At 36.0% G+C, this 72,089-nt stretch overlaps 4 protein-coding genes across 5 annotated transcripts in view; 2 read left to right on the forward strand and 2 right to left on the reverse strand.

The window, feature by feature from the left end:
• The window catches only part of LOC133816878 (uncharacterized), a 12,634-nt gene extending 9,748 nt beyond the window's left edge, over window positions 1–2,886 (reverse strand). The window contains exons 1-2 of the mRNA XM_062249199.1: window positions 2,481–2,886; window positions 523–690 (exon numbers count right to left, since the gene is read on the reverse strand). Of these exons, the coding sequence (XP_062105183.1) occupies window positions 523–690; window positions 2,481–2,705 (393 nt within the window). The 5' untranslated portion in view covers window positions 2,706–2,886. The remainder of the gene's footprint in view (window positions 1–522; window positions 691–2,480) is intronic.
• A 4,951-nt stretch (window positions 2,887–7,837) lies between these two features.
• On the forward strand, window positions 7,838–16,641 carry LOC133816879 (vacuolar protein sorting-associated protein 41 homolog). Its single transcript, XM_062249201.1, has 19 exons — window positions 7,838–8,261; window positions 9,720–9,989; window positions 10,074–10,253; window positions 10,329–10,580; window positions 11,296–11,428; window positions 11,517–11,607; window positions 12,406–12,508; window positions 12,655–12,758; window positions 12,853–12,946; window positions 13,033–13,188; window positions 13,271–13,333; window positions 13,469–13,534; window positions 14,232–14,432; window positions 14,712–14,789; window positions 14,869–14,988; window positions 15,105–15,185; window positions 15,304–15,389; window positions 15,654–15,735; window positions 15,830–16,641. The coding sequence occupies exons 1-19, from the start codon at window positions 7,983–7,985 to the stop codon at window positions 16,289–16,291; spliced, it is 2,901 nt and encodes a 966-aa protein (XP_062105185.1). The 5' UTR covers window positions 7,838–7,982; the 3' UTR covers window positions 16,292–16,641.
• A 975-nt stretch (window positions 16,642–17,616) lies between these two features.
• Window positions 17,617–22,204, forward strand: LOC133818962 (uncharacterized). Its single transcript, XM_062252097.1, has 8 exons — window positions 17,617–17,973; window positions 18,409–18,595; window positions 18,685–18,818; window positions 19,136–19,248; window positions 20,006–20,246; window positions 21,410–21,565; window positions 21,942–21,947; window positions 22,106–22,204. The coding sequence occupies exons 1-8, from the start codon at window positions 17,617–17,619 to the stop codon at window positions 22,202–22,204; spliced, it is 1,293 nt and encodes a 430-aa protein (XP_062108081.1).
• Window positions 22,205–28,331: 6,127 nt separating this feature from the next.
• On the reverse strand, window positions 28,332–30,769 carry LOC133816880 (jasmonate-induced oxygenase 2-like). 2 transcript variants are annotated; one of them, XM_062249203.1, is made up of 4 exons: window positions 30,244–30,769; window positions 29,828–30,155; window positions 28,707–28,974; window positions 28,332–28,601 (listed from the first exon to the last, which is right to left on the reverse strand). In XM_062249203.1, the coding sequence occupies exons 1-3, from the start codon at window positions 30,696–30,698 to the stop codon at window positions 28,714–28,716; spliced, it is 1,044 nt and encodes a 347-aa protein (XP_062105187.1). In that variant the 5' UTR covers window positions 30,699–30,769; the 3' UTR covers window positions 28,332–28,601; window positions 28,707–28,713. The 2 variants fall into 2 exon arrangements, with proteins under 2 accessions (XP_062105187.1, XP_062105186.1); XM_062249202.1 differs by having other exon boundaries at window positions 28,702–28,974.
• Window positions 30,770–72,089: the final 41,320 nt, after the last annotated feature.

Raw genomic sequence — 72,089 nt, forward strand, 5'->3', positions numbered from 1 at the left:
TACTATCACAACACAATTTTTTTTAAACTGGACTTCACCCCTAACACTACAACATTTGAGAAAATGAAAACTATAACAATTGCTATTTTGGTTCTTGGGAGGGACTCAAATCTCAGACCTTGTGGGAGAAAGCCACATGTCTGACCGTTTGAGCTACCTTTCTAGGGTCTCAATAGTGTAGATTTGCAAAACACAGCACAGCATTAGCATATATCTGCTAAGGTTGAATTAGCATCAACAGAAAGGCTGCATGTGTTAGACAGAGGGGGGAAATCTGACACTACACAACAAGTAATCACTAATTATCACTTTACAAAAGACAGTAAAGGTTGTACTTAGGGTATCTGAAATTCTTATATACATAGGAAATATAAGCTCGTATCGTGAATAAACTTTTGTAGCCTATGACCAGTTCTTGATATTAAAATATGGCTATCCAATGATAAGTATATCAGATAACCAAATCAGTATCAAAACACAATCAATCCAACATGATATACAGTGATTTTATGAAAGTAGCACCTCTTCATAGAAGTCTTCTTCTAGTTCTGCCACTACTTGACTCTGACGTCTGCTGCCATATATAGAGCTTAGTTCTTCAGAGCTTGATGACAGGCTATATCTTTGATGTGGGGGCAGACCTGCAAGGGCACGAGCAACAGCTGCAGCAGCCGCAGCTCGTTGTGGAACCTGCACAGAGAGAGGAATAGAGAACATGCACAGACAAGTTTAAACTCTTAGAATAAATGAGTAAGTAATTGTCAAATGTATCAGCCTAGGTGATTGTATACATGACATGATTTGCAATACATGTGTATCTTGACATAAATACAAATTATATAATTTATCATAGAGACGATTTCCATACTATCTCAATATTTAATAAAATGCTTTTGAGAAAAAAATGTGGTAACACTACCACTTATGACCACAGGTCCAAACATAAGCTCCGTAATTGTCCATGCAATGCAGGTTTAAGTTTTTCTTTTATGTTATGTGATGTTTCCTTTTAATTTGCAGAATAAAAAAACTTCATTATTTATGTAATAAAACATATTCTACAATTTTGCTCTCCATATATTTCTACTTTCATTATCTTCCTTTAATAATAATATCTGTTTCTAAAAAAATGGTGAGAACCCGGGCAAGGAGCACCTCAACAATAATTTTAAAATGTATAAGAAACGATAAGTTGTATAATAATATAAAAGATGAAAAGATAGCAGCTTAAATTACAATAAATGGTGTCAATCATTAATCAGCATAAAAAAAGAAAAAGACCCAAACATCCACACAATATTTCACTCTCTCCCAAATGGAAAATAAAAAAAATACTATCTTCCACATCTTGGAAAATCCTATTGTTTCTTTCCAACCATAAGGCCCGAAAAATGGGGAAATTACTGTGGGTTAACTCACAATTATTTTGTCAATCGTGGACAAAAAGTTGTGAGTAATGTTACTATAAGAAATTAAAATAAAAGAACATGTAGGGAAAGGCATATATTTCCCTAATTCCAAAAGACTCCAGTGTTTGTTCCAACCAATTCCCAGGAGAGTGCACAAATCCTCTTAATTTTGAGCCAAAACCATTATATTAAGATGATATTTTAAAAAAATTCTTAATTATCAGAATGAAATTGCAATACCTAAATATATTAACTATAGGATACCTTGTTCTCAGCTAATTTAATTTATAAACTACTCATAAGTAATTACATTAATTGTGCCTTAGTTGATTAAAAATATAAAAAGGATTACGCTTCAGTAGTGAGTTCTAACCTATTGCAGTTAGCAGATAATACACCAGCAAACTAATCCTAATAAATGAAGGTTTCCTGAGAAAAAAAAGTTAATTAAAAAAAAAAAACCGTGGGGGAATGCAACATTGCAAAAAAATGAGAAACTAAAACAGAACCATTCTAGCCTCTTTCTCAATATATTGTTTTATTACTTTTACTCATTCCATCCACAAAGCATCTCTCATAGAATTTCAGTAACTCAGCAGTATGTTGATTCAGTTTTTTACTCTTTTGAACATAGCCCTACTGTATTATGACCAAACCAAGAGTTCTCTCAGTAAACCATGACTCAAAACGAAATTGGAGCCACGATACTAGGCAACTGCAACATTAAATATGGGTTCAGTAAATAATAAATATACCTTGTTGGGCTCATTTTCTATAAGAATTTCAAGACCTGGTTTAACAGCACTATGGTAGTGACAGTATCAACTTGATATACAACATTAAGTGCATTTCCAGCAGCTTAATTAAAAAAGGTCCCATGAAAAAGCATAGTTAAATTCAAAAGGTTCATTTCAAGATTTCGTTCAACGTTATTCTCAATTCCTTAACAAGCCATGCCTAAAACAGTTTGATCATCAAACTACAGAAACTCAATTAACAAGATTCAAGAGAAAGAATGATAAACATAAATATTTATGACACATTGCGTAAATTTGATGAGAATCAGTATACCTCAGGGCGATCAGAAGTAGAAGGAAGAAGACCAAGCGATCTAGCAGACCTAACGGAGCTCAAAAGCTTCTCCCCAACCTTAGATAAATCCATTCCACCGCCTTGCGACAACAGAAACGGAACCAAAAAGAAAACCCTAGAGCTCTCAAAGCCCTCACTCAAATCGCCATTGAACAAAAAGGGATTACCCAAAACACTACCGAACGGGAACAAATTGGGCTGCATTTCAACTCCAACCGCCGAGATCAAACCCTGCAAAGTCCATTTCAGGGAGGTACAGAATCTAGTTGGCGGAGATCTAACAATGGAGTTTTTCTTCCTCTTCTTCTTTGGCTTCGATGGAGTTTTGGGATTTGTAGACTTTTGTAGCTCAGCCTTGACCTCACTATCTCTCTCTCTCAACTGTTAGAAACTACTATTTACGAATTATCTGTATTTATGTGTATAATGTAAAAATAATAAATCATAAATTTCTCTCTAAGCTAAAATTAGGTGTAGTTTAATTCTCACCTAACTTTATAAATATGGGATGTTAATATAAGATTTTTCTTATCCCTTTCTTATTTTTGGTTCTTGAAGTATTTTCGGTGTAAATTTGTTTAATGATTGTGTATATTGTGTAGTTATTTAGGGTATTTTGTAAATTTTTAGAAAATTTTGAATAATTTGTTAGGCTGAAAACTATGTTCAAATAGGCTAATTTCTACGTGCATAAAAAAAAACTATCATATGTGTAACAAATTTTTTATTATTGTTTTCGACACGGTAAATTATTCGAAATTTCTTGAAAATATACAGGATATTCTAAATAATTATAATATATATGGCTATAAAAAAAATTATACTAAAAATACTTTTATGAGTTGAAAATAGAAGGAGATGCACCGATGAATATGAGATTAAAAAGTATAGCTATAACTCATATATTTATAGGATACATCTCATGTGCATACCCTAAAGTGTATGTATCAGTGCATCCCCTTCTCTTTTGGGCTCGTGAAGTATTTTTGGTACAATTTTTTTTATGACTGTGTATATTGTAATTATTTAGAGCATCTTGCAAATTTTCAAGAAATTTCGAATAATTTACCGAATTGAAAATAATGGTCAAAATTTTGTTGCATGCGTAACTGTTATTTATTATGCGTGTGAAAAGTAGCATATATTAAACTTGAATTTCGACACTATAAATTAGGGCTGAGCATAAAATCTGAAAAACCGAAAAAACCGTGTACACCGACCTACCGAACACCGAAAAAACCAAAACCATTTAAACCAAAAACCGAAAAAACCGTCGACGGTGCAAACCGCCACTGTTCGGTCGGTTTGGAAATTTTGGGTGAACCGACCAATAAAACCGAAACCGACCGAACACAATAAAATAATAATATAATATTATATAATTATTAATTATTAAAAATTTTAATAAAAAAAAAAAAACTTAGGGCACTTATAAATATAATTATGTTCTATATATTTATGTTTTAAAAACACACAAAAATGGATTCTAACAATCTAAAATTTTTAATTTTTTAACTAAACTTTCAAAAAAAAAAATAATAATAATAAAAAAATAATCAATTCGGTTTGGTCGGTTTAACCGACCAAACCGCGGTCCAAAACGGTCGGTTTTTTTTTTAAACTGGTTTGGTTCGGTCGGTTTTTGGATTGCACCAATTCGAACCGAAAATCGAATTCTGAATTTTTTTTTGTGAAAAAACCGCCCAAACCGACCGATACTCACCCCTACTATAATTTATTCAAAATTTACTAAAAATTTACAGTATATTCTAAATAATTACAATATACACTATCATAAAAAAATTATATTGAAAATATTTCACAAGCAAAAAACATGAAAGAGATACACCAGTACATACATCAAAAAGTTTAAGGTATGCATCTAAGAAAAATCATAACTTTTTATATGTATTTTTTAAAAGAAAACAAAAAGTATGTTGTAGTTTATCATGTAAAAAATCATGCACAATGGTTTTAGTATTATAATATCTCCAATGCCAAATTAATGTAATAATGTTGTGTTTTATTATGTAAAAAATATGGCTTGTGTCAACTCACCAATCCATTTAACATGTTTACGATCAATTTAACACATTTATATTCTTTCCATAACTTATTTAACTTGTTTAATATACAAGTGTCTTGAATGTCATTATTGGACTTGAATAAAAATATTAAAAATAAGTGTGTAGTTTGTAAACAAATTGTTATCATGCTTTTATTTTTTTATTAGGAGAATAAACCAGAAAATGATTTGTTTAATAAATTGGGTAAGAGCCCTTTAATGGATGAGGTAAAGTCCATTATTTAAAATATAAAAAAAAATTGTGAAAATAAGCTTACAATGAGCTAAATTTGAACTATTTTATATATTTTTCTGCCTTAATGAATAGTACTACTCAACTTGTAGAGACAATTATTTATCGAGCTAAAAATATTTTGTTATTTTTTTTTTCTATTTCAATTATATTTTATCTTTTTTTCTTTCTTTCTCTTTCATTTTTTTAGTATTTTAATGATTAAAAAATTAATATTTAATGATGTAGATAAGTTATAGATAAGTTAATGTATGTTGTAATGTAAATGTTTGATGTAAAATAGAAAAAATCGAATTTTAGTGATATATTTTGAAAAATAGAGTACAACATTTATTGGAAGTGCTCTCTAAGTAAGTCAACTAAAAATTTACCCACAAACATTTCAAAACAACTCAAACTAATTTATTTCATACAAAATTTAGAATAAAGTCATGTATGATATATATTGCTATCCATATTCACCCCATGGGATTAACCTCCCAAAACAATAGAGAAACTCACCTTAGTGACTTGATTATGTACATCATACAACTATCCCACATAGGGAGAAGGAGCAAGCCTCCAAAAAAAAAAATCATCCTTTTCATGAATCTTAAGATTACAAAATCTCTTCAAAAAATTATCAACATGAGAAGAATATCATTTAGAGACACTTAGGTGGTGTTTGGTTAATAGTAATGGACATGGGAATGGAATTGACATTCCTAAACCAAATCCATTCAATTGTTTGGTTTCCATTTTAATTTTTGAAAACTTATTCCTTAGCAATTGTTATTCATGTATATAATTGACTCACTTTTCCTAAACTAAACCATAGGAAAAGCTACTCCTTTCCACACTTTCCAAACCACCAAACCAAACTTTCGTACCATATACCCCCTTAATGGTAGCGAGTCTAGTACTTGTTTCTCTAAGAATGTCAAGGGGCCAGACAACTTATTCGTGTATGAAACAAGTGTTTAGCTAAACCACTAGGGGGTGTTTGGTACGGAAGTTTGGTTTGGTGAGAATGAGAATGTCAAATCTAATTCATGTGTTGGTAAATTTATTTTTAATGGTTTGGGGGTTTGTGTATTCAAGTGGATCCCGTTTTTAGCTTAATTTGAGAGTAATCTTAATCCCCTTTAAACACTTGAGTTTCACAATCCCTTAATCTAAACTTCTTTTAACTCTACTCCCACAAACTCAAACCTCATATCAAATACTAACAATAATCATGAGACTCCATCTAAAAACCAATTGGTGATTAGTGAAGTTACACATGTTCTTATTAATGGTTTAATATTATTACACTTATTTCATGTGGGACACAATAATCTAATATCTCCCTCAAGATGGTGGCGATTTTTCGCTCACCAATCTTGAATCATATGATCATAAGTGGCGCATTTTTTTCAGCTCACTTATTTTTTTGGATCTTAAGTATCTTTTTGCACTATGCGGATCTCGTGCGGCTTGACTCATTCTTTTGGATCTGTGTGGATCGAATGCCCGCTAGGGAATTGGCTCTTGATACCATGACAATAATCATGAGGCTCCATCTAAAAACCAATTGGTGATTAGTGAAGTTACACATGTTCTTATTAATGATTTAATATTCTTACACTTATTCCATGTGGGACACAATAGTCTAATAAACACCCTCTAAATACTTTTGAATATATCTTTCAACAAGTTCAATCTCATATGTGATTGCTGAAAGATAATCTTAAATTAGTATAGGTATAATCCTATATTTTGCATAATTTTTCTTTATCCTATGTAACATATATTTTTTTATCTCATTATATAATTTGTAAAGTGATTATATCAACATTAAAATTGAATATGAACAACAATACAGATATGTGGGGAAATGGATTTCATCTAATTAAGCTCGTTGTCTAGTCTAAGAGTATGCTTAGCCAATTCATGTACTCTTCTATTAATATTTCGGCCACATAAGATAAAAATGCCTCCAGAAATTTAGACAATAAAAATTGAATGTCTACACCTAGTTCATTATACCTAATTATTGTTGATTGTCAACATTAAAGAGGAAAATAACAATATATATTTATTTAAAAAAATCTAATGCAATAAGATATAGGGAGGGTTCGTGGTTAGGTACACTTTTCTTTACTATATTGGTACACACACTATTAGTTTCATACACATGAATAAGTTATAATTTTATTTTTTATTTTTTTTTAATTTTTTTTATTGTCTGAGCTTGCTGCAAATTTTTAGAAAAATTTAGAAAGTTTTTGTATTGAAACAATGTTCAAATAAAAAATCTAAATAGTGTTGTATCGGTATGAATAAAAAAAATTATACCATATTTTCGGTACAATAAATTATCACTAAAATAAATATCATCATATAAAAAAATTAGCTCACAATTTATCCCTTATCAAAAATAGAATAGGATAGTGTCTTATCAATATGATAGAAAAGTCTACTCCACAATTGAAACTTCCTAAATTATATTGGTTTAAAAATACGTTTAAAAATATTTAGTGGATCTATTTTAATTTTTGAATTGTTACATGACAAAAGAATGAAGAAAACATTTTCATAACTAGTTTGATTTTTGTTTTTTTTTGAAAAATCTTGTTAAAATGTCACCAAATTGTTCAACGGGGTTTCAAATCTCATAGTTGACTAACCTCATGTTTTTGAAAAGGAGTTTGAATAAGTTGGTTAAACCAATACAAAAATTAAAGATCGAATGTGGATTTTTATTTTTAATGATGTAAACTAACCTGAAATTTATTTTATTATAAAATATATCAAAAAATATGTACAAACTATTTTCAAACACTTATAAACAAAACAATAAAATTAGTAAAAATAAATCACCCAAAAATATATTATAATTTAAAAAAAAAATAGACATAGGATAGGAAAGTCACATTAAGGAAGATGGCAATTGTCGTTTGTCAATGTCAATGTCACTCTTTTTTGTCGTTTTGTAAATTAACACTTTTATTTACATTTCATTTCCTCACAACGGTTTCGACTAAAGATTTTATTTATTTTCCTAAAAAAAATTAAAAAAAATAATCTCTTACTTTGCAGAGAGAAGAGAGAGAGAGCTCTGGTCTGGACCCAATTCATCTTCCATTATCGATCGTCTTCCATAATTGGATCCCCAAATCTCAAGACGAGGTTCAGAGACTTCATGCAAATGGCTCCGATTCCCTCCGAGAATGGCGTAGAGGGAGACGATGAGAGAGAGGAAGAAGAGGACGACGAAGAAGAAGAAGAAGAAGAAGAGGAGCTGGAAGTGGAGGAGGAGGAGGAAGAAGAAGAGCCCAGGCTTAAGTATCAGAGACTTGGAGGTAGCATTCCTTCTTTGCTAGCTACCGATGCTGCTTCATGCGTCGCCGTCGCTGAGAGGATGATCGGCCTCGGAACTCAAGGCGGCACCGTTCATATTCTCGACTTTCTCGGCAACCAGGTCACTCTTTTGATTATCTATTTCAGTATTCGGTTTTCTTTTCTGTTTATTGATTGTTAATGTGAAATGTGAATTGTGGTTTGATTTTGGTGAACTTTCGAGCTTTTTGGGATTGGAGTTTTTTTTTTTTTTTTGATCGTATAGGTAAAGTTCCATTGCTTATTGATTTCGATTTTTAGTTGTTGTGTGTTGATTGTTAATGAGATATATGAATTTTTGGTTTGGATTGGTTGTGGTAAAATTCCAAGCTTGTTGGATCGAAATGGGTTCCTGTGGTTTTTGAGCTATGGAAATTGCATACTAGGTTATCGGCGATTTTGTCATCTTTAGAATGGGGCTATCTAATTCAAGTTTCGAGTAGTGCATAGAGTTACACTTGATGCTTCTGCTACAATTCTTTACTATCAGCTTGCATGCCAATCAGAAAGAATTTTAGTTCTAACTATTGGAGTAGCGTTGGTTTGATAGTGTTCTCATCCGAACAATGTAATTCTTGTTGAATTTAATATTATTTATTTATTATCCTTTTTATCTGTTCTTTTCATGTTGAACAATCAATATAATAATTGGATTAGGATTAAAAATATCTTGCTAAACTAATCGCATCGCACATGAAACTGCTGGAATTATGAAACTATTTGGAGCAATTTGATTGTGTAGTCTAGTCTCCGAGATCATTTTGGTGATCTTCTTCTTATTTAATACTTATGAGCAAAAAAGAAAGAAGACTTTTTCTTTTGATAAGAAAAAAAAAGGAAGGGAACTGTGAAGAACTTTTCTCATCTTGCATGTGGGTTCCATGTATAGATTTGTGGGAATAAATTGAGTATTTTGACATGGTGGATGGAGTCAATCCATCCACTAATTTTGTTAACTTGTGTTAATTGATATATTCAACGTCACTTGGTTTTGTTCCAAACTTGCTCCCTAGTGCTTCCTGTATGTTTTGCTTTAGCTCTGTTGCATTTCCTATGCGTGACAAGTCATTCTTGTTGTTAACATTTAGTGGTTACTTTTTACACCTCATCCTTATCCTTCGTTCTCTTGTCTAGGGTTTAAGCATAGAATTTAAGGTGTAGATGTTTTTCCTTATAAATCAATCATGATTTTAGACTTGGAAAGTCTAGACTGTCTCCTTATTCAATAGCTTAATCTATTTATAAGGCTTGAAGGTTAACAGGTGGCCTTATTTTAAAAAACACAACATCTGACCCGAGTCTTTTGTGGATTTCTAAGCTCTTCAAGCATCTTAACATTTTTATTTCGCTTAGTACTAAGTCAAACAATAGTAAATGGTCTGTCAACATAACAAAATGCATTGAACGTATAAAATGCATGTGAATGTAGGTCCTATAGTCTCCCTTTTTCTTATTCTGTTCTCAAGGCTGATACACATTTGCATTTAGTTGCTGCCTTTATGGGAAGAAATATATCAATCTTTGACTGCCCGTTTTACAGGTTAAGGAATTTACTGCTCATACTGCTGCAGTAAACGATCTCAGCTTTGACATAGAAGGTGAATATATAGGAAGCTGTTCAGATGATGGATCTGTTGTAATAAATAGCCTTTTCTGTGATGAAAAGATGAAGTTTGAGTACCATCGCCCAATGAAGGCTATTGCCTTAGACCCAGATTATGCCAAAAAGGCATCTAAAAGATTTGTAGCTGGTGGTTTAGCTGGTCATTTATATTTTAATGCTAAGAAATGGCTGGGCTTTCGAGACCAGGTTTGTGCTAGACTATTGACTTAAGCTCGAACATTGCTTCTTATACGTCTTAACTCTCTCAAAACTAAGAGGTTTGTCTATTAGGTCTTGCACTCTGGTGAGGGTCCAATTCATGCAGTGAAATGGAGAGCAAGTCTCATTGCTTGGGCAAATGATGCTGGGGTGAAAGTATATGATGCTGCTAATGATCAGCGAATTACATTTATTGAAAGACCAAGAGGAAGCCCACGGCCTGAGGTTTTACTGCCCCACTTAGTTTGGCAGGTAAGTAAAATTGAATATCAAAAATGTTTTGGGTCACATATGCGAGTGTTTATATCATCCATTCATTGTATTTAGGATGATACACATTTGGTCATTGGCTGGGGAACATCTGTGAAAGTTGCATCCATAAAGACAAGTCAGCAGAGAGCAGCCAATGGGGCGTTTCCAATATCTAGCCTTAATCAAGTTGATATTGTGGCATCTTTCAATACCAACTATTACATCTCTGGAATTGCACCCTTTGGTGACTCTCTTGTTGTTCTAGCCTATATTCCTGGTGAAGAAGATAGGGAGAAGGAATTTAGTAGCTCTATCCCATCGCGGCAGGTAACAAGAGATCCATTAGTGAATATTTTTGTTTGTTTTGTTTTGTCTTTTTGGGTGTCAACTTTACAGCCTATGTGTGTTTAGATGGTAGATCAATTCTAAGAACTTCTACTGAAGTGTGAACATTCATTGAAGGAGTTCATGCTGTTAATGAAGAACATATGGTGCCAAGCATTTTCAAATAGCTAATATAATTCAATTTTATAGAAGTTGTGTAGCATTCTAGAGGCATATTTCTCTTCTTGCGTACTGTAAAACTAGAAGTTGCATGTTTTCATTCTTAGAATGTTCTTGGGAAATTGTTTATTGTTTATGATGAATTAGTTCAGTCACATATCAATGCATCCTTTTTTTGTTAGTTTTAATTTTTTAGATTTTCTATATTATGACAGATACTTTGTCAATTGCTTGATAGTTTTTGGTTTATTGTATTAAAGTACACTGCTGGCAAAATAGTCTTGGTGCCATGTGATGAAAATTGTTTTGTAAATGGGAAAAATAGTCTTGGTGCAGTTTTAACTTTTATCTAAAGTCTAGACAATCTGTTGACTTTGTTATGTTATAATACTGCTATTATACTTTGATATGTGTGTCTTCATCTGTAGCAAACTGTCCAATCATAAATTTGTTAGTCAGAACGTGATTTTGATCTTTGTGCTTAGAAAGCAATTTTTATTATTATTTCCCCCCTTAACATGTGATATATTTCAAGTAGGGAAATGCACAGAGACCAGAAGTACGTATTGTATCATGGATTAATGATGAGCTTTCAACAGATGCACTACCTGTTCTTGGCTTTGAGCATTACAAGGCAAAGGACTATTCCCTTGCTCATGCTCCTTTCTCAGGTTAAAATGTTTGTCATGGAAGTTACGGTGTATGGATTTAAAGTAATATACATCTGAATAGCTCTAAAATATTTTCATGTGACTCTAGGTAGCAGCTATGCTGGTGGGCAGTGGGCTGCAGGTGATGAACCACTGTACTATATTGTATCCCCAAAGGATGTAGTCATCGCAAAACCCAGGTCAGTTTCCCTCTCCTTTATTTGTATTGCATTTTTATATGGTGAGTGATGTATGAGCATTGTTGTATCTGCAGTTAATGTATATGGTAGTCGTTATAATACTCTCATACACTTGTAGGCACATAGATTCTTTTAGTCCTACTCTCATACACTTGTAGGCACATAAATTCTTTAATTTTTATGTAATTGATTTAATTTATAGCCAAAAGAGAGATGAGAGAGTTGGAAAAGAAAATAATAATTTTAGGAGGATGCACTATGACTTAGAAGTCATAGAATTTCCCATTTAAACGTACTATATCTTTTTTGTGTATTTATTCTTAGATAAATCCTTGCCTTTCAAGTTGAGGGCTAAACATTTTTTCTAATCTTGTTGATTGGGGTAGATTAAAACAAGCTGTTAAAAAAGTGGCATCAAAGTCTCAAATTTGCTTTGTTTAGATTTGTGTTAATTAGATTGTAATATAATTTGAAGCACAATTAAAGTCAGATATTATCGATTAGGTTTTTCTTTGTTCTACTATTTTCCAAACTCGAGAAAGCTCTTTGACTGTAATTCCTTGTTCCTTCTACTTTTTGAGTATTAATGGTAATCCCAAGTGCTATTTCTAAATAATAATTATTGTGCAATTGGGAAATCTGATTGGTGATAAGACAGACTGAAATCAAATATGCAACAAATTATAAATTTTATTGCCCTTTTACCTTCTATACAAAACTTTTTTTTATTTTTATTTTCCCTTTCCCTCTTTTCGTATGTATTTGATATCTTTCTATACTTTAATTTCTAATGAAAAGGGATGCTGAAGATCATATAGCTTGGCTGCTTGAACATGGGTGGCATGAAAAAGCTTTGGCTGCAGTAGAAGCAGGAGAGGGACGTAGTGAACTCCTCGACGAGGTATTTTACACTCATTCGACGTGACATTCATATTAGAATTTAGAACTTACCTTCTATTTTTTATTCATTTAGTTTTAATTTTAGATGTTAAATTGGATAGTATTGAGTAACAGCAGTTTTTTCCTAATATATCTACTATTCTATAGGTTGGATCTAGATACCTTGATCATTTAATTGTGGAAAGAAAATATGCTGAAGCTGCATCTTTGTGTCCCAAATTGTTACGAGGATCTGCTTCAGCATGGGAGAGGTACTAATTATTATTGTTATATATATATATTTTGCAATTCTTGGAAATAATTTGGTATCTGAAGTTTTCTAATTATTTGAGACCAATTTTGCAGATGGGTTTTCCATTTTGCTCAACTCCGTCAGCTTCCTGTATTAGTACCATATATACCGACTGAAGACCCAAGACTACGGGATACAGCTTATGAGGTGTGCTAAGAAAACATTTATTTTAACTGCATTACTTTCTCGTGTGTCAAATGGAGAATCATGCTATTTTGTTTTTCGTGGCACAGGTTGCTCTTGTGGCTTTGGCTACAAATCCATCATTTCATAAGGATCTGTTGTCGTCTGTTAAATCTTGGCCATCGGTGATATATTCTTCATTGCCTGTAATCTCAGCCATAGAACCTCAGCTAAATACTTCATCCATGACAGATGCGCTCAAAGAGGTCCAAGAATGTGCTTTGTCAATGAGATGCTGAATCTTCTAATGGCTGCAACCTGATTTTCATTACATGTCTTTCATTTCAGGCACTAGCTGAGCTGTATGTAATAAATGGGCAATATGAGAAAGCATTTTCACTGTATGCTGATGTAAGTCTTAAACTGGATTTGCTGGATGAATTCATTTTTGTTTTGTTTGAAGCAATGAAAATGAGTGATCAAGATGTTGAACACACCCCCCTGATTTCTTGTTGTTTTCTTCTTAATTGTTTTTAAAATTTGCAGCTTTTGAAGCCAGGCATATTTGACTTCATTGAAAGACATAACTTGCACGATTCTATCAGGGAAAAGGTAAATACTAAAGTTGTGTTAGAATAGCTAATGCTTGTAGACTGCTTCTTCAGTTTTATGGTTTTTAAGTTCTTTTCCAACTGCCGTTTTTTATCTGTGTGTATATATTATTTATATATATATAGGGAATTCTATAGTAGGGACGCCACTTTTGACCATATCGGTAGGGGCGTTTCTGTTTCTGCATATGAATAAATTATAATCCAATTTTTTTTTATATGATTATGTACATTGTAGTTATAGACGGTATCCCACCAATTTTTGTGAAATTTCGAATAATTTATAGTGTCAAAAAACAAAATTTAAAATAGTTATTTGTACTTGTATAATAAAAAACAAGCACGCGTGGAATTGATTAATTGAACCATGTTTTCGGTGTCGTAAATTATTCGGAATTCCCCAAAATCTGATGAAATGTCTGGTATAACTAACATGTACACCGTTATATAAAAAAAATTGGGTGTTAAAATCTCCACATGCCGAAAAATGAAATGCCCTTACCAAATGCAACAAAAGTGGCGCTCCCACCATAGAATTGCCCTATATTTATATTTATATATATAGGAAGAATACAAAAGGATGAAAAGATTCCTCTATGCATATATTACATATATATTCATATTTACTGTTTCATTTATTAAATATATATTTTTTGCCTGACCTCATAAAAATTCTTGTTTCGCCTATGATTTTTTAGGTTGTCCAACTGATGATGCTAGACTGCAAGCGTGCAGTTCCTTTATTTATTCACAATAGGGAATTAATTCCTCCATCAGAAGTTGTTACACAACTTTTAAAAGCAAGCAAAAAGTGCGACTCCCGTTACTTCTTGCATCTATATTTGCATTCATTATTCGAAGTAAACCCTCATGTCGGAAAGGATTATCATGATATGCAGGTATTGAGTCTATAGATCATGGATGAAGTAGTTGATTGTTCGTGATACTTATGCCCTATGCTAACCTGTGTAAAGCATAAATCTATCTTGAAGATGTTTACCCTCTATTTTTTTTTTATTATTATTATTTTCCCTCTATATGGAGAAGATCCGACTCATTGAATAAGCATAATTAGTTTCTGTTAGAAGTACTTGTACTTATTTTGCTTTAGTTCATCAGTAGGTGTGCGTGCTATTTACGTTATCTCATGCATGCCTTGTTTCTTCTTTTTTTGTTAGGTTGAGCTTTATGCAGAGTATGATCCAAAGATGCTGCTTCCTTTTCTTCGTAGTAGTCAACATTATAAGCTTGAGAAGGTTTGAATGGTTAATTAGTGAACTGTTCAGATGGTTTTGTAATGTCGTCTATGCACTAACTCCTGTCATCATATACCAGGCTTATGAAATTTGTCTCAAACGAGATCTTTTGAGAGAGCAAGTATTCGTTCTTGGGAGAATGGGAAATACGAAACAAGCTCTTGCCGTACTTATTAATCAACTAGGGGATATGGAAGAGGTAATTTTTGTCTTTCTTATCTCGAGGAAGGTTGATATCCTATGATTCTTTAAGGTGTATTTGTGTTCTTAAGTACTTTTGAGTGTTTTTGGTGATGATTTACTAATTGTATACAGGCTGTGGAGTTTGTAACGTTGCAACACGATGATGAGCTATGGGAAGAATTGATTAAACAATGTCTTCACAAACCTGAAATGGTATATTTACCAAATTAAAATTGTGCAAGCATGAAATCTGTAATGACAGAATAGATTTAGTTATAATTGTTTATACATGTCTTTGAGTTTCTTAAATCTGTTTATACTGAATTTGCAGGTCGGCATGTTGTTGGAACACACAGTTGGCAATCTTGATCCTCTCTATATTGTGAATATGGTTCCCACTGGCTTGGAGATACCTAGGTTAGTGTAATTAGAGGGATGATGGCTTTCTTTTTCATATAATATACATTTTTACCCGAGAAAGTAAGCTCAAATGTTCATCCATGGGGTTTGCTCCCACAAGGTCTGAGTTCAGAGTCCTTTTTAGGCACTAGATAACAATTATTATAATTTACCGATTCAGATATGATCCCAAATATTGTAGGGTTAGCCTTTTTTTTAATAGAGGACATTAGTTAGACATGTTTGTAAAATTTTTACTGATAGAATGTTCTTTTCTTTCAGGCTTAGGGATCGACTGGTCAAAATTATTACCGATTACAGAACAGAGACTTCTCTTAGACATGGGTGCAATGATATTCTCAAGGTAATCCTTTGCTTCACAACACACGGTTGTTTTAATTTGAATACAACACTCGGAATTTTTTTTTTTTTGACATTTGATGTGTATCGAGAAACAGGCTGATTGTGTCAACCTCTTAGTTAAGTACTACAAAGAAGCAAGACATGGACTATACTTGAGCAATGAAGAGGACGAATCACGAGCAAAACGAAACGACAACAACATGTCTTCTCAAGCAACCGAGAGATCTCCGAGCGTGAGAAGCATGGAAGTCAAATCAAAAACTAGAGGCGGCGGAAGGTGTTGCATCTGTTTTGATCATTTCTCTATACAAAGTGTCTCAGTCATTGTGTTCTTCTGTTGTCACGCGTATCACACGAATTGTCTCATGGATTCCACCTATACGAACGCTACTAAAACAAGCGGAACCACTTCTCGAGAACACGCATCAGAATACAGCGAGTATGGCAACGGTTATGTTGACGAGGACGACGATGAGGATGACGAGGATGCTGGATCGGGTAATTCTTCCCATATGCGTTGCATCTTATGTACTACTGCTGCAAGTCGAGTTCGGTGAAGTGTGGTTCAATATTTCTTTATTTTTACCCAAAATATATTCTTATTGTGAATAGATTTGCCTCATCATTGTATCAGCCTGCATCTTAGTATTTGTCATTTTTGTTGTATATCACTACATCGGCCAGCTTGAGTAGTCGATTTCTTTGTATTATATGAACATAGTAAGCGGCTTTTTCATTTTTTTTTTTTGGGGTTTTGAGCTTTGCTTGTTTAGCTGAGCAGTGTTTCTTATCATTGGTTTGATTTGGGTTTTTTGATCTCTCTATTTTTGGGTACATTGAGTTGCTAATAATTTTTTTGAAAGGTAGAAGTGAACTGTATGTGCTATATTTGCTACATTACAGAGGAGAGGTTGGGTTTATGATATTGGCAATAATATTTACTATATTTTTTTGTTTGAAAATATAGTAAATAATCCTCAATTTTCAAATTGATAAAATGTATAATTATGTAAATTTAGTATTTTATTGATATATTTTACCTATTTTCTCCCATAAGTTTGATTTTATAATTACTCTTTTTGTGACAAGACAAACATTCTTTGTCAGAGCATAAATATTATAAGAACATTAATTGATTTGTTAGAGGATAAATAGTAAAATTATATTAATTAAAAGTTTTGCTTGTTGTCAAACAAACGATCACATTAGTTAGTTTAAGAAAAATGTGTGTTGTAATATTATATTGAGAAGTTTACAGACTATTATATTTTAGAAGAAAAATATTCTCTAAATATTGTGCTAAAAATGAACACATTAAATATATATATATTTAATTATTATGCTACTATTAAGAGTGTTGCTATTTGGCACCTTAAGGTGCCCAACACCACATGAGGTGAGCATTCTATGATTGGTTAGTGATACTCCATAATACTTATTAAATTCAAACAAGTGGGACCCGATATTGTATTACACCAGTAGCGATAAGCCACCTACTTGTGGTGTTGGGCACCAGTGGTGCCCCTTAGCAATTCTCTACTATTAATATATTTAATTATCAATGTAAATTTTTTAGTTAATAATTTATAATTTAAATAAATATTCAATTAACTATTCTAATGACATTTTACTTTTTCATATCAAATAATATTTTAAACATGTATTATATTATAATTTATAGTACAATGCTAGTTACAATTGGCAAAAAAAATCCCTTTCAAACTTCGTAAATCTCGTTGGCAAAGACAACAACAAAAACACTTACTATATCCCTTAACTAATAAATATACCAAGTATAAATTTTCATCCTCAGAAACTAAAGAAGCTAAATCTTCATATAAAAATCCATCATATGATCCAAAAATCCTCACCTCATTTGACAATGGAATTGCTTCTTTTACTCATCACAATGATCATAATCACTCCAAGAACATCAGGACTAATTGGAGTGGTTAATATGAGGGAGAAATTGATGAACAAGAACATGACAGAACTCCAACCAGAATTTTTGACCAAGTTTTACACACAAACACTTGATCACTTCAACTACAAGCCTGAGAGTTATGCCACATTTCAACAAAGATACATAGTGAATTTCAAGTACTGGGGTGGTACCAATACCAGTTCCCCCATTTTTGTCTACACTGGAGACGAAGAACCTATAATAAACCCGGTACTTGGCATTGGATTCATGGTTGATCTTGCTTCTCGTTTCAATGGCCTATTGCTGTACATTGAGGTCAGTTACACACAAAACCAAGTGACATCTCTTGATACCAAAACCAGTTAAAGTCTACGTCTTAAGGGGGTGTTTGGTATGGGGCATAGGTGTGAATGTGTTTGGTTTAAATTTTAAAGGGTTAAAACTAATAATTTGTGTGGACCCCACATGTATTTTAAGGATAAAGTGAATCCTTTTGTACACAAGAGTTTAAGTCCTCATACACTTTCCAATGCAACTCAACTACTCAAAACAAATACACCTAAATACTTTAAGCTTTTGAAGATGTTCCATCATAAAAAGTCCATATCAAATGAATGTGAACACTTAGAACTATTCAATATAAAGGACAATGAGTTTTAATGCTGACCATACCAAGAAGAATTTGGCTAATGAATCTCAACATTGAACTTACTAAGAAAACATAAGATTTTTGGATTCTAACAATTGCAGCATCGTTACTATGGCGAATCGATTCCATTTGGATCCCTAGAGGAAGCTTACAGCAACTCTAGTACACTGGGATATTTCAGCTCAGCACAGGCTTTGGCAGATTATGCAGAGTTGATTATTGATCTCAAGAAGAATCTCTCTGCTCAAAATTGCCCTGTAATTGCTCTTGGTGGATCTTACGGTGGAAGTAAGTGTCTTCATTCACTCAATACAACTTTTCTCACATAAAAGACCATGTTCATCAGTTCATCTTCTATTTCTTCTCTTGGTATGCAGTGCTTGCATCATGGTTTCGTCTGAAATATCCACACATTACCATTGGAGCTCTGGCATCATCTGCTCCAATTCTCTACTTTGATGACATCACTCCACAAAACACCTACCAAAAAATTGTCACCAGGGATTTCAGAGTAAGAAATCGAAAAGATCATTGGCCTCCAATGTCTGAACTCAGTCACTAAAGTTGTGTTTGATTTAACAGTCTTAAGAAACTGTTTTTTATTCTTTTGAGAATTTACTCATCTGATACCCTTTGTTTTTGTAAAGTATCATTCTGGTACATTCTGTTTTCAATAATGCTCGTATATTATCCCGTATTTTGAAAACATAGATATTTTGTATCCTACTTGATAAAATTTTGTCAATATGACCAAACTGTCAACAGTTATATATAATTTGTAACTCGTATGGTTGAGAGTAATTTGATTGGTGTTGGCTGCTTGTGTAGGAAACAAGTGAGAGTTGTTATTTCACCATAAGACAATCTTGGTCTGAAATTGACAGAGTTGCAGCTCAAGTAGAAGGACTTCAGAAGCTTAATGATATCTTCTACAGTTGCAGGTCATAATTTTCTTTTGTCTTCTTCTCTAATCGAGTTTTTGATTCAAGGAAAATGCTTTTTGGTTAAAAGAATCACATGAATGAGTAATTGGCGAAAATCGACATCTATTTTTGTGCCTCTGCACAATGACATTCTTTTGATAATTACAAAAGTTATCAAGAGAAGGTCATTATGCAAAATGATATAAAAAAATTTAATGTAAGTATTTAATGTTAGATTAAATGAAATATAGGCATATGAACAATTCTATACATGTAGGCGGAATTGATATATAGATTAAACATATACGAAGAGAGGATCGAATATTGTATACCTCCAGCTATTGCAATTGATAATCTCGATCTAGTTTTAGATCTACAAAAGAAAAAGAAAAGAATTAGAACGAGTACTCGGGCTTCCAAGCTCTCACTAACTCTTTTAGGTGTAGTTACTGAAAGTCAGAATGAGCAGTGAGCTTGGGGAGCGGTACTCTATATTTATAGAGTGAGACCTACCATCATAGTCTCTGCTACAGATTGATATATTCTCTCAATCAGTTGGGATATGCAAAATCGGGTAACAAATAATGTTGACCATTAATTAAAATATTTTGTCAATAAATAAAATATTGACGTTGATATATTAAATCAATTAGTTGTAACAAATTGATTTTATATACCATATAAATAAATATTCTACATTTAATACACTTATGCTAATTGGTTTGAAAAACTGATTATTAAATCTAAATGTCCTTATTCTTTCTTCTACTTCAAGGCCTTTCAATTCATCACAGCAACTGAAGGACTACTTAGGACTGTTGTATGAAAGTGCAGCTCAGTATGACAATCCGCCGAGCGATCCCATCGGCGATGTATGCCGCCTCATCGATGAAGCACCTATGGGAACTGGTGTTCTTGGTAGGATTGCAGCAGTTGCCAATGCTGGTGTTATACTACCATGCCATGTTGCATTTCAATTCTTATACAATCAACAATATAATGGTTGGGCATGGCAGGTACTTACTTGACTAACTTCTCTTCTTGTTCTTTTCACAATGAAAACTTAATGGAGTCTATAAATAGTTAAAAGGGTTGAACTTAGTAAAAATTTTATTAGTAAGTAGAGCAAATGAATAAAACCACACACAATCCAATTCAGTTGAACTGTTTGCCAACACTAATGATCTTATTCATTGCTGTAAATTTCCCACTCCAAACTATATGTGTCTTTATATTTGCAAACCTCTTCTTTTTATGATTTATTATAGAATAAACTTCTAATTTTTCCCATATATGTTTTGACTGATAGAATAAAATCAAATGATCATCATAAATAAAAGTTTCACAATCAATGATAAAATACTAATAAGGTGTTGTTTGGTAACACTTAAAATAATAGTTTTTTATTTAATTAATTAAAAATTTGATAATTAAATATAAAACAGTGTTTGGTAGCTCTATTTTTATTTATTATTTTTTTAAATTTGAATTAAAATTCATTAAATTTTGAAAATATTATATTTTCACTTTCAAATTTTTTTTAAACTATTTTTTGATTTTTTCTTCTTTTTTTCAAATCAACATTTCATTTTATATTATTAAATAAAAATAAAATTTATCAAACGCATTTTTTATTTTTAAAAACAAAAAACAAAAAATAGTTACCAAACATATTTTTATTTTTTAAAAATAAAAATAATATTTTCATTTTTGTATTTAAAAAATTCAAAAATAAAAATTTTACCAATCACAACCAAAAAAAGAACAATAGTGCTTTTGGTAATTATATGGACACTCATTGAGTTTATTGGGCCCTATTAGGCTTTTTTATTATCACAAATTGAATGTTCAAAGATGTCTTAGCCCGATGGAATGTGTACATGAAACTTGAGTATGTTAGTAAGCTATGTACATCCCATATTATAGTCCTTATTAATTACATGTGCAATTAATTGTTTATAGTTACTAAACTATGACAAAATTATTTTAACAATGACATGATTATATAGATCAATTAGAATATGTTTTTCTATATATACTCCTCTCAAAACCACACATATATTATATCTCTACAGACAATCTGAGTTCTTATATAAAAATATATTTTGAATATATATATATATATAATTATGGTTATAATATACATAGGTGATTAATGATTTGTGTGTTGAAATGAAAGACATGTAGTGAGATGGTAATGCCAGTCGGTAGTGGAGCCAATGAGACAATGTTCGAGTATTCACCTTTCGATTTGAACAACTTCACCAAGAATTGCCAAGAACTTTTTGGTGTCACCCCAAGACCTCATTGGATCACTACTCAATTTGGAGGCCATGTATGTTATTTGTTCTTATATTCTTATATATATAATATACACACATAATACATGTATGATAGACTTGTATACATAAGAACTAATGTGTATATATATATATATTTAAATAAAAATTTCAGGATATAAAATCAGTACTTGGAAACTTTGCAAGCAATATCATCTTCTCAAATGGACTAAGAGATCCATATAGTGGCGGAGGGTACAATACTACTATAGATTATTAATTCAGAGCGGCTAATTAATCATATATTTAACTTTACATAATTAATTAATGCTATAATTATAATTCATTGTATCTGATACAAATGTTGTGTATATATATATATATATAGTGTGTTGCAGGATATTTCTAGTACTATTGTAGCTGTATATTCAGATGAAGGTACGTACCCTATATACATAGCTATATTTTATATGTAGCATATATATTATATATAATATATACATAAATGTATATATGTGTGTGAACTAATTATATGAAACTAATTAATAGGTGCACATTGCTTGGATATACTTAATTCTACACCAACTGATCCTCAGTGGTTGATTGCACAGAGAGATAAAGAGATCAGAATCATTGGCTTTTGGATTGCCGAATACAAGGCTAGACTAACATCAACAACAACATCAGAACCATAGCTACAATATCATATATATATATATATATAAATACATATATAGGTGATGATGATGATCAATTTAACATAACCTATCAAAGGGAAGTTTGTTTGACTAGCTCACTTCGGCGATATATAGGGAGCTTCTTAGGTAAAATCATGACTTTTGCCTCTACCGTATGGACGTTTTCTAATTTCGGTACTTGGTGAAATTATAAGTCAAGCATACATGATATTTATAATAGTTATCTCATTAATTTTCAGAAAATTTCAAATAATTTACAGTTATAATAGTTATAATAATTTCGAAATCACAGTTCAAATAGTATGTTTTCTACGAGTATAAAATAAAAATAGGCACGTGTACAACTGATTGTTTGAACTTTAAATTCGACAATGTAAATTATTAAAAAAAATTGAAAATTAGGAGGATGTTTGTTATAACTATAATGTACGTCATCATGTAAAAAAATTAAGTTATAATTTATCCAAGTACCAAAAATAAAAAATATTGATGCCCCAACCTAAGAATTTTTTTTATATATATATGTGTGTCTATATTTATATTTATTGAAAGAACAATATTTAAAAAAATTGCTTAAACTCAATTTGTTACAATAATATAGGGAAAAAAATATAGGAAAGTGTTTTTTTTTTATAAAGTAAATGAGACAAGTTGACTACTTCTATTAATAAAAAGGTTGTGTTTATTAGTTATAACTCATTTATGTTTGAAAGTTAGTTAACTACTGCTTCTCAAATACTTAATCAATTTCACAATCAATTTACCAAATTAAAATCGGATTTGAATCATAATTAAGTGCAATAAAAGATAAAAATGACAATCATTTTTACATGGTTCAGCCATGATTTCTCACAACCTACTCCATGGGACCTTGTCCAGAGGTGAAGCAAATTCACTAAAATAATCAGAGTTATTACAATTACAAACAACAAAAACTCAAATTAAAACTCCCTTCTAATTTGATCTATAATCAACAAACAACTCCCTATTTTGTGAAAGTCTTCAAGCAACCAGCCTCCCACTGGTTTTGAACGTGGCTGGACTCCCTCCAGCTGCCCTCCAGCTATTGCTCAAGCTCCCCTTGAGACTTGTCTTGAAATCTCTTCAAGTTTTACACCAGAAATCTTGAGAAAAATGGTGAGGAATCACCAAAACGCCATAGGCAATGAACAATTAAGCATCAAGAGCTCTAGACCTTTTACAGAATGTGTTTCTTGGAGAAGACACTTTTTGGCTGCACAAAAGGTAAGGGAAAAACAAAACAAACGAATATACATGCTAGGGCTAAAAATAGAAAACCAGCTAAGCAAGACATGTGCTGAAAATAGAAATCACGTGCTACTGGGCTTTCAGTGTTATAACATGGAAACAATGTTTAAACATGAAAAACAATACATGGCAAAAATAACACTTACAAACTCCCATTTTGGCATGCATATGAACAGTGAACTGATTTATATTTTTAGCACACAAAGCTGACAAGAAATAACAGCAGACATATTTGATAAGCAACTAACTACTTTAGATAAATTGTCATATTAGGATACCAATAACAAAATCACCATACAATCAGCTACCAACAAAGAGAATTCAAAAGCAGCAAGTAGTAAAAATAGTTCAAACTCAGCTAAAAGGACAACAGACAATGTTAGATAACAAAAGAGAATCTAAAGAAACTTGATAATTCTACAAAATAGAGTTATTTTACCACTTTTTATGTGTTAATTGTTGCTTAGTTCTTGAGTTTTTAATCGATTTATTAAGTTTTAAAGTAATTTTTAATTTATGGGGTTTATTTTGATTTTATATATTTTTGTGTGTTTTTATAGTTATTTTATTGTGAAATGTTGTAGTTTAATTTGTGGTAAAAAAATGTTGTATTATTGAGCTTAAATGTTAAATATAAATTAAGTTATAATTAATATTTTCAAAGAATGAGCTTGATTTATTTTATAGTTGAAAATATTTTATTATGATTTATTTTATGTTTATTTTGTAGGGATTTTTATTGTATTTTCGTGTTTGAAAAAAATGATAAAAAGCTGAAAAAGAAGTGAAAGATGCCATTTTTGAAACACCTTCAGCAAGGCACAAGGAAGCCCATCAACAAGGCCCAACCTCTCCATGCCGCCACCTGTCAAGCTCACCCATCCTTCAGCATATAGCATTCTCACCAAATGCCAACTTCTCAGCATATAAGCCCACATTCAGCACTCCACCAGCCACGTTGACTCCACATGCCAGCACATCAATATATGCACATATGCACATATCACATATGCTCTTCCTTCAGCATATAGCATCAACGCCTCAACCGAATCCCTCATCAGCCATATACCCCAAGCATCCAGCAACTTCAACCACAGCCCACGGTCAGGCCCAATCCAGTCCCAGCTGCAAAGGCCCATCCCATGCTCAGTTTTCCTTTCCATCAAAGCAGCCCCAAGCCCATTTCGGCCCAGCTTAGACCAAGCACCAAACAACCACCAAAAAGACCCAAAAATCACATTTTCATTACCAATATTTTTCACTCAAATATCAATTCACTTTTCCCTATTTTTCTTACCTAAATAAACATTCCTAATTTATTTTTTTTACCCTAGCTTTTCACTAATCTTTTACCCAACCAAACATTCCATTTTTCCAATACTCTTACACTTACTCTTTTATCCTACCACTTCCCAACACAATTAAATTAATCAATTTATTTATTTTAATTTGATTAGTTTAATCTACATATTTTGCCTATAAATAGAGTCTTGTAAGACCATTTGGAGGGCTCTTCTTCTTCATCTTTTCATCATCTTCTACACATATTTCTCTCTCTTTTCTTTACCATTTTCATCTTTTGAAGAGCATATCAAGTATGTTATTTTGTAATTTTTATTTCAATCTAGTTATGAGCTTCTAATCTTTTTCAAAGGTTATTAAGATGATGATAAAGCAAAATGTAACTAGCTAGTATTTTTTTGTTGTATGTTGATTTCCCATTTGTGTAACATTGTTTATGGATTTTTCTATCAAAGATATGCATTTTTCATCTATTATTGAGTGTTAGAGCATATTACACTTAGTTCTTCATTATGCAAAAATATGATATTCTTTTATTAAATGTTTTTCATTAAATTGTTCACATCTAATTCTTAGAGCATAAGTATTATATTTTGCCTAAACATAATCTCTTTGATTTTTTGTAATTTTATTAGATTGTAACACAACTAATGCTTAGAAATTATATCTTATATAAGTGAAGAAAAATCCTACATTTTTTAAAGAGTAACTTGTGCTTGAATAGAAAATATATTTTGAAAAAAAATATATAGTATGATTTATTTCAACTATATCAAAACTTGGGAATTAATATACTTATAAATACTATTGAACTTGCATTTTGTGGATTCTAATATCTTAATAATCTTATTTTACATATCTCATTTGAAAATCATTTTTCTATTTAATCTTAAATCTTTTTTTTACTTGTCTTTTATTTTTCTAAAACAAAATCTCATCAAATATTTGGAACTAGGTTAGAATATTATTGCTTTGTTTGAAATAGTTTCTTTTGATGTTAGTCAACTCCCATGGGTTCGACCTCGTACTTACATGAACATTATATTCCGAAACGATTCGTGCACTTGCGAGTTTAATTATTAAAACACTCTCTTTTGGGATCAACAAAACTCCCCCTCAATGTTCAGAGGGCATGCCAAAGTTGAACCACAACTACTAGGAGGAAGAAGGTGGCTTCTTCTTCTTGCGACGCTTGAGGGTGCCCGACGGCACAACAAACTCCCCCTGAGGGGTAGCGGCATGAGGCACGGACTGGGTGACAGCAGGCCGGGAACCAATCGCAGTAGTACTAGGAACTTGCTCCCCCTGAGATGGTGGGGCTTCCTCAAAAGAGTCATCAGCAGCGGAGGACGGAACTGAGAGAGGAGGAAGACCAAGGTGACTAAGAACTGCAGACTGAAATGATTGATTCTGAGCTTGGGCCAATCGGAACTCAGATTTGAAGGACCGAAACTCAGTGCTGAGAGAGTGAATCCAGTCAAACAAGCGAAACTTCAATGAGGATGGTTTTCCACCCAAAGAAGAGGCAGCCATAGGATCCTTTACTGAGGGGCCTTTCTTCTTAGCCTTGGACCTAGTGGAGGCCAAGTTGATGGCCTTGAGAGAGAGTCGGGTGTCCAAGCTTTTGGAGGGGACTACAGAGAAACATTGAGCAATGCGTTGAATCAAACAAGCCAGGGGCAACATCCTAGAGACCCCAGGCCACATGGCAGCTTCCAATATAACCTGAAACAGACAGTGAGGTAAACTGTTAGACTGGCGAGTACCCACAGCAAAGAGAAAGCGAGCCAGAAAGCGAGCTAGAGCAACCCCAACCGTGGACTTGTGAGCAGAGGGCTGCCAATTGAATAGAGCAACCAAGTGCAGAATGCGGTAGAGAGGGGACAGTTCAGCAGCAAGAACCGCATTGGAAGTGGGCCAAGTCGAAGAAGGGTTGCCAGTGAGAGTGCAAGCAACCTCATCCATGTCCGGATTAAACTCAGTAGAGAAGGAAGGCTCAGCAATCAGGGGCAGGTGTAAACATTCTGCAATAACTGATGGAGAAAATGGGATTCAATTGCCACACAAAAATACTTTCCCAAAATTTTCATGAACCGGATCAATAACATCAGCAGAGAGGTTAGAATAAAATTTATGGACCAAAGATGAACAGGGCACACGCAGAGCAGACACAGACTCTTTCAACCCATGAAACTCAATAAGGTCATACAAGCCCAAAGATGTAAACTCCGAGTAATCCAACAATCGTTCAGGCAACAATAATAGATTCAGTGAACCGTTTTTTACAGGTGTCATTTAGAAAGATTGTACCTCTAGAGGATGAGGAGGCAGAAGCCTTGCCATTGGAGGACCGAGAGGAAGACGGGCCCGTAGGTGCAGGTGGAGGCACGAACTTGGGCTTCTTGGCAGGACACGATGGAGGCGGAGAGTCCGGGGTGGACTCAGGCACGACAACGGGAGAGGGCTTCTAATTATTATATGTAAAAATAATCATATAATACAAATAAGTATGTAATTTTTAAATAATTCGTTGTCATGTTCCTTTTATGTTAGAAAGGTCAACCCGAAAATATTTAAACCTGTTTTAAAAAATATTAACACTGTCTATTTTTTCGGTATTGGTTTTAAATTTTCTTATTTCCAATATGTCCCACCTAACATATCATTTTATTTTATTTTCAATTATTAGCATTAATTATTTATATATCAAGACAAAGGAAATGACATATCTCATTTAAAAATAACTAGGACTCTTTTTTTGGTTAAAAATAAATATATAAATATTATTTTATATTCTTTCAAATTATAGAGTAAATTTTTTATCAAATATTTAGAACTAGTCCACCGTCTATATTCCTATGATAATCAAATTAAAATAAAACTCATTAAGCACACATGTTCTCAAAATGGTTATGCATGCCACATAAGTATATTCCTATCTTATGTAAAGCTCAAAGAATACGATGTGATCATAAATCTGTCGTTCTATTCAAGGCCAATACAAAATTTCATTTTCCAAGTTCATTAAGGTTCCCTAATCGAACACAAAATTTTGCATTAAATCTATTATTTCTTCCTCATTCTTTTTGCATTTCTTTGCTTGCTCCAATGACTTTCAAATTTACAAAAACACACTTCAATTAAGTAAAATAAACAACAAAACACTATCAAACAATAAATTCTAAGGTCGTAAATATAGTGTTAACACACGATATTACACATACATGAGAAGATCCTGTTCCGATCCAATTATGATTACTCATGTAAAAATATATTATTTATTTTATATATTTTTGTAATTTGACGTGTAATTAATATGACTAAGTTTTCTTTTAGAAAGGACTTTTTTTTTTTAATTTTGGTGGCTCATTTATACCTTAGTATTAACATATGATATTATTTGCTTATTTTATAAAAATATTTTTTCTAAAAATAAATAAATCAAATTTGCGTAGAAATTCAACAAGAATAGTAAAGTTCATGAAGAGACAATAATTTAACCCATCCAAACAATTATGAAGACACCAATATATATATATTAAACATATATAGATAATGCATAAATTGAATACATTTATATATATATATATTACAATCACACACTTGGGATATTTATTATACCAATTAGCATATATATATATAAATATATATATGCATAATGATCATACAATAATAAAAATTAAAAGTGCATCTTTATTAAGAAAATCCACGAGTCTTATTGAATAAAACTTTGATGGTCCAGTCCGAAACTTCTATGCCCTAGCTCTCCATCGGTCTAGATCACCACACTCATGAACTACATACTTATATAGTACTAGTACTCCTGAAAAATAAGCAAACAAAGTCTTAATATAAGGTATTATTATAAAAAAAAAAAAAGAAGCTTAAATTTGTTGAATTAACTAATAATATTTTTCTCTTACCTTACCCAATATTTATTTATCTTGTAGGGTAAAATGAGTAATTTGGATGTTCTCGATATCCCTTTTCTTAAAGTCGCCATGGTTTCTATTAGCAAAAAATTTGCCCCAGTTATAGGTCTTGTATTTTGGGGGCTCCCCATTCAGTAATTCTTCCAAGGGCTTCACCATTAGGTCTTGTCCCGGGGCGAAGAAGAATGGAAGCGAAAACCTCGCCTTCTCCGTGTTCACTACTGCCCTGTGCTCCACGCTCTCGATCTTGCCGTTGCTCCAAACCTGTAGTTCAATGATGGACCCAGAAATTTGTTTATCGTGAGCGAAAATTTAAAAACATATTAGGAAGGTACATAAATATCAAAATATACACGCACAAAAAAAAAGAGTAGTAAATTATAAAATTTAGAGGAGATAATGCATAATATATATCAAAATTTATATAAAAAGAATTAAATTATAAAAGTAATATTAAATATTTTCTTTAAAAAGAATTCATTGGGGGCATCACACCCTTTATTTTCTCCTAGTAAATAATGTTCAGTGTCAATCATAACGTTTGAAATGATAATCCTTATGAAATATATTCTTATATATTTGTGTTTAAAAGAAAAAAATAAGTTGAAAGGAAACCTTTTAGAGACCTAATTCTTTATACTATTTAAAATATTTTAAAAGATAATGATGTGAATAAAATACTAATATAGTGTTTGACAAATTTACATTAAGACAAGGAATATTATTACTTAGGGGTCCCCAATATGAGTATATATGTATAGTGTAAAGTATATGGTTAATATTTGATATTAATTTAATCTATAAATTTTTAATATATATTTATAGAATGCAAAAAAATATAATTTGTCTTTGCATGCTACCAGTTCTTATACACTTAAATTTGACTTAATTTTGATTTCTCTTTTTTTTTTTTTTTTTGCAAAATGATGTCGGTCCAAAAATTATACCAATTGTCTAACTTTTTTGATCGGTTGAATACAATTTTTGATCAGCTGTCTGAATTTTTTAAACAATGACCTAGTGCAAAATATAACTGTAAAACGTAGGTAGTATATATATATATATATTTATTAGGGAGTTGAAGAAATTAAATATATATTTATATATATATATATACCTGAATAAGATCACCAATATTGATAATGAAGGCATAAGGAATGGGTTTAACAGGGATCCACTCCTGGTCGGACTTTCTCCTAACTTGGAGTCCTCCCACAGAATCCTGGCCAAGAATGGTTATGGCAACAGAGTCCTTATGGCGACCAACTCCCAAGGCCAAGTCAGGGACAGGACATGGAGGGTAGTAATTGAATCTCACCAGGCTCATCTGCTCTTTAAACAACTCATCAAATCTCTTCTCACCCAACCCTAAACTTTTTGCAATAAGTCCCAACAATCTGAAAGCCAGCTTGTTCATTTCTCGACCATACTCTTGGCACACTTGTCTGCAAAACACAAATATCAAAAAATATATATAATTCGTCGGTAGGATAGAATGAAGTATGACTCTCATATAAATATATATATATATACCTAAGTTGAGGAGGGTAATCAGGCCACTGGTTGGTGAGAACCATGACCTCGTTATTACCATCCTCGTATGAAGTTGGCCACAAAGTCTCCTCTTGCAAAAAGAAGTTGAACACTTGTTTCCAGTCCCTCACATTCTTAGTATGAGGATAGTCATGGAACCCGGCGGGGTTGACCTCGTCTCGCTTCACTTTCTTCTTCTCCTCCTCCGGAAGATTGAAGAATTGGAAGGCCAATTCTTCAATCTTCGCGATCAGTTCATTCGACACTCCATGATTTATGACCTGGAAAAATCCCCATTTTTCCGCGGCCCCTCCAATTCGGGCCACAATGTCCTCGTCGATGGAGAGGTCAATGACGGGGATTTCTTCGTCGTTGAGGTACTCGTGAGGAGTCACCAGCTTTGGTCTGTGCTCTTCCTCTTGGATGTAACCGGGATCGATTATTGCTTCTCCCATGGCAGCCAATGCAGATATATCAAGTAACTCTTCTTAACTTAAGCTTGAGTTTGTTATGATAAATATTTGCTCAAGGTTTGTGCCCTTTATATAGATTGATTGAATATCCCTTTGTATCAAACCAATTTTATTTCCTAATAAATTTCTAAAAGAAAGTGTTGGACTAAAGTGTGAGGTACCGTCCTTTTTTTTTTTTCTTTCACTTTTGGGATTAAAAGAAAGTGCATGTGACTTGGGGCTAAAAAAAACACTGTGTTTATTTAAATTTTTTTTTTTGAGAAAAGATACATGCATTATCAAAAAAGATCAACTCTTATTGGCCAAAATAACAAATGAGGACAAGAGCCAGTCTAATGATGCTCATCTAAGATCTAATATCAGAAAGAGCAAGTTCACGGGCCACCCCATTTGCAATAGGCGAATAAACAAAATTAAAGATGGAGAGAAATATAAAATTAATTTTGTTGACTGGCTCTTTTACCAACAACTAAAATAATAGAAAAAAGTTGAAGAAGATAAGAAAAATTAACACATATTTTACGTGGTTAGTAGGGATGCATATTTTTCTCATGGGGATGGAACCCCACGGGGACCCGCTCCTAATAGGGCGGGAATTCCCGTCTAAATAGGGAACGGGGCTGGGACGAGGCTAATTTTTAATCCACGAATGTTAAATGAAGCGGGGACGGGGATAGCACTCCCCGCCCCGACGGGGACCCATTTAAATTTTTATATATTTTTGTAATATTTTATATATTTCTTTATATGTTTTTGTAGTATAGTAGTAACTTCTTTAATATTTTAAAATTTATTTAGGATAGTATTTAATATTCTAAATAATAAATATTGGGCAATATTTCAATTTACATATAATTTACGATTTTTATTTTAAAATTTATTTTTTAAATAAATGGGTTCCCCGTAGGGATTCCCCGCCCCGTCCCCGACGGGGAATAAGCGGGGACGAGGATTAAAAATATAAATGGGAACGGGGGGAGCACTCCCCACAAATTCCCCGCCCCGTGTGCATCACTAGTGGTTCGTGTTATTAATTAACCATAGTCCACGAGTCACTTGTATTAGGATGTTTAAGAACTTGCATAACTCAAGCTCTTTTGGGGGTTTTCAGACAGTGTTTGTGCTCAATCTGAAAACTAGTATTCAGATCTTTTACAGAGTGTGCCCTAGCCCTATTTATAGGCAGCTAAGACAATTAAGTTTATTAATTAGAGCTGATTACAATTATATATTCCTCTTAATAAAGATTTTTTTACAATAACATAAATGAAGATTCTGTATTTAATAAGTTGGTGGGTCCCAGCGTATCTCAGTGGACCTAGCCTACTACTTTGTTGGGGTAAATGCCTCTGACACTGTCAGGGTGGTAGTTTCACATTTTCCCATGTCAGGCGGCGTTGTGGGACATTCTTTTTGTCGCTTGTACGAAAATGACACCACGATCAATGTGACAGCAAATGTCAGAAAGCTGCTATGGTCCAGGGTCTCTTTGCTTGACACCTGACGACTATTCTCCCGGTCCAGCGAGGGGCCCTCGCGAACTCGGAGGAGGTGATCAGGGAGCGAGGAAATTATCTCGCTATGAGACTTGGAGCATTATTCTTTGGTAAGGTCCTCAGGAAGTAACGCCTATCGGATGTACTCCTCTGGTGGTGGTGAACATTGGCATGGATCAGACTCAATTCCTGTGGAGCCTTAAACAGGTTCCAGAGAACCTTACCAGCTCACGTGGAACCCCTAATCCCTCTTAATTTGTGCCACGTGTCACTCGGTGAAAACACGAACAACAAATTTAATAAACAAATATGAAAAATAAAAATAAAATTATCTCATGTTATATGATTTTAAGAAGGAATATTTACAATATAAATACCTAACTTTTTTTTACTATAAAAATACCTAAAGTTATTAATAATGGATTCTCTTCATAGAATTGATATATAGAAATATTAATTTACTGCTTTCTATCTATGCGAAAGCAAACAAATGTACTTAACAACATTTGATCATTTACCTATTCAGACATGGATCGATGTGTTCATGATCCAAATCATAGTACACACGTGATAAGTAATGAAAAATAGGTCATGACAACTACTCAATCAATAATGAGATTTGGCAACTAGATAAGAATATTTTGAATCGTGAAGCACAAATCTCAAAATCAAATAAATAATTATTTTTGGGAAATGAAAATTAATGCCAACTACTTAAATCATATGAACATGACACATACGAGATCACCACTTAATACCGTTTCACATGACATGTCATTATTAGTACAATTTTATATAAGATTTTACATATTTTAAGTTAAAATACAATATGTAGGACATAATACTTAATTACACCGATCAATTTGGACACCATTGTTCAATATAGCAATGGAACTAGACAATTACTAAAATTATATATTTTTGTCTTTATTTTTAGGGATTATAAAACTTTGATATCCGAATTTTTCAATTATATTTATTAAATTTATATTATTATCATATAAATTTTAAATAAATAAAAAATATTAAATACAAATGACAGAAATATAATAAATGAAAAATTAAATCGAAATATTATTTATGATTTTTTTAAAATATATATAATATAATAATATTTTTAAATATAAATAAAAAAAATTTCAATAAAAATTAAAATTATGTATTATATATTATTATAATAATATTTTATAACATTTAAATTTATATTAATATAATTATTAAATATCTACATTTGTAATATTATTATAACACTGCTCTACTTTCAAATTCACTCCACCCTATTTTTTAATATTTGAGGCTTAAATTTTAATATTTGTATTTTTTTAAATTGAGTTATATTTAAAAATGTCATTACTTTTATGTGAAAAATAAAAAAGAAAAATTTGGAAGGCTGATCAAATACAATTATCTAAGTTGAATATTAATATGGGCAAGCAATACTATAAATAATCATAAAAAATATCATACAGATTGATAATTGTGGAAGATTTCTTTATTATTGCGTTAAAAAAAAAAATTGCGGCCCATCACTTTTTTTTTTATTTATATGACCAATTGTCCCACTTGATTATTCAAGAATTTTTTTTTTTGCTGAATGATTATTCTAGATTAAAATTATTGTCAAACTACCTATAAAATTATTGTCAAACTACCTATCAAAAAATATAAATTATTGTCCAACTACCTTTCAAAAAAAAAAAAAACAATTATTGCCCAACTACCATAAGATTTATACATGTGACTAATTATCTTTTCTAAATTGTAGTTAGAATTTGCACGTTTGCTATTTAAAAAAAATGTATGAAGTTAGTTTTATTTTTAGCTTTTCTAATTTTTATATTAATTTTAATTATATAAACAATGCCATATATTTTAAAAGAAAATGTTTAATATAATATATAACATGAAGATATTAATAAATTTTTTTGATGAAATTCAAATCATAACATTGTGGATAAGTATTTGGTACTTTTTTCCCAATGAGTTTTGCTATTAAAGTGTTTTAAAGGCTAGACTTTCTTAAAAAAAAAAGTAAAAAAAAATGTCTTTAGTTTAATAAATAATGGGTTAATTTTTGTTTGTAATTTCTGATGATGATGCATCATGATTCTCATTTTGTGTCGCTTTAATGAACATAATAGTGAAATGTTTGTATTTGACATGCTTCATTTTTTTTTTCTGAATTTCAGACACCTTAATTGTCCTTCAACTCGCCTGCTCCAAACATGAGTTCTTAGTGTGAGGAAATGAGTAATGTTGAATTAAATTGCTAGAAACTACTAAATGTTCTATTTTCTTATGTTTCCTTTGTAAAAATAAAGGAAAGTATCACCAAAAAGATAATAATAATAATAATTAAGTAAAATTTTGAATGTAGTTATATTTTTTTAATATAAAAATATGTTAATCGAAATTTAATAACAATAATAACCATTCTATTTTATAAGACCAATTTAGAAATGCAATCATATAATTCACCATTTATGAAAAACTTTAATTATGACAAACTCAAGACTTCTTAAGTTGTAATATTTATCTCTACTATAACTTCTTTGATGGAACTATTTATATATGTATAATTAGTTGAAATATATATTATATATTATAATTGCATATACATACATATATATATATATATAAATATACTACTTAAAATCAAAGCGCAACGTTTGCTTAGTTATTGAAAAATGCATGAACTTAGTTTTATTTTTTTAGTTTTCATATTAATTTTAATTATATAAATAATATCATATATTTTAAAAGAAAATGTTTAATATAATATATCACATAAAAATATTAATAAAAAATTTGATGAAATTCAAACCATAACATAAATATTTGGTACTTTTTTCCCAATGAGTTTTTGTAACTCTCGCTTCTTTCCAAATGTGTTATAACAATAATGAAAAATAAGATAAGATATTTTTATTTATATTTTTGAGTACAACACAATATTAATTGAATACTAGAGCTATTAAGTAAAGTGGAAGAATAATTAATGAAAACATAACTATAATATCTATGGGCACTTCATTAGTATAATACCCATAGAATGATGCAAAGTACAAGCAAACAATCACTAAAGTTATGAGTAATAAAGAGAAATTCATAATTAGAGGATGAATTTATCTAGAAGGGTGAGAGATTAAGAAGTTGTTGCAAGTAAATGGTTGAAGGAACAAGTATTTATAGGACAAAAAATAGCTGTTATGACTGTTGGTGAATAGTGATCTGACCGTTGGAAACAATAACCTGACCGTTGGGGATATAGCTGTTGTAACAGTATTCTATTGTGAGATTTTAACAATTCTAAATTGTTGAAATAACTAGCACATGAGAATAATTAATTTATGGATGTTAGAGAATTATTTCAAGAAAAGTTTGTGAGTAAAAAATGTTGAATTAAGTAATATAAGAAGATTGTGAAGTTTTCATTTTTTTGGTTACTATTCACCAAGTACTATTCATGACACTATTCATAGTGGGTCCCATAGAGGGGTCCGCAAAGGTCCCACAGTAAGGTTCACTTGGGTCCCACAGCAAGGTTCACCCCATGGGTCTCACATGTTGATGTAGTAGTGATACAATGAGCTTGTGCAATGATGACTTTAGCAAATTACTATGCTTGATATTTTGGATATTTTATTATTTTACTATGCACTATAGTAACCCAAGGTTTTCCTACAAATAGACTATTCCAAAATTCATTTTGAATTACAAAACCTCATTTTCTTTGTCTCACTCTGCATTAAAATTTTCTTAGCACTCTTTTAAAGTTTTAAATCTCTAAGATCCAGGTGAAGTTTTGTCTGTAGCGCTAGCCTACGAAGATCTTTTAAGTAAGCTCTTTCCCGAGCCTTTCAGTTCAATTATTTAGCTATTATTTATAAATATATTATTTTACTATACTGTTATAATGCCAAAATTTATATATAGATTTGTTACACCCAAATTTCGATAATATAAATTTTGATCTCGAAAGTCATGCTCGCAAAGTGTAAACTCGAAATAAGCAATTTCGTCATGTGATCAGCATTAATGAGAATTAAGTTTGACAGTCTCGCTCAGTATTAAAACGACGACGTCGGAATTGGTGAGCTCGGAACTATGCGGTCTCAAAGGTGTTTCGAGGTTACAAGTCAAGCTCGAAGCTACAATCAGACAAGGAGGTTCAAGCTTAGGCATTGTGAGCTCGGAGAGGACGATCTAAATAAAGTTACTTGTTAAGACTGAGACAAACCGAGGTAGCGAGCTCATGATGATTAGTCGAACTCGAAGGTATGTGAGCCATGTTCGAGGTCGATAATCTAGTGTGAATACGATTATTATTTGAAAATCCCTATATTTGGGGGATTTGTTGCAATATGTTAATAAATCCCGAATGTCAAGGGGTATTATATATTTAAACACATTTAATTGTATTTATTGGAAATTTGGATAATAACTTCTCGAAATGTGAGGGGAGATATTCTGTAAACCAGTCTATAAATAGACTGGAGAAATTCATTTGTAGGTGTTGAACCCAAAAGATGGTGTTTTAATATTTAAACTCACAAGTGCACGAATCGTTTCGGAATATAATGTTCATGTAAGTACGAGGTCGAACCCATGGGAGTTGACTAACATCAAAAGAAACTATTTCAAACAAAGTAAGAATATTCTAACCTAGTTCCAAATATTTGATGAGATTTTGTTTTAGAAAAATAAAAGACAAGTAATAAAAAGATTTAAGATTAAATAGAAAATGGTTTTCAAATGAGATATGTAAAATAAGATTATTAAGATATTAGAATCCACAAAATGCAAGTTCAATAGTATTTATAAGTATATTGATTCCCAAATTTAGATATAGTTGAAATAAATCACACTATACTTTTTTTCAAAATACATTTTCTATTCAAGCACAAGTTACTTTAAAAAATGTAAGATTTTTCTTCATTTATATAAGATATAATTTCTAAGCATTAGTTGTGTTACAACCTAATGAAACTACAAAAAATCAAAGAGATTATGTGTTATACCCAGATTTCGAGCCATAGTAAATATGACCTCGAAAGCTGAGTTCGCATTAAATGGTCTCGTGAGGGTTAGGGTATGCTCTACGATTGTAAATCGAGCCTGCAAAGTATGATACATGACCTCGAATGTAGTGACCTCGAAATGATCTCGATCTCGAAAGATAGCTCTGAGAGCCCCTCATCTTCGGGAACAACTTCGGAGCAGGGATATTGAGCTCGATGTACTATCTCGAAAGCAATGTTAGCTCGGGAGATGTCAGTGGCTCGCACAATGACGTGAAACCTGAGATGCTGAAGCCTTGGAGATACACTATGACCACCTTGAATATCTACAAGTATTGTAAACATGAGATGTAATCCTCATTTATTGATGTAAATCCCCAAGAATCGTGGGATATTATTTAGTCAGTTATGCGTTTCCTGATCTTTGGGGAACGTTTCCTTTTATATCTGATTATTGGCATTTAAAGCCATTTATTTTTATTCACAAAAGAGTAACTACCCAAAATATGTGGGATAGTATTCTGCATCCTTCTCTATAAATAGAGAAGTCATGCACCATTGTAAAGGACCGAAATTCTGATCCTTGGGAGAAAACTCTGGAGAATTCATGCTAAAGAATTTTTCAGAGATAATCTTGAGATTAATAACAGAGACTCGTGGACTAGGCAGATTTAACTGCTGAACCACGTAAAAAACCGTGTTTGATTCGTTTGTTTATTTTTGGCCATTGTCTTAAATTGTTTACGTTCTCTCTTCTTTTATCTGTTGACGAAAAACGGCGTCAACAGTTTGGTGCTTTCATTGATAGCCTCAAGCATCCATCCCGGAGAGATTCATGGCTGCAAACAATCAGAACACTCCTGAAGGAAATTACCCAAGGCGTCCTGGAAAACAACCAATGGAGAACCCGGACGCTGAAGAAAGGAGTGGGTCCTCTGATTCCTGGGGACCACCTCCACAACCAAGGGATGAGGACATGTACTATAACCCTGAGCGTTATGTCCCTATTGTAGAATTGGAGAATCGGCAGCTGAAACAGCTGCTGGCAGATGCCAACAAACGTAACGAGGAGTTGACTAGGATAGCCGCGGAGGCGCAGGTGGCTCAGCCCCCGCTTCCGCGCGAAGACCAAGTCCCTCCTCCAAGGGACGTGCACGTTCCTCCCCGGAGGCCCCGTGGACGTCCACGAAAAAATGCTGCCACAAGGAGGCCAGCACAACCTCCAGCACCAACAGAGCCATCTGCTCCTTCTAGGCCTCAGAGGAGTACCCGAGCTCGGGACCCGCCTAATCCACCTGTGGGAGTGCCTGCAGGAACTGAGAACAACCGAGCTCCTGCCGAGGCTCGGACTCGGGTTCCTGGTAGTGCACCGAACGCAACTGGCCCGTCTCGGGAAAATTCTGGACCCTCCAGGCCGAGGCAAGGAAGACAACCACCGTCACCTATACGGTTTCCTCCGTCTCCCATAAGATATCCTTCACCTCCCCGCAAGAACGCTCAACCTGGTCGAGAACAGGATCAAGGGCGTACAGGAGAAAGACAAGGAAACAGGGAGACGTTCCAGGGGCGGAAAGGCGCGCCATCCGAGAGAAGTCAGACGTCCCGATCTCGCACTGCAGAGACAAGGCGACGTAGAAAGGATCCACCACGAAATGACCGGTCGATGAGTTTCACCAGTGATGAGTCCGAAGAAACTAGGTCTGTCAGTAAACACGACCGGGGTCGTAAAAATACTGGAAATCACAAGAGCCATCCCGACCTGCGCAATCATCTGAATCAGAGCAGGGGAAAGGGAGATCAGACAAACCCGGATCTTAGGAATCATCTGAATGGGCGTAGAGATCCCTCACGGAGACGCGAGCCTGGGATCGCGATTAATGACTATCAATTCCAAACACCGCCTAAGGACCCAGTACAAGAAAGGATCGATCAGCTCGAAAAAGCCTTTAGGCTTTTGAAGAATGAACGAGGGAACGGTCGATATGAGGACTCTGATGAGGAGCTCGAGCCGTTTGCTCCCAATATTTCTAACACTCAGTTCCCCCAAGGGTTCCGGATTCCACACGTCCCAGCGTTTGAAGGAAAAACCGACCCATGCAGCCACCTGAGTACATTTAACACTATCATGAGAGCTAGTAACGTGGGTTACGAGCTCAGATGTATGTTGTTTCCGACATCATTGGCCAGACCTGCCAAGAGTTGGTTCGAGAAGTACAAGAGACATTCTATAACTTCGTGGGATCAATTGTCTAGAGACTTCAAGAAGCAGTTCCGAGCTATGATGGGAGTCAGACCCGAAGCATCCACTTTGACTAACGTCCGACAACAACCGGGCGAAACACTGAAGAGCTACCTGACAAGATTTAATCTAGAGGTCGCCCGAGCTCGTGACGTGGATGACAGTGGGCACTTGATGGCCATCCGAGCTGGTGTTTTACCCGGGAGTGCCCTTTGGGATGACATGCAAGGGAAACCGGTGAGGTCGATAACCGAGTTTAACAGACGGGCGCAGAAATTTGTCAATGTAGAGGAGGCGAGGTCAACACTCAAGGCGACCTCGCAGACCGAAACTACAACGATAAACATTAACTCCGCCTCAACCTCGGTTGACCCAGCAGCTACACAGCCTACCTCGGAGAATCCCTCCAAGAGGAAAAAGAGCGAGGGAAATAATCCCGAGGCTGATGGAGGAAAGAAGAAAAAAGGAGAAAGGTATTTCTCCGTATATAAAGTGCACACCGAGCTCAATGAGTCTCGGGAAAACATATACCTGGCTAATGAAAACCAGGTCCCCTTCAGGCGTCCGGACCCTATGAGGAATCAAAAGTCCAAGAGGGACTCCAGCAAGTATTGTCAATTTCATAGGGACACCGGCCACACAACTGATGAGTGCCGACAGCTGAAGGACGAGATCGAAGGATTGATCTCGAGAGGTTATTTCCGGCAGTATGTCAAAAACCAGAATACTGGACAGGCTACTGCCAGCCAGAGAGTAGCCGCGCTTTCGGCAGCACAGAATAATAACTCCCGATCTCGGGATGAAGACAGGCCTCCGCCGATAGATGGAGAGGACGTAATAACCATCTCGGGAGGTCCTCATCTCGCAGGAGGGGGCAGAAATGCTCAAAAACGATATGTGAATGAGCTGAAGACAGGGGACGGGTCTCCATACGAACCCGAACCAAGGGCACCAAAAAGCCAAAGGGTTGAGACTCAGCCTATAACCTTCACCGAGGAGGATGCCTCCCATGTCCAGTTCCCTCATCATGATCCACTCGTCATCACCCTACAGCTTGCCAACAAAAGAGTGCGCCGAGTTCTCATAGACAATGGGAGCTCAGTTAACATTCTTTATAAAGCGACACTAGAGAAAATGGGACTCTCCCTTCGCGACCTGAAGGCTTGTGCAACCACTTTGTACGACTTTTCTGGAGAAGGAACCGCCTGTATGGGGTCCATTGAACTCCCTGTGACCTTGGGAGACTATCCAGTCTCGGTGACCAAGATGATGGAGTTCGTGGTGGTAGAGTTACCATCTGCCTACAATGTACTGCTCGGAAGACCCGCCCTGGTCGGGCTGGGGGCAGTTTCATCTGTAAGGCATCTAGCCCTTAAGTTCCCAACTCCAAGCGGGGTCGGAACATTGAAAGGAGATCAATTGGCAGGAAGGGAGTGCTACAACATTTCCTTAAGGGGAAAGAAACAAACAAGCGCGCAAGCACTCGTTGTCATACAGAATAAAGATGGGACAGTTTTAGAAATTGATGAGGAGATCGATCCAAGGATTGAGGAGAAGGTCGACCTCCAACCTTTGGAAGAGCTCGAAGAGGTTCAGCTCGAGGAAGCTGATCCCTCAAAGAAAGTGAAGGTCGGGAAACACCTCCAAGACGAATCAAAATAGCAATTAATTTGCTTTCTGAAGAAAAACCAGGATGTCTTCGCGTGGTCACACTCTGACATGGTGGGAATAAGCCCTAATGTAGCGAGCCACGCATTGAATATAGACAAAAGCTTTCCCCCGAAGCAGCAAAAGCGAAGGCAGCTGGATGAAGACAGAAAGAAAGCACTAAAGGAGGAGGTAGACAGGCTGAAAGCAAATAATTTCATAAGGGACGCTTTTTACCCGGACTGGGTGGCCAATCCAGTGTTAGTCCCGAAACCCAATGGGACGTGGAGAACATGCATTGACTACTCAGACCTCAACAAGGCCTGCCCGAAAGACTGTTTTCCCCTGCCGAGAATTGACCAGCTCGTAGACGCCACGGCGGGGCATGATCTGATGTCGTTCATGGATGCTTATTCTGGGTATAACCAGATTCCCATGCATGCCCCCGACCAAGAGCATACGAGCTTCATCACAGACAAGGGGCTCTACTGCTACAATGTCATGCCATTCGGACTCAAGAATGCCGGAGCCACGTACCAGCGGCTCGTAAACATGATGTTCTCAGAGCAAATTGGGAACAACATGGAAGTTTATGTTGATGACATGCTTGTAAAGTCTCAACTTAACAAAAACCATGTTGATGACCTCGAAGAGTGCTTTGGCGTGCTCAGAAAGTACAACATGAAGTTGAATCCTCAGAAGTGCACTTTTGGGGTGTCTTCAGGGAAATTTTTGGGTTTCATTGTCAACTCTCGTGGAATCGAGGCTAATCCCGATAAAATAAAGGCCCTGATCGATATGCCTTCACCTCGGAAGCATAAAGATGTTCAAAGCTTGACTGGCAGGATGCCAGCTCTGGGCAGGTTCATTTCGAAGTCAACGGATCGCGGTCTCCCATTCTTCAACTTATTGAAAGGAAGTAAAAAGTTCGAATGGACAGATGAGTGCGAGCTAGCCTTTCAAGAGCTCAAAAGGCACTTAGCCGAACCACCCATCCTATCAAAGCCTGAGACGGGAGAAGTACTGTTCTTATACCTCTCAACAACTGAACACGCGATAAGCGCGGTGCTAGTTCGAGAAGAAGAGGGAATACAGAAACCCGTCTACTACATCAGTAAAAGATTACTGGCGGCAGAGTCAAGATATCCACTAATGGAGAAGCTCGCCCTCAGCCTAATCCACTCATCTCGCAAGCTCCGCCCTTACTTTCAAGCGCATCCTATCCATGTACTAACGGATCAACCACTAAGGCAAGTCTTGTCCAAACCAGAGGCATCTGGTCGACTCCTTAAATGGGCTGTTGAGCTCGGACAATTCGAGATCACCTACCATCTGAGAACAACCATTAAGGCACAAGTGTTGGCAGATTTTATAGTGGAGTGCACCGGTACAGCCGACGACGAGGTAACAACCACGGCCAACGAGCTGTGGAAACTTTACGTCGACGGGTCGTCAAATGAAAATGGAGCGGGGGCAGGAGTTATTCTGATCACTCCTACAGGGAGCAGATTTCACTCTGCTTTAAAGTTCGGCTTTAAAGCATCTAATAATGTAGCTGAGTATGAAGCTTTACTTGCGGGACTACGAATAACAAAGGAGCTCAAGGCCAAAGCTATACATTGCTACAGCGACTCCCAGCTCGTAGTTAATCAAATCTTGGGAGAGTACCAGGCTCGTGGCACAAAAATGGCAGCTTATCTGGAGAAGGCAAAATCCGCATTGGAGTTTTTTGAGTTTTATGCAATCGAACAGGTTCCCCGAGAACAAAACTCAAACGCAGATGCCTTAGCTCGCCTCGCCACCTCCGCCGAAAATGAGGAGCTAAATGTCGTACCCGTAGAGCACCTGTCAGCGCCCAGCATTACTGAGCCTGACGAGGAAGATGTGTGTATGGTCGAGACAGAGCCGACCTGGATGAGCCCGATAGTTGAGTACCTCGAAAATGGAATTCTTCCAAAAGATCGAAATCAGGCTCGGAAACTAATGTATCAACTTCCCCGTTACACCATCCTGGACGGAAGGCTATACAGAAGAGGGTATTCCATGCCATTGCTCAGATGTGTAACTCCTCCCGAGGCAAAGAAGATTATTCAAGAAATTCATGAAGGATTCTGCGGAGACCATACCGGGGGGCATAGCCTGTCCAAGAAGATTATACGCCAAGGATATTTCTGGCCAACCATTAAAACGGATTCTTTCGAGTTCGTGAAAAAGTGCGACAAGTGCCAGAGATTCGCCACGATACCCCGAGCTCCACCTTCCGAACTAACCATGTTGACATCCCCATGGCCTTTTGCGGTATGGGGCATCGACCTCATAGGCTCACTCCCAACTGGCAAAGGAGGAGTAAAGTATGCTGTGGTCGCAGTTGATTACTTCACAAAATAGACGGAGGTTGAACCATTGGCGACCATAACTTCGAAGAAGATCCTAGATTTCGTGGTAAAGAACATCGTATGCCGATATGGAGTGCCAAGAAAGATTGTGTCTGACAACGGAACCCAATTTGATTGCGACTCATTTACCAACTTTTGTAACAAGAACGGTATAATAAAGAGCTTTTCGTCAGTGGCTCACCCTCAGGCGAATGGTCAGGTCGAAGCCGTTAATAAAACTCTCAAGAGTTCCTTGAAGAAAAAGTTGGAAGAAGCAAAGGGACGATGGCCTGAGGAATTACCCCAAGTCCTTTGGGGATATAGAACTACAGCTCGGACATCAACTGGGCATACCCCGTTTTCTCTAGCATACGGCTGCGAGGCAATGTTGCCCATTGAGGTCGAAATTCCAACGATTCGAACTCAGATTTACGACCAAAGTTCCAATCATACTCAGCTCGAAGAAACCCTAGACTTGATCGAAGAAAAAAGGGAAGAGGCTCAGCTGAAAAATGCTGCTTACCAGCAACGGACCACGAGATATTTCAATAAGAGGGTTCGAGACCGAAAGTTCGGAGTGGGAGACCTGATTTTGAGACGAGTATTCTTAGCAACCCGAGATCCAGCAGCTGGGGTGCTCGGGCCGAACTGGGAAGGACCATACCAGATAGAGTCAATCATCCGACCGGGCGTATACAAACTTGCGAGATTAGATGGGAGCCTGATACCTCGAGCATGGAATGGCGAACACCTTAGACCATATTATTAATAGTGTAGAAAGTGTCGCCTGTAACCATGATTTTCTGTATTTAGTTTGTTTTTGAATAAAGGGTCTACTTTGTTTCACATGTAATTTATTTTTATTTTTGCAATCTCTCTTAATTTAATAACCTATGATCACACTCATAGGATATTAAGGGGGCATCATTGGTATACATACCACCAGCTTAAAAAATAAAAAATATACATAAAGTATTTGGATATAACCAAGTACGCGATATTAGATAGTTCGGACATAACCGAATTATCAAACACAAAGTATTTGGATATAACCAAGTACGCGATATTAGATAGTTCGGACATAACCGAATTATCAAACACAAAGTATTTGGACATGACAAAATGCGCGAGCTTAGATAGTTCGGATATAACCGAACCATCAAAACCTAAATATCTGGAGCTAACCAGATGTGTAGACACCACAGGTTTGGAACAAACCAGCCAAATTATCGATCGATGACAAATGGGAGCCTAAACCTATTGCGAGATAAGTCAAAGTCGAGGCTGGAATATCTTAGAAATATAGTTTCGAACTCTTAACCTCGGAGCTAAAATACTGAGGATGAGGAAAAGTAACTAAAAAAAAGATATAACCAAATCATTCATATTACATACCATATAAGCACTTTCGAGTTCATGGTTGGAGTAATATCCGACCTTGATAAATAACGAGGTCGGAAACGGATAATCCGAATAAACTATGCATGAATGCATCGAATTTCGAGCCTAAAATCCAAACTATGTTTGTATGCATAAATAAACATAAATGAGTTCATCAATTATAAGAATGTGCAAAATATTTCGAGCCAAGAAATGTAAAGCATGTAAAAAATTAAATTAGTTAAAGAAATTGTATCAGCCCCATGGGCGTAATTCACAATAATTACATAAGAGGACGCAGCCCCAATGACTGATCTTCCCGAGGTCAGACTCAATGAAGAGGAGTCTCCTTGGCCTTCTCAGCGGCACCGGACCCCTCAGGACGAATAGCATGACTATCCTCCTGAGCTCCCTCCGAAACGGTACCCGGAGCAGCCTTATCCTTCTCGAGCTGCTCAGCCTTCTCTTTCTCGAGCCGTTCAGCCTCTTCCTTCTCGAGCCGAGCATTCCATCGTTCGAGGAAGGACGCCTCGTGGGGACCCAAAAAACTGGTGTCCAGTTCTTCGTTATAGGCCCACATCCGGTACATGGCTGAATCGACCGCCGTTTCCTTCTTTTCTTTGAACTCGGCAGTAAGGCGGGTTTTGATATCCTCCATAAGGTCGAGGGTGACGGCCTTATCTTCCTCGAGCTTCTTATTGGTCTCCCGAAGCTGAATGCTATCTTTCTTTTGCTCCTCGAGTTCGTCTTTCAGCTTTCCGAGCTCCTTGGCCATTTCCTCACGCTCCTTAACCACTGCCTCGAGCTTAATGTTCGCTGCCTTCAGGTCATCATTCGCTCTAAGGTGGAGGTCCCTCTCCTCTTGGGCGAGGGTCCTGCTCGAATGGACCTCGTTGGTCAGCTCGTAATTGAGTTGGGCAGTGAAAGCAAGAGCCTGAAAAAAGGAAGAAACCATCATTAGCCTCGAGACAGTGTGAATGTAAGCAAAGGGAATATAGGATACTTACCGCGGCAGTATGCTCGATACTCTTCTCGTACAGGACAGTGCGGTCTCGAGTGCCAGTTAGACACTGCCACTGAGGAGCCTCGAAACTGCCGTAGCTCTGGCCGATCCGGGACATTACATCCGAGATCAGCGTAGATCCGTGAGGACCGGCAGCATTATCCACCACATACGAATCCATATGGGTGGAGATGGTTAGCTTCTAAGCTCGGGAAGCAGAAGGTCTTTTGGCGAGCTGAGTAGAAGACATTTGACCCGCCGCAGGAGGTTGGGATTCGGCCACGGCAGCGATACTGGTCTGCGAGGCCGGCGCCACCACAGAGACGACGGCCTGCGAGGGTGGTATCGTCGTGGGGGCGTTAGTCTGGCCAGTCGACGCAGCAGCAGAGCTCGAAGCCGGCGGGGGAGGAGGAGGCGTTTTCCTAGATTTCTTGGAGCCTTTCCCAGGCTGGCTGGTTTTCAGTCCCCCTGTCCTGGGGCGTTTGCTCCTCTTGGCACCCGCATTGTCGATGAGGGCGTCGAGGTCGGAGTCCATATCGCCTGCACAAGTCATCACAGTGAGTCAGTAAAAGAGATACAAGTTACTTCAACACTATATATAGAGTGGTGGAAGAAAAAACCTAATTGGAACTTTCCCCCGAGCTTGAGCTTGGGGACCATGAAATTCCCCCGTCTTCAGAAGAGGCGGGGGGAGGGCCTTCCCTATAAGTTGGTGATAACCTCGAAAGGTCCCTATAATCATTGGTCCCATACTGCACAGCTATCCCATTCCACACCTCGTCCGTGGTATACATAGTGTCGTATTTCCCGAGCCCACTATCAAACCTATGGACACAGTCATCTACCCAACTCCATATGTAGAAGTGGTATCTATCCTGTGGGCACGAGACTAGTCTATTGGGCCTGTGTTTTAATAAAGTGGGGGACCACATTCGCGAAGTAGGAAGGGTTTTACCTCCACCGGAGTCCGAACTCGAGGCTTCATCATTGGCCTCGTTCCCCAACCGCGGACTTCTCGAGCGAATTGGGAGAGATGCTTTCCTTTCCCTCCTTGGAGGAAGGATGCCTGTGGGCAGAGGCACTTCCTCCCAGCGTTCATATTTTTTACTGTACCAGTCAGAGGTTGACTGGCCCTGTCCCAACAACCCACAAGCTCGTAGCTTGTCCTCATGTAGCAGAAATGAGAGAGACCTCCTGCCATAAGGGAGTCGGAGCAGGCTCTCTCTGTGCTCCTTCATTGTCTCGTCAGGGGTGGGACGCTGAAAGTTAGCTGAAAGGCGAGATACACTTCAACTAAACATGGATTCAAGGGATAAAGATTCGAGCTCAAAAATATAAAGTAACGAGAATACTTACGAATTCGCCTAAACGAACGATGTCGAGACGGGAACAGACCGTCTGTCCAGAAAAAAGCCTTCTTGAAGTCAGGGGGATGGTTCGGAAGGTCTTCAAAGATTTTTGTCTCTTTGGGGTAGCTCGAAAGATAGTAGAAACCATCTCCTCCCCGAGCTCGGGAGGGATTACTCTTTAAACAAAAGAGATATAAAATATCTTGGGGTGAAGGTCCTATCCACCCCAGCTCGTGGAATAAGGACCTCAGGGCTGACAGCACCCTGTATGAGTTGGTGTTGAGTTGGAATGGAGCCAACCCAACGAAATCGGTGAAGTCTCTGAAAAAGGACTTCAGGGGCAGCAAAGCTCCTGCCCTTAGGTGTTCCTGGCTCCAGGCCGCGTATTTCACACTAGAATCGCGGCCCCCAGGAGCGAGACAGCTCCGTTCATGCCTTGTCAGAGCTCGACACTTCAGTGTGTCCAACGAGCTAAGGCCATGAATGGCCAGGATGTCAGTTATCTAGTCGGAGGTGGTAACCGAGCTCTGGTAGAATTCGGCCTCAAACATCTCCCTCCTAGGCTGCGAAGATGAAGGCTTCGCCATTAAAGAAAACTGAAGTTCCCCCGGGTGGTATGCTACCGTGACTTTTAACGCGGGGTCGAGGGGAACTGGCCTAGGTCCGGGGTTAGGCTCCGGATAGATGGCTTCCCGAAGGACCCTTCTCTTCTTTTCGATGACCTCGTCAATCTGGCGGCGATAGTGGGCTCGAATGTCTTCTTGCTCGCGTGCTATCTCGTACTCTTTAATCCGACGCTGGTTCCGGGCAAAGATCGATTCCGGGCTCGGAGATTTGGGCTCGTAAGGAATTGTTCGTAATGACCCCCACCGTCTTTCCGAATTCTGTGACATCTAGCGAGAAAGTAAAAATGGTGAGGGCCATGCATGCAAGAAGCACGAGCTCGATGGATGAGCTCGGAGATCTAACGACAAGAAACTAAATATTAAGACCCTCACTAAAGAGTCAGAAGCGCGTATTCCACAGGGAAGAAAAAGAACGTGGATGATTTTTTGAAAATCCCGAAATTCAAGGGAAAGAAAGGTGGCGGTTAGCCAAGAAAGGGCATTTTCGGGTTTCGTGTAATTGTCAAGAACAAGGGTTTTTACCCGAAAACTTGGTGTACAAGAAACATAGCCTAAGAACTTCAAAACCCAGAAAATGGGAACCACATTCAAACGTCGAAACTGGGTATAAACCAGAGACGAACATCCAGAAAGAAAATCCAGAAAACATAAAGCCTATTGATCCAAAACCCCCTATCGTATCATTCTATTATACGCAGCAAGAGCGACATAAAAAAAAAAAAAGAAAAAAAAAAGAGAAGAGCTAAGAACAAAAATGGCGTACTTACACAGTGATGGTGATTGCAGCGAAATCGTCGAGTGGAGAAGAGGTTGCAGGAAAGAACTCACTGACTCGAACAGACCAGGGTTCCTTTGTTTTTTGGGTCGAGAAAACATGCGCGGGACGGAAGCTTCTTAAGAAAGTTTCTGGCTTTCTTGTTTTTTTCTTTTCTTTCTGGTTTACAATGAACAAACGTAAAGAAGAAGACGAAGAGGAGATCTTATATATATAGGTGGGAAAACTAAATCAATCAGGAGCGTTGGTTAAAATCTTCAACAGATCGAATGGAGGGGAATCGGTGATAAGATGGCGCCGAAAAGCTGTCAGACGAACGATCGTGGGCGTGTTCCCAAGGTACTCAAGTACCTAAAGTGAGCAATACCCATCTGGCACGTGTCCGTTTTTAAGAGTGTGACGGTATGGTTCCCAGAAAGAGTAGTTCAAAAGTTTCCTTCTCTTAGGACTCGAACAAATACTTTTGAGGGGGCAAAATGTTATACCCAGATTTCGAGCCATAGTAAATATGACCTCGAAAGCTGAGTTCGCATTAAATGGTCTCGTGAGGGTTAGGGTATGCTCTACGATTGTAAATCGAGCCTGCAAAGTATGATACATGACCTCGAATGTAGTGACCTCGAAATGATCTCGATCTCGAAAGATAGCTCTGAGAGCTCCTCATCTTCGGGAACAACTTCGGAGCAGGGATATTGAGCTCGATGTACTATCTCGAAAGCAATGTTAGCTCGGGAGATGTCAGTGGCTCGCACAATGACGTGAAACCTGAGATGCTGAAGCCTTGGAGATACGCTATGACCACCTTGAATATCTACAAGTATTGTAAACATGAGATGTAATCCTCATTTATTGATGTAATCCCCAAGAATCGTGGGATATTATTTAGTCAGTTATGCGTTTCCTGATCTTTGGGGAACGTTTCCTTTTATATCTGATTATTGGCATTTAAAGCCATTTATTTTTATTCACAAAAGAGTAACTACCCAAAATATGTGGAATAGTATTCTGCATCCTTCTCTATAAATAGAGAAGTCATGCACCATTGTAAAGGACCGAAATTCTGATCCTTGGGAGAAAACTCTGGAGAATCCATGCTAAAGAATTTTTCAGAGATAATCTTGAGATTAATAACAGAGACTCGTGGACTAGGCAGATTTAACTGCTGAACCACGTAAAAAACCGTGTTTGATTCGTTTGTTTATTTTTGGCCATTGTCTTAAATTGTTTACGTGCTCTCTTCTTTTATCTGTTGACGAAAAACGGCGTCAACATTATGTTTAGGCAAAATTTGATACTTATGCTCTAAGAATTAGATGTGAACAATTTAATGAAAAACATTTAATCAAAGAATATCATATTTTTGCATAATGAATAACTAAGTGTAATATGCTTTAACAATCAATAATAGATGAAAAATGCATATCTTTGATAGAAAAATCCATAAACAATGTTGCACAAATGGGAAATCAAGATACAATAAAAAATACTATCTAGTTACATTTTGCTTCATCATCATCTTAATAATCTTGAAAAAAGATTAGAAGCGCATAACTAGATTGAAATAAAAATTACAAAATAACATACTTGACATGCTCTTCAAAAGATGAAAATGGTAAAGAGAAAATAGTGAAAAGAAGAGAGAAAAATATGAAGTGTAGAAGATGTTGAAAAGATGAAGACGAGCCCCCCCAAATGGTCTTACAAGACTCTATTTATAGACAAAATATGGAGATTAAATTAATCAAATTAAAATAAATAAATTGATTAATTTAATTGTGTTGGGAAGTGGTAGGATAAATAGAGTAAGTGTAAGGGTATTGGAAAGATGAAATGTTTGGTTGGATGAAAGATTAGTGAAAAACCAGGGTAAAAAATATGAATTAGGAATGTTTATTTAGGTTAGAAAAATAGGGAAGAGTGAATTGATATTTGAGTGAAAAGAAAAAGAACATTGGGAAGAAACATGTGATTTTTGGCCATTTTGGTGGCTGTGTTGGCATGCATTGGCGTGGGCTGAGGAGGCAGCAGGCATGTTGTGTAGAGTCCAAGAACTTTACTTAGCTAAGATAGATAATAGTATGATAGTATTTATAGCATTATCTTTGTTATTGTGGATTTTTGGTTCAGACCGGGAATTATTTGGACACTCATAGTAGTACTTATAGATTTTCTAAGTTTAATCTATAGTTTAAGAATATTAAGTTAACCTAAGGTTTGATTAATGTGACTGATATTAAGGATTATATATTTTATACTATAAGGTTTAGATATCAACCAATAGGATTTTAAGCACATGTTTTGAATGGTAATTAAGGATTAAGATTTTTGAGGATTAAATATAATAAGGAGTAAAGTTTGAATGTTATAGGGTCAGTCAGCAGCTTTGAGTACGTTGAGGGCTTAGTCAAGGCTGTTTACTCCATTCAAACTTAGCTAAAAATGTGTAATTTCGTGTTTAAATATTCAGCGAGTGCCGATATATCGCAGCTATAGGGGGCGATATGTCGCAGCACGTAGATACGGAAAACACGAAACGATGCACGGTCGCCTCGGGCATACTGGCCCAGGCGATATATCGCCTACAGGGGGCGATATATCGCCTCCTTCAGCATATGTTCAATTGTTTTTGAATTCTTTTCCTTTCAGCCATTCAAACTTCTTCATAAGTCCAGCATCTTTTGAACGAGTCTTCAGCCTCTGCTGAACGATTATTCAAATGATTTTCACTTAAAAAGCCATTATTTTTATTCAAGTAAAATCAAGATACTTTCATTCCAAAACTCTATAAATAGGACCTAGTACCCAGCCATTATTCACCATTTTCTCTAAGTTCAGAGGCTGCTAGTGTTAAGTGAGTAAGAGAGTGTAAACACTTGGTTTGGGGAAAAACTATAAGCTTAAACATCATAAGCTTATCAAACACTTGGGAAGTAAGTGAGTGCTATAGTATTTCGGTGGATGTTAGATTGATCTTGCAATCTTTGAGGTAAACCCAAAACTCTAGTCCTTTCTGTATTCTATGTTATTTCTTTTCTCAAAACCTTCTACTCAGTCCCCTAACCTTATTCTTATTTTGGTTAGGGAATCCAAGCTTTTAAGCATATAAGTCGGTAAGTATGTTTTCTATGGTTTAGTCTTCCTATTCTCTTTCATTTCATCTCCTTTCTTAGACTCACTCTTTCTTATGGTTTTAGGAGTGTTCCAAAAGTCCCAACTCAGTCCATAATCCCGGTAACTTTGGTAAGGAAAATAGGCTAGAATTAATATGTTATGTGCTTATGTTATCTATATGTTTTTATGTTATTAAAAGTGTTATGATATGTATATGTGTATGTTTGTAGGCTTGGGCATATGACCCATATGACTAACAAGACCCCAAATGGGTTATGGGCATATGACCTACTTAGCTAGTAGGACCCCATTAATCCCATGGGCATATGCTTGTTTAGTCTATGGGACCCCAAGTAATAATGGCCATTATAATAAGTGTATTATGTGTTATGATATGTCTTTACGTTATTATGACATTATGTTTATGTTTATGACTATGTGTTAGATTTTCCTTGCTGGGCATTAGGCTCATTCCTTTCTGTTTATGTGCAGGAAATAAGCTTTAGAGGCGGAAAGATTCGTGACGCTTAGAGGATGTGTATCGATGGTGAATGGAGTCAAGGGGCCGAGCGTTATTCGATTCGAGGATGTAGTCTTGTTTATGTTTTTTTATGGTTTTAAATGTACTTTCCGCATTTTCTATGTAACTCTTTTTAGTTTTTAAGTTATTTTTGTTTTAAAGACAATGGGTACCCATATCCTACTTATTTTATGAAAGTAACCTTTGTTTCCATAAGTTTTCAATAAAATTATGGTATTTCCGCAAAAATGTAAGTTTTATGTATAGATTCGTTAATGGTCCAAGTAGTCTAGATTAGTGGGTCGTTACAGTTGGTATCAAAGCAAACGGTTCCTTCGCATGAAGTTCTCCTTGATACACATGCTCAAAGCTCCGAATCGGACCGCCAAGTAAGTGTTTAAGTTACAAGTTACAAGTTACAAGTTACTTTGTCTATGTGTATAGCTAACAACTTTAGTGTTTATGTTTCAGTTAAGAATGAATTGAGCTTTAAGCAATGAGGATATCCGAGCCATTAAGGCTTTAAAAAGAATAAGGGAGCCAAGAAACACCGTAGGAGCACTAGAAAAGATCACTCGAAGATTGATCTTGTTCCACAAAGAGATAGGTCACCTTCAAGAGTCTAAGCAAATCATGATGAGAGCTGCAGAGCAATATGTCCTAGTAATTAGGCTTTTAAAAGATTTTCCTTCAGCAATTTTAACTTTAGAAGAAATATGGGAGAATATAAATAATGATGATGACTTACAAGCAGCCCTAAGATATTATTCTCTCATACTTAAGTTCACCTATGATTTAGAGTTTCAATTCACTAATGAGCAACAACATAGGATCTTCTTAAATCTTCCCCGAGGAAATTTTGAGGCTCAAGACAATGATGATTATAAGGAGATAGATAATGATATGCTAGATGAAGGATCGGATGTAGAAGATCCTGATTTTTAGAATAGCTAGTTTTTCATTGTTTGTTTTGTTTATTTCTTTATTTTATGATTGTAATAAGTGAAAATCTTTTTCCAAATTAATTTCATGTTATTTTATCATGTATGAGTTTGATTTTATTTTCGCAATCATAATAAGTAATAAATAAAATGAATAATGACCAAGTTCAGTGAGGGTGGATACAAATCAATGAACCAAGTTTCCTTATTGAGAGTTAGGGGGCCTTAGTAGTGGGAACGATTTTACTGATCCCAGCCCTCCCTCAATATTGTTAACTTTGGAACAAAGATAAGTTTCGAGCCTGAGAATTAAGTCATATAGGATGATTAGAAACACACTTAGAAAATAAAGATGACTTGTTTTTCTAAGTATAGAAACCCACTCTAATAATAAATAAAGACCTATATAATTTTTCATAAGAAGTCATAATAAATAGGTCCGAGATATGTTTGTTTTAGAATAAGTTTTTGCCTTAGAGCCTATTAGGGTAAGTTCTAACAAGTTCTCGACTGTTAGAACTTTTGGTGAAGATGTCGCTCCGAAGATCTGCACGCACCAACGGAAACGCCTCCAACGTTGTTCCAACGACCAATGATGCCCTCCAGTTCGCAGAAGAGGAGTGCGTGCTACTACTAGCCGCAACGCGCCGACACCATCAGCTGACAACACCGTGGAAATCGCTAGACGGCGACAACAAGTCGAGGAACTCTTGCAGCAACAACGTCAACAGGCGCAGACTCAGCCCCAGCCTCCGCCGCAACCGCAGCCGCAGCTACAACAAATGGCCCTAGCACCCCAACAAGTTGGTCCATATGGGGGATGGCCAGTGACGAACTACGCACCACATCCAGTACCGAATATGGAGTCAGTATATGAGAGGTTCCGCAAGCAGCACGCTCCAAACTTTAAAGGGACTATAGACCCCTTTGAGGCAGAAGAGTGGCTAAGGATGTGAAGCCAATTCTTACGCACATGAATTTCAGTAATGCAGACCGCATATCCTGCGTCTCGTCATTACTCAGGAAGGATGCCAGAATATGGTGGGACTTAGTTCAGCAAACTAACGATGTCACCACCATGATATGGGCAAGATTTGTGGAGCCGTTCCACAAGAAGTATTACTCCTCGGCAGTCATCACTAATGATAGAAGAATATGCTCGTCAGTTCAACAGATTAGTCAAGTTTGCACCAGAGTTGGTCCCAACCGACTTTACGAGGTTGACCAAGTTCGTCAGAGGACTTAGACCAAAGATGGAATTAGGGGTTAAGCTAGCAGACCTGGGAACTACAACAAAAAGGATTAAGAGGAATGCTAAGAGGGATTAAACGATGGTTCCAGACCAAAGTCTTTGCATTGACCCAAGGAGGAACCCATGCTAGTAACAAGCATTTATAGGTCAGATCATATCCTCAATAGTATATGTATCGCTAGATTGGTAGCAGTATACTCGTATATCTCGTTAGGAATGATAGAAAAACTAGACAAACCTAGTGAAAGATTTAGAACTAGGTTTGTAACCGAGTTGCCTTCGGGCAGAGTAGTTCTATCATCACGAATAGTACGAGGCTTACCGATCAAGATTGAGGACATAGGACTAGAAGGAGATCTGATAGAGCTAGTAATCAAGGACTTCGACGTAATACTAAGCATGGATTGGCTAGCCCGGCATGGCGCAACGATCGACAGCAAACGCAAGAAGGTGATGTTCGAGACTCCTGACGGCCAGAGACGATGCTTCATGGGACAAGCTTCAGGACTACGCACACCGTTAGTGTCATCTCTCAAAGCTCAGAGAATGATGGAGAAAGGATGCCAAGCATTCTTAGCCAGCATCACGAATGTGGAGAAGGAGACATCACTCAAAGTTGGAGATGTTCGGGTTATACAAGAATTTCCAGAAGTTTTCGCCGATGACTTGCCAGGATTGCCGCCAAATCGAGAAATAGACTTCACGATAGAATTAGTACCCGGCACCGAGCCTATCTCTAAGGCACCATACCGGATGGCACCTACGGAACTCAAGGAGTTAAAGACACAGCTATAAGAACTCCTAGACTTGGGTTTCATTAGGCCAAGCCATTCACCATGGGGAGCTCCGGTACTATTCGTGAAGAAGAAGGACGGAAGTATGCGCATGTGCATAGACTACCGTGAGCTGAATAAAGTGAACAAATACCCGCTACTTCGGATTGATGATTTGTTTGATCAACTCCGAGGCGCGACTGTATTCAATTTACGGTCCGGGTATCATCAGCTCAAGGTAAAGGGAGAAGATATTCCTAAGACAACCTTTAGGACTCGTTATGGACATTACGAGTTCTTGGTTATGTCTTTTGGTCTTACTAACGCACCAGCCGCGTTTATGGACTTAATGAATAGGGTCTTCAAAGACTATTTGGATAAATTCGTCGTTGTGTTCATCAACAATATCTTAGTATACTCCAAGGATGAAGTAGAGCACGAGGAACATTGAGGATGATTTTGACGCGATCGAACGAGCATCAACTTTGCGCCAAGTTCAAAGAAATGCGAATTTTGGCTTTCGCAAGTGGCGTTCCTCGGGCACATCATATCAAAAGACGGAGTTGCAGTAGATCCATCGAAGGTAGAGGCCATGAAGGATTGGCCTAGACCAAAGAACGCGTCAGAAGTAAGAAGCTTCTTAGGGCTAGCAGGTTACTATAGAAAGTTTGTAGAGGGCTTTTCTAAGAAAGCGACTCCACTCACCAACCTGACCCGGAAGCAACAAAAGTTTAACTGGAATGATAAGTGTGAGGAAAGCTTCCAGTTGCTTAAGGATAAGCTTTGCTCAACACCAGTACTTAGTGTCCCAACACCCAACGACAAGTTCGTTGTCTACTGTGATGCATCAAAGTTAGGATTGGGATGCGTACTGATGCAAAATGACAAGGTGATAGCCTACGCGTCACGTCAGTTAAAGGAGTATGAACAACGCTATCCAACTCACGATATGGAGTTGGCAGCGGTGGTCTTTGCGTTAAAAATCTGGCGCCATTATCTTTACGGAGAACGGTGCGAGATTTATACGGACCACAAAAGTTTAAAATACTTCTTTACTCAGAAGGAGCTTAACATGAGGCAGCGCCGGTGGTTGGAATTAGTAAAGGATTACGACTGCGAAATCCTATACCACCCGGGGAAGGCAAACGTAGTTGCCGATGCACTTAGCCGAAAAAGTTATGGGAACTTAGCAGCCTTATCCGGAATAGAAAAGCCACTACAGCAGGAGCTTATCAGTGCCGGAATAGAAGTGGTTGTAGGCAAGCTGGCTAACTTGTCTATCCAATCGAATCTGCTAGAAGACATACGGAATGGTCAGAGACATGATGATTCACTAGCAACGCACATGGATGCAGTCCGAGAAGGCAAGACTACAGATTTCTCAATATCCAGTCAAGGTTTATTGAGATATAAGGATCGAGTATGCGTGCCAGACGATCAGAGTATTAAGAAGACGATCCTAGAAGAAGCGCACAGTACTCCGTACTCAGTTCATCCAGGGTCTACCAAGATGACTCATGACATCAAGGCAGTCTATTGGTGGCCAGGGATGAAGAAGGACATAGCAGAGTATGTATCTAAGTGTCTGGTATGCCAGCAAGTGAAGGCGGAGCATCAGCGGCCTGCAGGATTATTGCAACCACTTAGCATACCGGAGTGGAAGTGGGACGATATAGCCATGGACTTCGTGACGGGTCTGCCAAAGACGAATAAGCAGCATGATTCCGCTTGGATAGTAATAAATAGACTAACCAAGTAGGCTCATTTCCTGCCTGTTAAAACTTCATGCACGGCAGACCAATATGCAGACATCTACATCCAAGAGATTGTACGATTGCATGGAATCCCCAAGACGATAGTGTCAGATAGAGGATCAGTATTTACGTCAAGATTTTGGAGAAGCTTATAGCAAGCCATGGGTACTGAGTTAAGCCTTAGTACAGCTTTCCATCCTCAGACAGATGGGTAGTCTGAGCGTACGATTCAGATTTTAGAGGATATGCTACGCGCGTGTATACTTGATTTCGAAGGATCGTGGAACAAGTACTTACCGCTGATCGAGTTCTCGTACAACAACAGCTACCAGTCAACGATCGAGATGGCACCTTATGAGTTGCTATATGGAAGAAGGTGCCGATCACCGTTGCACTGGGACGAGGTAGGAGAAAGGAAGCTTCTAGAGCCCGAAGCTGTTAGACAAGCTTGAGAAGCAGTAACGCTTATTAGACAGCGTATGCTGGCTGCTCAAAGCCGTCAGAAAAGCTATGCGGATACCAAGCGACGCGATGTGGAATTCTAAGTTGGAGATCAAGATATCTCCTATGAAAAGTGTCAAGCGGTTCGGAAAGAAAGGCAAGCTTAGTCCCCGATTCATAGGTCCTTTTAGATATTGGACAAAATGGGAACAGTTGCGTATAGACTAGCCCTACCGCCAGCACTAGCTGATAGTCACAACGTCTTCCACATCTCAATGTTACGCAAATATGTGTCAGGCCCATCTCACGTCCTCAAATACGATACGATAGCACTCCAGAAAGACTTAAGTTACGAGGAACGACCGGTTAGCATCCTAGATAGAGGGATGAAGTAGTTACGGTCCAAGAGCTTTCCTATAGTCAAAGTCCTATGGAGCAATAGTTCGGAATGCGAGGCAACGTGGGAGTTGGAGGAGGACATGCAAGGCCGGTATCCGGAGATATGTGATAAGTAAATTTCGAGGACGAAATTCTTTTTAGTAGGGGAGAATTGTAGAGTCCAAGAACTTTACTTAGCTAAGATAGATAATAGTATGATAGTATTTATAGCATTATCTTTGTTATTGTGGATTTTTGGTTCAGACCGGGAATTATTTGGACACTCATAGTAGTACTTATAGATTTTCTAAGTTTAATCTATAGTTTAAGAATATTAAGTTAACCTAAGGTTTGATTAATGTGACTGATATTAAGGATTATATATTTTATACTATAAGGTTTAGATATCAACCAATAGGATTTTAAGCACATGTTTTGAATGGTAATTAAGGATTAAGATTTTTGAGGATTAAATATAATAAGGAGTAAAGTTTGAATGTTATAGGGTCAGTCAGCAGCTTTGAGTACGTTGAGGGCTTAGTCAAGGCTGTTTACTCCATTCAAACTTAGCTAAAAATGTGTAATTTCGTGTTTAAATATTCAGCGAGTGCCGATATATCGCAGCTATAGGGGGCGATATGTCGCAGCACGTAGATACGGAAAACACGAAACGATGCACGGTCGCCTCGGGCATACTGGCCCAGGCGATATATCGCCTACAGGGGGCGATATATCGCCTCCTTCAGCATATGTTCAATTGTTTTTGAATTCTTTTCCTTTCAGCCATTCAAACTTCTTCATAAGTCCAGCATCTTTTGAACGAGTCTTCAGCCTCTGCTGAACGATTATTCAAATGATTTTCACTTAAAAAGCCATTATTTTTATTCAAGTAAAATCAAGATACTTTCATTCCAAAACTCTATAAATAGGACCTAGTACCCAGCCATTATTCACCATTTTCTCTAAGTTCAGAGGCTGCTAGTGTTAAGTGAGTAAGAGAGTGTAAACACTTGGTTTGGGGAAAAACTATAAGCTTAAACATCATAAGCTTATCAAACACTTGGGAAGTAAGTGAGTGCTATAGTATTTCGGTGGATGTTAGATTGATCTTGCAATCTTTGAGGTAAACCCAAAACTCTAGTCCTTTCTGTATTCTATGTTATTTCTTTTCTCAAAACCTTCTACTCAGTCCCCTAACCTTATTCTTATTTTGGTTAGGGAATCCAAGCTTTTAAGCATATAAGTCGGTAAGTATGTTTTCTATGGTTTAGTCTTCCTATTCTCTTTCATTTCATCTCCTTTCTTAGACTCACTCTTTCTTATGGTTTTAGGAGTGTTCCAAAAGTCCCAACTCAGTCCATAATCCCGGTAACTTTGGTAAGGAAAATAGGCTAGAATTAATATGTTATGTGCTTATGTTATCTATATGTTTTTATGTTATTAAAAGTGTTATGATATGTATATGTGTATGTTTGTAGGCTTGGGCATATGACCCATATGACTAACAAGACCCCAAATGGGTTATGGGCATATGACCTACTTAGCTAGTAGGACCCCATTAATCCCATGGGCATATGCTTGTTTAGTCTATGGGACCCCAAGTAATAATGGCCATTATAATAAGTGTATTATGTGTTATGATATGTCTTTACGTTATTATGACATTATGTTTATGTTTATGACTATGTGTTAGATTTTCCTTGCTGGGCATTAGGCTCATTCCTTTCTGTTTATGTGCAGGAAATAAGCTTTAGAGGCGGAAAGATTCGTGACGCTTAGAGGATGTGTATCGATGGTGAATGGAGTCAAGGGGCCGAGCGTTATTCGATTCGAGGATGTAGTCTTGTTTATGTTTTTTTATGGTTTTAAATGTACTTTCCGCATTTTCTATGTAACTCTTTTTAGTTTTTAAGTTATTTTTGTTTTAAAGACAATGGGTACCCATATCCTACTTATTTTATGAAAGTAACCTTTGTTTCCATAAGTTTTCAATAAAATTATGGTATTTCCGCAAAAATGTAAGTTTTATGTATAGATTCGTTAATGGTCCAAGTAGTCTAGATTAGTGGGTCGTTACAGTTGGTATCAAAGCAAACGGTTCCTTCGCATGAAGTTCTCCTTGATACACATGCTCAAAGCTCCGAATCGGACCGCCAAGTAAGTGTTTAAGTTACAAGTTACAAGTTACAAGTTACTTTGTCTATGTGTATAGCTAACAACTTTAGTGTTTATGTTTCAGTTAAGAATGAATTGAGCTTTAAGCAATGAGGATATCCGAGCCATTAAGGCTTTAAAAAGAATAAGGGAGCCAAGAAACACCGTAGGAGCACTAGAAAAGATCACTCGAAGATTGATCTTGTTCCACAAAGAGATAGGTCACCTTCAAGAGTCTAAGCAAATCATGATGAGAGCTGCAGAGCAATATGTCCTAGTAATTAGGCTTTTAAAAGATTTTCCTTCAGCAATTTTAACTTTAGAAGAAATATGGGAGAATATAAATAATGATGATGACTTACAAGCAGCCCTAAGATATTATTCTCTCATACTTAAGTTCACCTATGATTTAGAGTTTCAATTCACTAATGAGCAACAACATAGGATCTTCTTAAATCTTCCCCGAGGAAATTTTGAGGCTCAAGACAATGATGATTATAAGGAGATAGATAATGATATGCTAGATGAAGGATCGGATGTAGAAGATCCTGATTTTTAGAATAGCTAGTTTTTCATTGTTTGTTTTGTTTATTTCTTTATTTTATGATTGTAATAAGTGAAAATCTTTTTCCAAATTAATTTCATGTTATTTTATCATGTATGAGTTTGATTTTATTTTCGCAATCATAATAAGTAATAAATAAAATGAATAATGACCAAGTTCAGTGAGGGTGGATACAAATCAATGAACCAAGTTTCCTTATTGAGAGTTAGGGGGCCTTAGTAGTGGGAACGATTTTACTGATCCCAGCCCTCCCTCAATATTGTTAACTTTGGAACAAAGATAAGTTTCGAGCCTGAGAATTAAGTCATATAGGATGATTAGAAACACACTTAGAAAATAAAGATGACTTGTTTTTCTAAGTATAGAAACCCACTCTAATAATAAATAAAGACCTATATAATTTTTCATAAGAAGTCATAATAAATAGGTCCGAGATATGTTTGTTTTAGAATAAGTTTTTGCCTTAGAGCCTATTAGGGTAAGTTCTAACAAGTTCTCGACTGTTAGAACTTTTGGTGAAGATGTCGCTCCGAAGATCTGCACGCACCAACGGAAACGCCTCCAACGTTGTTCCAACGACCAATGATGCCCTCCAGTTCGCAGAAGAGGAGTGCGTGCTACTACTAGCCGCAACGCGCCGACACCATCAGCTGACAACACCGTGGAAATCGCTAGACGGCGACAACAAGTCGAGGAACTCTTGCAGCAACAACGTCAACAGGCGCAGACTCAGCCCCAGCCTCCGCCGCAACCGCAGCCGCAGCTACAACAAATGGCCCTAGCACCCCAACAAGTTGGTCCATATGGGGGATGGCCAGTGACGAACTACGCACCACATCCAGTACCGAATATGGAGTCAGTATATGAGAGGTTCCGCAAGCAGCACGCTCCAAACTTTAAAGGGACTATAGACCCCTTTGAGGCAGAAGAGTGGCTAAGGATGTGAAGCCAATTCTTACGCACATGAATTTCAGTAATGCAGACCGCATATCCTGCGTCTCGTCATTACTCAGGAAGGATGCCAGAATATGGTGGGACTTAGTTCAGCAAACTAACGATGTCACCACCATGATATGGGCAAGATTTGTGGAGCCGTTCCACAAGAAGTATTACTCCTCGGCAGTCATCACTAATGATAGAAGAATATGCTCGTCAGTTCAACAGATTAGTCAAGTTTGCACCAGAGTTGGTCCCAACCGACTTTACGAGGTTGACCAAGTTCGTCAGAGGACTTAGACCAAAGATGGAATTAGGGGTTAAGCTAGCAGACCTGGGAACTACAACAAAAAGGATTCAGAGGAATGCTAAGAGGGATTAAACGATGGTTCCAGACCAAAGTCTTTGCATTGACCCAAGGAGGAACCCATGCTAGTAACAAGCATTTATAGGTCAGATCATATCCTCAATAGTATATGTATCGCTAGATTGGTAGCAGTATACTCGTATATCTCGTTAGGAATGATAGAAAAACTAGACAAACCTAGTGAAAGATTTAGAACTAGGTTTGTAACCGAGTTGCCTTCGGGCAGAGTAGTTCTATCATCACGAATAGTACGAGGCTTACCGATCAAGATTGAGGACATAGGACTAGAAGGAGATCTGATAGAGCTAGTAATCAAGGACTTCGACGTAATACTAAGCATGGATTGGCTAGCCCGGCATGGCGCAACGATCGACAGCAAACGCAAGAAGGTGATGTTCGAGACTCCTGACGGCCAGAGACGATGCTTCATGGGACAAGCTTCAGGACTACGCACACCGTTAGTGTCATCTCTCAAAGCTCAGAGAATGATGGAGAAAGGATGCCAAGCATTCTTAGCCAGCATCACGAATGTGGAGAAGGAGACATCACTCAAAGTTGGAGATGTTCGGGTTATACAAGAATTTCCAGAAGTTTTCGCCGATGACTTGCCAGGATTGCCGCCAAATCGAGAAATAGACTTCACGATAGAATTAGTACCCGGCACCGAGCCTATCTCTAAGGCACCATACCGGATGGCACCTACGGAACTCAAGGAGTTAAAGACACAGCTATAAGAACTCCTAGACTTGGGTTTCATTAGGCCAAGCCATTCACCATGGGGAGCTCCGGTACTATTCGTGAAGAAGAAGGACGGAAGTATGCGCATGTGCATAGACTACCGTGAGCTGAATAAAGTGAACAAATACCCGCTACTTCGGATTGATGATTTGTTTGATCAACTCCGAGGCGCGACTGTATTCAATTTACGGTCCGGGTATCATCAGCTCAAGGTAAAGGGAGAAGATATTCCTAAGACAACCTTTAGGACTCGTTATGGACATTACGAGTTCTTGGTTATGTCTTTTGGTCTTACTAACGCACCAGCCGCGTTTATGGACTTAATGAATAGGGTCTTCAAAGACTATTTGGATAAATTCGTCGTTGTGTTCATCAACAATATCTTAGTATACTCCAAGGATGAAGTAGAGCACGAGGAACATTGAGGATGATTTTGACGCGATCGAACGAGCATCAACTTTGCGCCAAGTTCAAAGAAATGCGAATTTTGGCTTTCGCAAGTGGCGTTCCTCGGGCACATCATATCAAAAGACGGAGTTGCAGTAGATCCATCGAAGGTAGAGGCCATGAAGGATTGGCCTAGACCAAAGAACGCGTCAGAAGTAAGAAGCTTCTTAGGGCTAGCAGGTTACTATAGAAAGTTTGTAGAGGGCTTTTCTAAGAAAGCGACTCCACTCACCAACCTGACCCGGAAGCAACAAAAGTTTAACTGGAATGATAAGTGTGAGGAAAGCTTCCAGTTGCTTAAGGATAAGCTTTGCTCAACACCAGTACTTAGTGTCCCAACACCCAACGACAAGTTCGTTGTCTACTGTGATGCATCAAAGTTAGGATTGGGATGCGTACTGATGCAAAATGACAAGGTGATAGCCTACGCGTCACGTCAGTTAAAGGAGTATGAACAACGCTATCCAACTCACGATATGGAGTTGGCAGCGGTGGTCTTTGCGTTAAAAATCTGGCGCCATTATCTTTACGGAGAACGGTGCGAGATTTATACGGACCACAAAAGTTTAAAATACTTCTTTACTCAGAAGGAGCTTAACATGAGGCAGCGCCGGTGGTTGGAATTAGTAAAGGATTACGACTGCGAAATCCTATACCACCCGGGGAAGGCAAACGTAGTTGCCGATGCACTTAGCCGAAAAAGTTATGGGAACTTAGCAGCCTTATCCGGAATAGAAAAGCCACTACAGCAGGAGCTTATCAGTGCCGGAATAGAAGTGGTTGTAGGCAAGCTGGCTAACTTGTCTATCCAATCGAATCTGCTAGAAGACATACGGAATGGTCAGAGACATGATGATTCACTAGCAACGCACATGGATGCAGTCCGAGAAGGCAAGACTACAGATTTCTCAATATCCAGTCAAGGTTTATTGAGATATAAGGATCGAGTATGCGTGCCAGACGATCAGAGTATTAAGAAGACGATCCTAGAAGAAGCGCACAGTACTCCGTACTCAGTTCATCCAGGGTCTACCAAGATGACTCATGACATCAAGGCAGTCTATTGGTGGCCAGGGATGAAGAAGGACATAGCAGAGTATGTATCTAAGTGTCTGGTATGCCAGCAAGTGAAGGCGGAGCATCAGCGGCCTGCAGGATTATTGCAACCACTTAGCATACCGGAGTGGAAGTGGGACGATATAGCCATGGACTTCGTGACGGGTCTGCCAAAGACGAATAAGCAGCATGATTCCGCTTGGATAGTAATAAATAGACTAACCAAGTAGGCTCATTTCCTGCCTGTTAAAACTTCATGCACGGCAGACCAATATGCAGACATCTACATCCAAGAGATTGTACGATTGCATGGAATCCCCAAGACGATAGTGTCAGATAGAGGATCAGTATTTACGTCAAGATTTTGGAGAAGCTTATAGCAAGCCATGGGTACTGAGTTAAGCCTTAGTACAGCTTTCCATCCTCAGACAGATGGGTAGTCTGAGCGTACGATTCAGATTTTAGAGGATATGCTACGCGCGTGTATACTTGATTTCGAAGGATCGTGGAACAAGTACTTACCGCTGATCGAGTTCTCGTACAACAACAGCTACCAGTCAACGATCGAGATGGCACCTTATGAGTTGCTATATGGAAGAAGGTGCCGATCACCGTTGCACTGGGACGAGGTAGGAGAAAGGAAGCTTCTAGAGCCCGAAGCTGTTAGACAAGCTTGAGAAGCAGTAACGCTTATTAGACAGCGTATGCTGGCTGCTCAAAGCCGTCAGAAAAGCTATGCGGATACCAAGCGACGCGATGTGGAATTCTAAGTTGGAGATCAAGATATCTCCTATGAAAAGTGTCAAGCGGTTCGGAAAGAAAGGCAAGCTTAGTCCCCGATTCATAGGTCCTTTTAGATATTGGACAAAATGGGAACAGTTGCGTATAGACTAGCCCTACCGCCAGCACTAGCTGATAGTCACAACGTCTTCCACATCTCAATGTTACGCAAATATGTGTCAGGCCCATCTCACGTCCTCAAATACGATACGATAGCACTCCAGAAAGACTTAAGTTACGAGGAACGACCGGTTAGCATCCTAGATAGAGGGATGAAGTAGTTACGGTCCAAGAGCTTTCCTATAGTCAAAGTCCTATGGAGCAATAGTTCGGAATGCGAGGCAACGTGGGAGTTGGAGGAGGACATGCAAGGCCGGTATCCGGAGATATGTGATAAGTAAATTTCGAGGACGAAATTCTTTTTAGTAGGGGAGAATTGTAGAGTCCAAGAACTTTACTTAGCTAAGATAGATAATAGTATGATAGTATTTATAGCATTATCTTTGTTATTGTGGATTTTTGGTTCAGACCGGGAATTATTTGGACACTCATAGTAGTACTTATAGATTTTCTAAGTTTAATCTATAGTTTAAGAATATTAAGTTAACCTAAGGTTTGATTAATGTGACTGATATTAAGGATTATATATTTTATACTATAAGGTTTAGATATCAACCAATAGGATTTTAAGCACATGTTTTGAATGGTAATTAAGGATTAAGATTTTTGAGGATTAAATATAATAAGGAGTAAAGTTTGAATGTTATAGGGTCAGTCAGCAGCTTTGAGTACGTTGAGGGCTTAGTCAAGGCTGTTTACTCCATTCAAACTTAGCTAAAAATGTGTAATTTCGTGTTTAAATATTCAGCGAGTGCCGATATATCGCAGCTATAGGGGGCGATATGTCGCAGCACGTAGATACGGAAAACACGAAACGATGCACGGTCGCCTCGGGCATACTGGCCCAGGCGATATATCGCCTACAGGGGGCGATATATCGCCTCCTTCAGCATATGTTCAATTGTTTTTGAATTCTTTTCCTTTCAGCCATTCAAACTTCTTCATAAGTCCAGCATCTTTTGAACGAGTCTTCAGCCTCTGCTGAACGATTATTCAAATGATTTTCACTTAAAAAGCCATTATTTTTATTCAAGTAAAATCAAGATACTTTCATTCCAAAACTCTATAAATAGGACCTAGTACCCAGCCATTATTCACCATTTTCTCTAAGTTCAGAGGCTGCTAGTGTTAAGTGAGTAAGAGAGTGTAAACACTTGGTTTGGGGAAAAACTATAAGCTTAAACATCATAAGCTTATCAAACACTTGGGAAGTAAGTGAGTGCTATAGTATTTCGGTGGATGTTAGATTGATCTTGCAATCTTTGAGGTAAACCCAAAACTCTAGTCCTTTCTGTATTCTATGTTATTTCTTTTCTCAAAACCTTCTACTCAGTCCCCTAACCTTATTCTTATTTTGGTTAGGGAATCCAAGCTTTTAAGCATATAAGTCGGTAAGTATGTTTTCTATGGTTTAGTCTTCCTATTCTCTTTCATTTCATCTCCTTTCTTAGACTCACTCTTTCTTATGGTTTTAGGAGTGTTCCAAAAGTCCCAACTCAGTCCATAATCCCGGTAACTTTGGTAAGGAAAATAGGCTAGAATTAATATGTTATGTGCTTATGTTATCTATATGTTTTTATGTTATTAAAAGTGTTATGATATGTATATGTGTATGTTTGTAGGCTTGGGCATATGACCCATATGACTAACAAGACCCCAAATGGGTTATGGGCATATGACCTACTTAGCTAGTAGGACCCCATTAATCCCATGGGCATATGCTTGTTTAGTCTATGGGACCCCAAGTAATAATGGCCATTATAATAAGTGTATTATGTGTTATGATATGTCTTTACGTTATTATGACATTATGTTTATGTTTATGACTATGTGTTAGATTTTCCTTGCTGGGCATTAGGCTCATTCCTTTCTGTTTATGTGCAGGAAATAAGCTTTAGAGGCGGAAAGATTCGTGACGCTTAGAGGATGTGTATCGATGGTGAATGGAGTCAAGGGGCCGAGCGTTATTCGATTCGAGGATGTAGTCTTGTTTATGTTTTTTTATGGTTTTAAATGTACTTTCCGCATTTTCTATGTAACTCTTTTTAGTTTTTAAGTTATTTTTGTTTTAAAGACAATGGGTACCCATATCCTACTTATTTTATGAAAGTAACCTTTGTTTCCATAAGTTTTCAATAAAATTATGGTATTTCCGCAAAAATGTAAGTTTTATGTATAGATTCGTTAATGGTCCAAGTAGTCTAGATTAGTGGGTCGTTACATGTTGGGCCGTGGGTTGCTGGCTGATGGTGTGGCCCAAGAAGGAGGCCAGGCGCTGGGCTGCTTTGTTGATGGTCTTGGGGCTTCAGGAGGTGATGAAGCTGCATGGCCACGGCTGGGGAGAGAGGCACGGGTGGAATGGTGTGGAGTCAACAGCTGGCGCTGGGTTGAAGCTGGGTAGGGGCCTGTTGGCTGGAGGGACACAGGCCAGGTGGCTGGCTGAGCAGGAGGCTGCTGAAGGTGGGCCTCGGGTTGGGCTCCTGGAGGTAGGCCCAATGGCTGGTGGAAGGGAATGGCTTTTGGGCCTTTGAAAAATGCCAAAATCTCTTTGTCTTTCTCACAAAATTATCACTTTTTTTTTCTCTTCTTTATTTTCAAGCATAAAAAATTTAAAGTTCCCAACAAAATAAATATAAAATAAATCATAATAAAATATTTTCAACTATAAAATAAATCAAATTAATTTTTTGAAAATATTAATTATAACTTAATTTATATTTAACATTTAAGCTTAACATTGCATCTTTTTACTCCTAACTTAACAATATTAATTTTAAATAATTTAAACTATAACATTTTACAATAATATAACTATAAAAATACACAAAAATCTATAAAATTAAAATAAACCTAATAAATTCAAAATTACTTAAAAACTTAATAAATCAATTAAAAACTCAAGAATTAAGCAACAATTAGCACATAAAAAGTGGTAAAATAACTCTATTTTGTAGAGTTATCAGTAGGGATGGAAGATTGGTACTGGGAATACTTTGCTAAAATGCTTTCTAAGAGCTTTGAAAGAATTCCACAATTGAATAATATCGACTCGTGGACTAAGCATATTTTAACTGCTGAACCAAGTAAAAAATCGTGTGCTTCTTGTTTATTTTTCTGATTTTTTGTTTAGTGCTCTTCATTTCTAAGTTGACAAAAAACAGTTGACGAAAAACAGCGTCAACCGTTTGTGTTCCTATTTGTTTCCAAGTTTGTCTAAATAGCTAGTTACAATCGCAACTAGTTCTTTTTTTTTCATATAAAATATTAGTAGTAATCAGTTACTGCATATAAAATATTAATTGAAGAAGATAAAAAATTGAAGAAAAAAAGAAGAAATGAGAATAAAAGTATGGTGATGAAAGTCTCTAATTTTTTTCTTCAAAGAATTATGTAAAAAAATATATTTTATAAAATATAAATGATAAAAAATAAGACAAATATATTAAAATTATAAAAATAATCTCAAAACATATCAAAACTAATTACTAAAAATGTATTAAAGATAAAATATGCTATACAAATAAAATTTTACAAATATATAGGAAAAAACTCCCATAAAATGTAAAAAAAAATATGCCATAAAAAAATTAAGGAAAAAATGTCATATTTTTCGAAGTTTAAGAAAAAAATATAATATTTAGTGTAATTTTCTCTTAAAATTTTAGGAATTTTTTAAAAATATGGCTTTTACACCATTAATGTGCAAAAATATGAGAATTATAATTTTTTTAATTTGTATGGAAAAATTTATTAAAGACAAAAATTAAAACATGAGAAATACAATTAGTAGTTAACAAAAATATGGAAATGCCACATTTTTTATCATAGTTATATATATTTTTTATTTTGAAGATGATTTTATTTTATTCTTTTTCAATTTTTTATTTTCCTTTATTTTTTTCAGTAATTTTTTCTTTCTTTTTGTTCCTCACTTATTTTTTCTGTTTTTTCTGCCAATTTTTTCTTTCTATTTTTCCATTATTATTATTATTCTTCTTCTTCATTTCTATTAATTTATCTATTTTTTTATTTTATTTGTATTGTTTTGTTTTTTTTTCATTTTTTTTCCAGCTTTCATTTTTTCCTTCTATTTTTTCTTCATTTTTGTATTTATTATTTTATCCTCCTATTTTTTTTTTTCTTTTTTCACACATATGAGTTTTGTCTTATTTCTCTTTTTCTTCTTCCATCTTTTTCTTTTCTTTTTTCCTTTTTTTCTACAAATTTTTTCTTTCAATTTTTCCATTATTTTTCTTCTTCTTCTTCCTTTTATTTTTATTCATTCATTTATTTTTTTCCTTCATCATTTCTTTTGTTTTTTTTTTATATTTTTTTAGTTTTCTTTCCTAAGTTTTTTTTCTTTTTTTTTTGTACTTATTATTTTCTCATTCCATTTTTTTTATCTTTTTTTTTTCACACATATTTTAACATAACATAATTATTTTACTATTTTTTTTATTTATTATTGTAATTTTTTTTATAGTTTTTTCCACTATAAGTAAAAAAAGTAAAATCAAAATTTTCAACATTTTATTTTTACTGTAACCTTATAGGAACACCAAAATTTAGAAAGAAAACTAATAAAAATATGAAAACGTGAATGAGTAACCAGTTACCCTGATGGAAACATTCAAATCTAGAAAAAAAATTATATGAAGAAGATGGCAGAGAAGGGAAAGGGGGTGGATCGATTTTTTTTTTCTATCTTCAAATTTGTGGAAATTGGTTACCTTACCGTTATTTGTGTGTATATTTCCGAGGGTAACTAGTTACATTCACGTTCTTTGTGTGTATATTTCTCGGGGTAACTAGTTACCTTCACGTTATGATGTGTGTGTATATTTCTGGGTTCTTTATGGTAACTAGTTACCTATGTCACCAAAATTATAGTTACTTATTCATTTTTTTAATGAAGTGTTCTTCCTCTTTTTCATTCATATTTGATGTTTCTTTTCATATTTAATATGAGTAACCTGTCACCCCTATATAGTAATTGGTTACCCCTCTTATGACAGAATGTTACTCCTCCTGGTTAACCTAATTTTAGGATTTTTTTTACATAATTGTAAAAGATCAATAAAGTAACTGGTTACCTTACCCATGATTTGAAAAAAGAAACGTATAATATAAAAATAAGGAAAACTGTTTATAATAAATAAAAATAATAATAAACACAATTCATATCACAATTTTTTTTTTATTTTTTTCAAAACAGCCAAAGAAAAATTTAATATAAACTTAGTTATATAAAAATAATATAAAAAAACAAATAAGTTAAAAAAAATAATAAAACATAAATCAATAAAACATACCCTTCCAAATTAATAAAACTTGATTAAGAGTAAAACTATGACATAAATCAATTTTTTACAAAAATATGGGAAAATAAACCCATAAAAAAAAATCATAGATTAACTTTTTTTTGTTGAAAAAAAGCCATATTATTGGACTCTACTGAAAATCCAATATAATTTGGGGCTTAGTGCAAAATGACCCTTAATATTGTGTGAAAGTAAGTAAATGCCCATGTTTTTAATTTTGTAGTAAAATAGCATAATCATCTATTTAATATCACATATTACCAAATACACCCTTTAACAAATTACTATTTTATTCTAAATATTTTAATATTATGGTATATGTACATTAGTTTTATTTAATTAGTTTTTATTTTAAAGTTATTTTGATTTTTTTCGTTTTTTATGAGTTGTTGAATGATATACCATACCACAAAATATATATAATGAGTTGAAAAATAATATACCATCAAAACTTACAAAATTATTACTAAAAAATGTATATACTACGCTAACAAAGTTATATACTACCATTAAAATGTATATACCATGATACAAAATTATATACTACCACTATGTATAATAAAATAGAAATTAAATATCACAAAAAAAAAATTATATACCATACCACAAAAAACATATACACTAATTAGAAAATAATATACAAACAACCTATAAAAAACTTAAAATATCAATGTAACTTTAAAATAAACACTAATTAAACAAAACTAATATACATATACCACTATATTAAAGTCATACAATCCTAAATAAATAAATAAATTATAAAAAAAACCAATTTAAGTAATCAATAATGTAAAATGGTCATTTATCTACAATTAAAAAAATGAGGATATTAGCTTCTTGATGACTTTATTTTAGTTCATTTCCTATAATTTCTCAATATAATTTCCGGCCCAAACCCAAATGAAAGGCCCAACCCAATAATCAAACCGTAACTCTGATAAATATATCTAACTAACTCTAAATTGCCGCCTATTTCTCCCTTCAGATTAGAAAACAAAATTCTCTCATACTTTCCCTCTCCTCTCTCTCTCTCTCTCTCTATAGCGCTCTCAGGCACTGAGTTTCTCGACCTGCAGTTGGGATTTGTGTGGATCTGAAGGTTTGAGTTTGTGTTTCTGAGTTTGTTTTCTTTTTTTGCGTCGAAATTTTTACAATGTAGCTTTTGAATTGGAATTCTTCAGCTTTGAATGAGATTTGAGCTTTTTGGGTTTTCGTGTTCTCTGCATATTTGTGGATTTTGAAATTTATGGTGCCTTGAAATGGGGTTTTTAATTGGTTGATTTCGGAAGTTTTAGAGAAAAATTATATATACATACTCGTGTCTCTATTTTGAAACTTGTTTAAAAATAAATGGTTAAATAAATTTATTATATTAGATGCTATATAATAATACTTTTAATATAAAATAGTCTTTCCATAATTTTCTTTTAATAAAACAAGTTGTATAAAAGTCTTTTGTTTTTGTTTGAAAAGTTTAGTAGCCTATACTACAAAGTTTATATGAATGAAAGACTGAATAGGAAAAAAGCTATCTCAATTTTATTTAGTTTAATTTTTCTAGTATAATATTCTCTAAATGGTATTAATTTTTTTTTTTGGAGTTATCATCTTCTTGATTGTATTATGATTGATTGGGTTCTTAGATGGGAGGAGTGGGAGGGAGCTAGAAGTTGGGATACATTGCCACTACAACAAAAATGTTTTTTACCGGCGGAAATATTACCGTCGGAGACAGTCCGCCGGTAATAATACCATCTTTACCGGCGGAAAACGAAGTCCGCCGGCATTAATTCGTTTTTTATTTT

This window comes from Humulus lupulus, chromosome 2 (genome assembly GCF_963169125.1).
Source record: "Humulus lupulus chromosome 2, drHumLupu1.1, whole genome shotgun sequence".
Lineage (NCBI taxonomy): Eukaryota > Viridiplantae > Streptophyta > Magnoliopsida > Rosales > Cannabaceae > Humulus > Humulus lupulus.

Coding starts and splice junctions, on each gene's coding strand:
- LOC133816880 (XM_062249203.1), bottom strand. CDS start 30,698: ATGGGAGAAGCAATAATCGATCCCGGTTACATCCAAGAGGAAGAGCAC. Junction 30,156..30,243: donor GATTACCCTCCTCAACTTAG/GTATATATATAT, acceptor TGTGTTTTGCAG/ACAAGTGTGCCAAGAGTATG. Junction 28,975..29,827: donor ATATTGGTGATCTTATTCAG/GTATATATATAT, acceptor ATTGAACTACAG/GTTTGGAGCAACGGCAAGAT.
- LOC133816879 (XM_062249201.1), top strand. CDS start 7,983: ATGCAAATGGCTCCGATTCCCTCCGAGAATGGCGTAGAGGGAGACGAT. Junction 10,254..10,328: donor TGCCCCACTTAGTTTGGCAG/GTAAGTAAAATT, acceptor CATTGTATTTAG/GATGATACACATTTGGTCAT. Junction 10,581..11,295: donor GCTCTATCCCATCGCGGCAG/GTAACAAGAGAT, acceptor TATTTCAAGTAG/GGAAATGCACAGAGACCAGA.
- LOC133818962 (XM_062252097.1), top strand. CDS start 17,617: ATGGAATTGCTTCTTTTACTCATCACAATGATCATAATCACTCCAAGA. Junction 17,974..18,408: donor GCCTATTGCTGTACATTGAG/GTCAGTTACACA, acceptor TAACAATTGCAG/CATCGTTACTATGGCGAATC. Junction 18,596..18,684: donor TGGTGGATCTTACGGTGGAA/GTAAGTGTCTTC, acceptor CTTGGTATGCAG/TGCTTGCATCATGGTTTCGT.